This window comes from Leptosomus discolor, chromosome 4 (genome assembly GCF_034619465.1).
Source record: "Leptosomus discolor isolate bLepDis1 chromosome 4, bLepDis1.hap2, whole genome shotgun sequence".
NCBI lineage: Eukaryota > Metazoa > Chordata > Aves > Leptosomiformes > Leptosomidae > Leptosomus > Leptosomus discolor.
The window spans coordinates 21,078,895-21,150,983 of NC_141394.1; the positions used below are offsets into that span (position 1 = coordinate 21,078,895).

At 42.7% G+C, this 72,089-nt stretch overlaps 1 protein-coding gene across 1 annotated transcript; it reads left to right on the forward strand.

The window, feature by feature from the left end:
• Nucleotides 1–18,376: 18,376 nt before the first annotated feature.
• LOC147415654 (uncharacterized) lies at nt 18,377–49,079 on the forward strand. Its single transcript, XM_086464790.1, is given in 7 exon segments — nt 18,377–18,500; nt 18,503–18,556; nt 18,559–19,316; nt 19,318–19,597; nt 19,600–19,685; nt 47,384–48,220; nt 48,837–49,079. Coding segments are annotated over 7 exon segments (2,382 nt in total).
• Nucleotides 49,080–72,089: the final 23,010 nt, after the last annotated feature.

Below are 72,089 nucleotides of genomic sequence, written 5' to 3' on the forward strand. Positions count from 1 at the left end.
GGAATGATTTGTGATGCCAAAGAAAGCTTTCTGATCCAGTATTTTTCCACCTATCTGCAAAAGAAGGTCGTCTGAAGTAAATAGCAGGCATAAAAATGGCACAAGCTACTAGCTTTTCTGCTCACAAAGCGTGACCATGTAGATAGGCTTGAGAGGACAGCAAGAATCGGTGAGAGGAAAGTTCAGGGAAGAGAAGATTGTGGGCATCTTCTTGGCACGTGGCTGTTGCCAGGGAAACTCTGCCTATAGTATGTGTCAATAGTGTGGTTGACAGATATAAGATGCTCTGTCCACTTGATGTACTCCCATCCTGTACATGGAGACCTCTCTGGGCATGACTAATGCCATATTTTTCAAATAGCACCTGCCATCTGCACCTGGACAATCATGGTTTGCACAGAGAATAAGTCTGCTGTTGATACCAGGCTTAAAATTGTCCCTGGGATGTAATGTAGTTATGCATGAATGTCAGCGGCTCACGCAACTGGAAGCCTTTCCCACTGAAGAGTGCTGCACAAAGAAAGCAGAGCACAAGAGGCAGAATTATCATCTTCCATCTTGCCTGAGTACTTGACACTGAAGAAGAAAACATGGCAATGAGAGTTATGAACCCACGTCTAAAATGTAAATTCAGGTTATGCTTTTATTGTAGTCTTGAGTGCAATGAGGACTGTGTTAACAAGGGTCAGCACTTGTGAAATTACATATCAATCCTTACGCCATGCCTTCTATCAGCTGTAGGGGCTTACAGTAACATTGCAGTATATTTGACCCAGGTCCGCTGGCAGGACAGCAGTATCACTGAGGATTTGTACACTGCTCGCATCTTCCTGGGTCTACATTACCTCCTGGAGATACTAGAGAAGGTGAGGAAAGAAAGGCCTCAGACACCTTAGCTCCAGGCTACTGAGTACACCAGGAGGGGCTGGGTTTGTGGCAAAAGCCACAGAGCTGTTTATGTTAGGATGCTAAGCTTTGAATTGAACTGAGGTGGAGGAACATCAGCAGGGTACCACATAAAACTGAGCTGTTACATTTCAGCCCTTTCCTTTTCCTGCTCAGTAGACCAAATCTGCTCCATTTGTAATTCTGCTATGGCCTTATTGCTGGATGACATGCAGGTAATTATCTCTGTTATGAAAGTAACTTGGCCATTTCATTCCAGACCTTGGGGGAGATGCAGGAGGAAAGGGATCATGGTACATAATGAGCTTCTCCTGTAGTGCCAGGGGAAAAGAAGGATTCAGAGCTTAAGATGGTCCTGGATGGCTCAGGATGAGAGCAGATGCATGCCTCCAGGGTTTGCCAAGCTGGAAACTGTCCTCCTCCTTTATCATGGTTCAATCTTCCCTGTTTGTAACATGCCAATGCTGCTTAGTTTTATGTTTGCCAATTGGGAGAGGTAAGGCCACAATTATCTTTCAGTCTTTGAAGCCTGATCCAAGGTGTTTTACTTTGACTGACAGGATGCTAATAGCACAGTCTCCCAGGACAACTGACATCACAATTTGGTCCATCACAGATCCAGTTGTTCTCGCAATTCTGAGCAAGCACTGTCCTATTTACTGCTCTGTTACGTGCACAACCAGCCAGACAGTAGGAATGTTTGATAAGCCTGGCTACTGTAGAGCTAGCCAAAACAAGGGACTAGTGAAATAGGTCAATCCAGGCTGCAAGCTCTGGGAGATGCTCAACTTCTAATGTTATGTTATGTCAACACACACATGATCACTGCTTCAGCTTTGCCCTGACCTCCATCAAACTGTTGTGCCATTCTGTCTGCTCCATGAGGAAATTCAGAATGTAAGTGAGGAGTGGAAATTTGCATAACATTAGCTTGTACTAAAGTGACCCAGGTAGATTTAATTCTGGTTAATTCAAGATGAACTTGCTGGGGATTATTATCTAAGGGTTTTTTCATGGCCCCATGTGGATAGGAGCTACAATATGGAGCAAAGTGGCAATACCAACTGAGCTGCAGCAGCCAGTGTAACAAAGTTATTGTCACCTTCCTGGGCCTCTCAGCAATATGGGGTGGTGCCATCTGTGAGACAGAGCCTGCAGCTGGGAATGCTGGGTGACATTCCTTGTGAACAAACAGCTAAGCAGAAGGCTAGATGGCTTGCTCCCTAGCAAGCTCCACATGCTTCACAACCCATAGCTCCAAGACAGCCCTGTCTGACTCTCTCACTTCAGAGATCTCCATGTTCTCAGAGTTTGCAGAGACAACCCTGCTGCAAGGCAGCCCCACCAACAAACCTCTGTTCCTCATCACAAAAGGCTTCAGCAGGGCCACAAGTGTTAATTGTTTCAGCTAAAAATAAATGATTTTGAAAACACAAAGCCACTCCAAGAAACAATTTTCTTCATCCAATGTCTGTAAAGTTTTTTAAGAGAAAATATTTCAGTGATTTTTCTCTTCTATCAGCTGGAATTTGGGCAAGTTAAGTTTGAAAAATATTTGAAAAGCTCATTCTTATACTCCTTCTTGCCTTGACTCTTGTCAAGACAAGGTTCTTCACATCTTGCATTCACTGTCAGCATTTATCTTTCCTCTAAAATGTTTGAATGCTTATTACCCATTTCTAGACACTATTTCTCTAACATGACCTTTGATGTCATGAAACCTATTTATGGGAAAATAAGGGAACAAATCTCTGCCCCAAAGCAAGTAAACCAAACCCAAATACCATTTTTTTAAATGTTCATTTTCATGTTTGCAGCAAACTATACTGTTCATATCTCAGGACTTGTTAGGCCTGAAGAAGACTAGAAGAACATATTGCCAAATACTTCAGGAAAAATGTTTTTTGTCAGGTTAACATTTTGAATGAAGTACCAACATAGCTAATTGTGAATTCATTTTTATAAATTCAGGAAATTTGTTAAGATAAGATTTAAAGAAACAAACAAACCATAGTGTCCTTAAGTAGACAGGATCACTAAGGTTCTGACATTAACTAGATTATCTGGAAAGCAGAGGTCTCAGGGCAACAACCAATCTTCTTAATGGTAGTAGTCCATTATATAGCACAACAGATCCTATGCATTACTACAATACAAATGTATGAAACAATTTGTTATTGGTAATAATTTTTATCAGTATTGATACTATTATTGCATGCATAATAAAAATATATCTCAAGTGTCAAAAAAAAAGATAAAATGGAAATTCTTCATAATTCTGCTTTGGAAGCCAGTGAAATCTAGAAAAAAAAAAAAATTGCTTCTAGTGACAAAGTAGAAAAGAGACTAAACAGGACCTGCAACATGCCCATTGTAAAATTATCCATATGAAAATACCAGAGGTCTGGCCTAAACGTGGCATTATCATTTGCAATCAGGACAAACATGGAAACAGTGATATCAAGCAGTTGACGGTCATGCTTTTGTTCCAAACCAAGGGATCTCTTTTCATGATCCACTATTAACATTTAGGGCATGATTAAGATTGCATAGCTCAGTGGATTCTTTCATGCTGGGGTAAGCGTTGTCATGCAGGTGTTTACCATTGCTAAATAATATCACCACATCTTTAAACACTATTGCAGTGCTTGCTTTGAGAAAAGGAGACAACATACTCCCCCCTTCCCCCACCCTGTGTCTTGTTAAAAGGGTAAACTCAAGTGACCTGCATCTAAAAGCTGACCTTACTTACTGTCCCTGAGAGCCAGCTTTGTAGCCACAGACACTGGAGTCTCAAAGCCTCTGATCCTGAGGTGATCCACCTAGAAACATCTGGAAGGTCAATTAAACTGAAGTAGCCCACCTCGGGCTTGCTGGACAAGGAAGCCAAAGTAGACAGCTCTGTATATATTTTCCCGTGTGCCTCCACTGTCACTCGGCCTCCTTAAAACTTGCTTGGGAAACAAGTGACAAAGCTCCCCAACAGACCTATGAAAACTAAACTAGTTGCATATCAGGATGCTTGTTTCTTGTTTATCACGTATGTTCTAGCATTTTTCCTTTGCAAGAACAATTTCCCAGCTAGAAGCTGAATACCGTAATCACTGTCGTAATTAGTGAAAATCACTTGCTTTGAAAATATCAAAAATGTTATTATAATTGTCAAAATGATGGTTCAGTAATTTAGGAATATTTGTTATCTTGCTGGCAGTAAGCTGTGGGCCTGATCCAGGAAGTTAAATGAGAAACTTTCCGTTGCCCTGAGCAGGTCTTGGATCAGGCCCTCCATTGAGACACAGGAAGAAAATAACCATTGCCATAGTGCTGAGAGAGGTGTATGAATAAAGTACAAGTGCTAAGGTTCATGAAGTGGTTCCTGGATGTAACATGTGAAGTATAATACCATCCAAAATGGTACATTAATGCAAGACAATATTATTATTCCAGCTATTAGCAATTGGGATTCACAGGCATCTCTATCATTCATTGGATGTGCATTCTGCTTTCTGGCAGCATTTTAAAACTCATTAAATAGAATATTAAACTAATCATGATAAATGATAAGCCAGATTTCATTACATTCTGGTTAATTACAAAATCATATCTACCTAGTCTTATAAAAAGTGAATTAGCTTAAATGCAACATGTCTTCACTGAAAAACCATGTAAGGAAAAACTTAAAGAGGGAAGGCAGGAGGTAAATCACCTAGTCAAAGGAAAAGGATTTAGGTTCACCCTCCTTCCTGTGCGACATAATAAAAATATTTCCCCCCCCAAATCAGGCGAATATATCATCTGAAAGTCTGAAACAGCCACTTATTTTTATATTTGGTTTTATGACTGTACCTTAATCTAAGGAATTCCTGCACTGTTGTTCTACTAATTTATGACTGGTCTGCTATTTATTTAGTGTAAAGGCATCCTATTAGGAAATGATTGTGTCCTACTTCTAAGGAAACAGCAGACAAATCACACCAAAGCCTTTTTTGCGATTACTTGGTAGTACTTATTAGTGAAATTAAAATTTAGGCAAAAAGATTTTGATAACTGCTGAAGTAGCAGCTCGCATTTCCAGATGGTCTGCATGAAAGTGACATTCTACACCCCTCACAATAATATGATGCATTGGCAAGTGATTGTGGACAACGTTTACTTATTTAATTAATAGAGGGTTGCACGTCATTCAGTAATAAAGCCTGTGTGCTCAGCTCCACTGAAAGTCATATGTGCCTCAAGTAGGGATTATGGAGGATTTAGGCTCTCCTATCAAAACCTGTATTCTTCAAAACCCTTATCACCTGCCATCTCCCACAGCAGAAGCCATAATTTCCAACAAAGGGCACAATGGGATTCTCCTGGCATCACCTGTGGAGGAGAAAAAGTAATGGCAGACATTGGTACCTTTTAAAGCACAGAAAAGAAACCCCATTTAAAAAAAAAAAACAAACCCACAAAAACCAGCTCAGATGTTGCAACATGCATACTGCTGGGAAGATATGGCAGATAGACAAATTTTTGTGCTTTGATAAAGTCCAGCCCCCCTAACCACCGCCTTTCAGGACAGTGATGTTAAAGGCACTCCTGCTTGCTTCCTTAACCTCTTACAAAAGCAGATTTATGACTTATATCTCCACTAACAATCAGTGAAGTAGTTAGCAAGCTGCCCATAGGCACAAACTCCTAGTGACTGGAGTAGACTTACAGAAGAGACAACTCGGAAGAAAGAAGAAAACGTGATAAAATCATTTATAATGGGAACAACACATATGTCACGAGATAGTGAAGAACAACTTGAATGGATGTGCAACTTACATCATAGCTGTAACCACACTATGTACTTCATAATTCCACACCTATGTCTGTCTAATAGATATCTTCTGTTCTTTGCTCTTTTCTTGGCTGGCCTACTTCACTACGCATTTTCTGCAGAGTTTGCTTTTAGGGAGATTTTTGTGCTGGGATTTTCAAAGTGGCTTAAGGCTATTGACTTTCAATAGGACTTGGGTAGCTAATTGCCTTTTCCTTTGTACTTTACAAATTCCAGACATAGCTCTTCTGTGAGTTCATTTTAGTCTTTTATGATTGAATTTCCTGAAATGTTATATCCCTCTCGAAAGCAAACCAAAAAAAAGCACCCCCGTTTCTTTTTAATGTAAACCAAAGGAAATAGTTGTGCTTCTTCCTTTAAATGTCCAAAGATTTTGGTCTCTTACCTATTTAAGGTAAACAATATAGACGTCAAATGCATTAATCCAAGTCTTCTTGAGATCTTGATTACAGCCTGGCAGAGGATCTGCATGATACAGTGTTTCTCTGCAGTGCCTTCTCAGTGTGTACCATGTAGTGGTGGTTTAGAGCCTGTTAAAGGGATCAGAATGCTGAAAACTTAATAAATACAGTCTTTGGGCTCCCATTCGGCCAATGTCCTTCTGACTAGAAACTTTTATTTAATTCTTTCACACCCAATCTACATAATCCATTGCTGTCTGTCATATTTGACTAGTAGCTTTGACCTCTAGTTGTCCATAGTATCTTGTCTTTTGTCTCACTAATGGTTAGCTATGAGTTAAACCCCGCTTACTGCCAGTCTCAGAAACAAAAAGCAAGAGATGGTCAGTACAGGACAGAAGTAAACCAATCACCTAACACAGTAGATAGCTCTGAAGGAAAAAAATAGATACTTTGTAAGGGTAGCAGAAGTCTTCCAAAGGCATTCAGAAAGGCAGAACAAGGTACAGAAAGAGTGCATGAAAGAAGCAAACTGCAGTGTAAGCTTTTGTGAACTGCTACCTCAGCAACAGCGAATCAGTCAGATGCCCAACTGACAGAATAGCATATAGAAAAGAAAATAGGAGAAACCAGAGCTTGTAGGTAATGGATAAAAGGCAGGAGGAGGTGGAGAAAAGCATTACTCACTGGTTACAGTTTGTCGTTTTTCCTATTTATCTCTGTCTTTACTGACTGTGTGGACTGTGCTCTGGCTTCAGGCACCTCAGCACCCTGCTCTGCAAGGGACAGGGATAACTGTACAGACCAGATGTGCTGTAAACAGTTTTGAAAGTAATTTACACAGAAGGAGATTGCATACCAGAAATGGAAAAGAAGTAGCAATAGAAAAGGAAATAGAATCTTCTGTGGCAGCATTTTCTGCCCAAATCATCAGTGCTGTGTTACTGTCAGAGGAAACACCAAGACAAACGCACCTACATTAGAGTAAGAATTACTAAAACTACACCAAAAGGTGCTAAATGAACTTAGCAAGTTTTTAAGGTCACACTAGCTGTTGGAGGACTACGTTTCACAGAATTACAGAATCACAGAATGTTGGAAGGGGTTGGAAGGGACTTCTGGAGATAATCTAGTCCAATCCCCCCGCTAAAACAGGTTCACCTAGAGCAGCTCACACAGGACTGCATCCAGGCATACTTTGAGTATCTCCAGGGAAGGAGACTCCACAACCTCCCTGGGCAGCCTGTTCCAGTGCTCTGCCACCTTTAATGTAAAGAAGCTTTTCCTCATGTTGAGGCGGAACTTCCTGTGCACCAGTTTGTGCCCATTGCTCCTTCTCTTGTCACTGGGCGTTGCTGAAAAGAGCCTGGCCCCATCCCCTTGATGCCAGCCCTTTAGATATTTATAAGTGTCGATAAGGTCCCCTCTCTTGGCCACAAGGGCACAGTGCTGGCTCATGATCAACTTGTTGTCTACCACAACTCCCAGGTCCTTCTCCACAGGGCTACTCTCCAGAAGGTCGACCCCCAGCCTGTACTGGTGCATGGGGCTATTCCTCCCCAAATGCAGGACCCTACATTTGCCCTTGTTGAACCTCATTAGGTTCCTCTCTGCCCAGATCTCCAGCCTGTCCAGGTCTCGCTGAACGGCAGCACAGCCTTCTGGTGTGTCAGCCACTCCTCCCAGTTTAGTATCGTCGGCAAATTTGCTGAGGGTGCAGCCTGTCCCTTCATCCAGGTTTTTGAATGAATACATTGAATAAGACCAGACCCAGTACTGACCCCTGGGGAACACCACTAGTTACAGGCCTCCAACTAGACTCAGCACCACTGATCACAACCCTCTGAGCTCTGTCCTTCAGCCAGTTCTCAATCCACCTCACTGTCCACTTGTCTATCCCACACTTCCTAAGCTTGCCTATGAGGATGTGATGGGAGACAGTGCCAAAAGCCTTGCTGAAGTCGAGGTAGACAACATCCACTGCTTTCCCCTCATCCACCAAGCTACTCATGCCATCACAGAAGGCTATCAGGTTGGTCAGGCATGATTTCCCTTTGATAAAACCACGGTGGCTACTCTTGGTAGTCTTCTTTTCCTCCACCTGTTTAGAGATGAGTTGTTCCATCGCTTTTCCAGGGATGGAGGTGAGGCTGACTGGTCTGTAGTTACCCGGACACTTCTTCTTGCCCTTTTTGAAGACTGGAATGACATTTGCTTTCCTCCAGTCCACAGGCACTTCTCCTGTCCTCCATGACCTGTCAAAGATGATGGAGAGCGGCTCAGCGATAACACCTGCCAGCTCCCTCAGCACTTGTGGGTGCATCCCATTGGGGCCCATGGATTTGTGAGTGTGCAGTCCGGCTAAGAGATCCCTAACCCAACCCTCCTCGACCAAGGGGCAGTCTTCCTTGCTCCAGACTTCCTCTCCTACCTCCAGGGTCTGGGATTCCTGAGGACCAGCCTTAGCAGTAAACACTGAGGCAAAGAAGGCATTCAGTAACTTGCCTTCTCCATATCCTCCATCACCAGGGCACCTGTCTCGTTCAGCAGGGGGCCCTGTTTTCCCTGGTCTTCCTTTTGCTACTGATGAAGCCCTTCTTATTGTCGTTGACATCCCTAGCCAGACTTAATTCCAAATGCATCCCAGCATACTCTTGATGACATTCCTATATTCCTCCCAAGTGGCTAGTCCTTTTTTCCATGCACTGTAAACTTCCTTCTTCCCTTTGAGAGTTTTTCCAGAAGCTCCTTCCTCATCTAAGCAGGCCTTCTGCCTCCTTTGCTCAATTTCTTCCTCATAGGGATGCACCGAGCTTGAGCTTGGAGGAAGTGCTGCTTGAATAGCAACCAGCTCTCTTGGTCCCCCTACCTTCTAGAACCCTAGCCCATGGGATTCCTCCAAGTAGGTCTTTGAAGCTGCTAAAGTTAGCTCTCTTGAAGTCCAGGGTTGCAGTCCTCCTGATTGCCCTGCCTCTTCCATGCAGGATCCCGAACTCCACCATCTCGTGGTCACTGCAGCCAAGGCTGCCCCCAACCTTCACATCACCGACCAGGCCTTCTTTGTTTGTTAGTACAAGGCTCAGCAGTGCACCTCTCCTCATTTGTTGCTTCATCACCTGAGTCAAAAAGTTATCATCAATGTTTTTCAGGAACCTCTTGGATTGTGGTGCTTGGCTGTGTTGCTTTCCCAGCAAATATCAGGGCAGTTGAAGTCCCCCATGAGGACCAGTGCCTGTGATTGTGAGGCTGCTTCCAGCTGTCTGTAGAAGGCTTCATCTACCTCATTATCCTGATCAGGTGGCCTATAGATGACCCCACAACCATATCTGCAACTTAGCCTGCCCCCTAAGTCTTACCCATAAGCTCTGAACTCATTCGTCATCCCCTCCTCCAGCAGAACTCCGCAGTTTGAAATAAAGTGCCAGCCTTTGTAAGACAGATTATTACAGGTTTGGAGCTCCTGTAAGTTAAACCAAGATAGTGAGTTAAATGAATAGTATTTTGCAGATTAAAATTCCTCAGGGCATTAGAAACTCATCTAGAAGAACAAAAATAAAAACCACAACAACCACCCCCTCAAACATGCCAGTTAAAAGTCCACTTCTTTAGCATCTACCACTTGGGTCCTAATATAATATCGACCATGGCACCTTCAGACCAGGCTGTGTTCATTTCCAGAACTTGTCATGCCGTCCAGCTGTCTCGTTAAAGCATAATGTGGAACATGGGTAACTGCTAGGTTAACTCCATTGTTGAATCAGGGCCTCTTTAACACACAGTGAAGGACCTGTAGTTTCTGCTAAGTAAACTGCACAGGAATTGGTTGTAAAAAGATACATGATGCATGACAGATACCACCTTGACAATATTGCTCATGTTGGGAAGAAAAAGGCTGAGATGAGAGAAACAACAGCAAAATAGTTTTCTAAAAGTGCATATCCCCAGGTTATAAAGCTCACCTTGTTCAAAATGGCACAGCTCATTTAATTACATTAGTAATTTCTGGTAAGTCATTGTATAATTAGGCAAATTTGAGCAGATATGTCAGTAATTACTGGCACAACTGCATTCACAAGTTGCAACTTAATTGTTTTATTGAGTATTAATGCTCTATATTTGGGGAACTATCACGTTTCAGGTAATCTTAATGTATTAGCATGACAGAAAGCTAATAACACATATAAGGACGTTCCTTGTTTTTCTTCAACACTGTGATGAGCTAGAAGTAGCTGATCAGCATTTCTTGATTTGTGCTCATGTATTACCTTTTCACACAATGCCACTGAAAGTAATTCAGTTTGCTAAGGATATGCCCAAGAGGCTTGGATGGAGGAAAAGTCCATCCTTCATACCCATCTCATCTGCCTCAGTAGCTCAGAGAATCTCTTCCTGGAGTTTCATGTCTCCTCATCCCCATGACGGTTTGGGGCAGGAAAAAAATCCCACTAGCACCCTCACTGGGTTCAGCGATTCCAGGCCATTCTGTATCTATGTGCTGGACTACACCACTGTGGAGTAATTCTTGTCTTAGAGGCTGACAGAGCGCAAAAGCCAAGGGCCTGAGTCAGTCCATCATCAGCTCTGGAGTCAGCCTAGCCTGCTTCCTTGGACAGCAGTGCCAGATGTGCTGGAGGAGTGGAGTTTCAGCAAGTTCACCTCCAGTGCAAAACCACATGCTTTTGCTTCCCATTCATTTAAATTTTACTGTCTGTCCTCTCACGTAAACAGTTATGTTGTTATAGGACCCCTAATGTAAGGAAGAGGACAAACCATTTTTCCTCATAAGTAAATGATGGGATTTATCTCAGGATAGGTCTCTGAGGAAGGTGCTGTAAAAACATCCTGTGCTTTTGTGAAATGAGGGGAAATCTTCCTCAAAGTCACTGAGTTCCTGCCCACCAGGATAGCAGAGGACATCAGAATATTTTTGTGCTTCAAAAGTGTAAAGACTGGCAGGAGGCATGCTTGAATTTACAGCCACTGTTACAGAGGACCCGATACCATTTCTCATCTGAGAATACCAAGCTTTAAAGTGAATTTGAGACTAAGAAAGTGTTTCTAAAGAGGGACAAACTGAGCTTCAGATGCTTAACTTACTTGGGGCCAGTTAGAAATTTGAAAGCAGGGCCAAGCCCAAGTCTTCAGTTGCAAGTCACAACCCCATGACTGACTTAACACCATCGTTCCATCAAAATGAAGTAAGTAGTGATGACCCCTCAGATTAAAAGTGTTTCATGGGATCTATTCCTTCCCTTTCTCAACAAGACTACTCAGATGTAAACCTACTGTGACCAAAAGTCAAACCACCTTAATAATGTGAATTGGTTTAGGTTACTTGTTTCTACTTTTCTCTGCTTTACTTCTTGACAGCCCTTTTCCAAACTCTGATTTCAAATTGAAATTCCAGCAGTGCCCCACACAGGTCATTTTGATTTGGAGATTGCAGGAGACAGAGAGGATAAAGTTAATGAAATTGGCAGACTACACATAGCCACTTGGTGTTATTTAATGTTTCTTCTGTTCAAAAGGGTCGCAAGGATCATCTGCCAGTTCCTAAGCAGAAACTGGAGCAGAGGCTATTTGAAATACAGCAAATGTTTCTGCCATAATTTATGACAGTTCTGCCTCTGTGTGTGATCTCAACATCCTCCAGGTTCCTACAAGTGCTGCCTTGTGTCTGTCCTCTGAGTCCAGTGGAAATTCTAAGATGGGGAGAGAGAAGATCAATATATATTAGCAGAAGTTAATGTTTGCCAGAAACCATTGGTGTGGCATGTGATTCAATCTAGACCACCTAGACCTTACAAAATCTGCCATATCTTGCTAGTGCTTCATCCCATCTGTGAAATCACTGCTAAACTGATGTTCTCTTATGGGGAAAGTCATGCATTAAGGGAAGGAGAACTTCTGCATTTGTGTCAACCTCACTCCACTGCCAAAATGCATTAAAAAATGCAGAAAATTCCTACTGTCTAATAAGTACACTGTACTTCACTGAATAATGGCTAAAAATAAATAGATTAATAAATACTCCTAATAGGAATTTAAATCTAAAGAAAGCTCTAATTCCTTTCCCCCCAAAAAAAACTAAGGAATAAGAAGGTGTTGTCCAGCAACTAATCACCACACAGCTGCTCATTCACTCCCTGCCACGTAGGGTGGGGGAAAGGATTAGAAGGGCAAAAATGAGAATACTTGTGGGTTAAGATAAAGACAGTTTAATAAGTAAGGCAAAAGCTGTGCATGCAAGCAAAGCAGAATAAGAAATTCCTTCAGTACTTCCTGTTAGCAGGTAGATGTTTAGTCACCTCTAGGTAAGCAGGGCTTCATCATGTGTAACAGATACTTGGGAAGACAAATGCCGAATGTCCCCCCTTCCTCCTTCTTTCTCCCAGCTTTTAATGCTGAGCATGCCATTGAATGGTAGGGGGTATCCCTCTCATCAGTTGCAGTCAGCTCTCCCAGCTGTGTCCTCTCCCAGCTTCTCAAGCATGCCTTGTCTACTTGCTGGCAGGGCAGTGTGACAGGCAGAAAAGGCCTTGACTCTGTGTAAGCACTGCTCAGCAATAACCAAAACATCCCTGTTTTATCAACACTGTTTTCAGCACAAATCCAAAACATAGCTCCATACAAGCTACTATGCAGAAATTTAACTCTTTAATTTAAAAGCAGCATTTCCACTTACTAAAAATAAGAAGAAACAAACTTCAATTCCACGTTCACTTTTTAGTTTTTGGCCTTTAGTTCTTTAAATTCCTTCCACCATATATCGAGTTTCTTCATGGCAACAAACTGTGATTGCATCTTTCAATCCAAGGTCAAATCAAAGTCTAAAGATATTCATCCTCAAGGGAGTTAGCACCTAAATAATCTGACTGAATTCTCAGTTAGGAAAAATGACAATACACATAAATGTCCTGTACACGTCTGACCCTACCCAAACACTTGTGATCTTTGTATGCCTGCTACTTATCCACATTGTCTTGATGTTAAAAAGTACTTTCATTAAAAATCTGGAACTTGTATTACAGACATGCCACCTTTGTGTCTGCAGGCTGAAATTAAAGTTATTTAAAGTGGTTGAATAACATGACTGGAGATTTTATAAGCAATCAGGAGGTGGTAGGAGGTGTAAATTGGTATGATTATGACACAGATCAGTGTAAATTCTTGTAGTAACCAATTAAATTCTCGTGTAACGGACAAAGTACAATTTTTTTTCTGTACTTATATCTGCAGAACAGTATCAATGACCTGGCAAGAATTCATGCTCTAGAGAAAGGCTGATTCGAAAGATAATTGGAGAGAGAGGAAAATATTAATAGGATACAAACCCCTTTGCTGTTAGGATATTGGTCCAGGCTCAGCTGCCACTGAAAGATATTGTCAGGCTAGTAACGTTTATGGACATTATAGTCTCGGGTTTTGTTCCTAGAGGTCATTAATTAACAATCTGCTTTGGAATCTGAAGATAGAAGATGAAAGATGGAACTGTAAATCAGCTAGACACTGCCTGGCTACTTCAAACAGGTCCAAACCATATAGATGTGTAACGGGTCTGCGTGGCAAGGTTTTGGTAGCGGGGGGGTTACAGGGGTGGCTTCTGTACGAACTGCTAGAAGTTTCCCCTACGTCAGATATAGCCAATGCCAGCCGGCTTTAAGACGGATCCGCTGCTGGCCAAGGCCGAGCCCATCAGTGACAGCGTTTTTCGCCTCTGTGATAACGTATTTAAGAGAGTGAAAAAGTTGTTGCGCAGCAGTAATTGCAGCGAGAGAGAGGAGTGAGAATATGTGAGAGAAACGTTCTGCAGACACCAAGGTCAGTGAAGAAGGAGGGGGAGGAGGTGCTCCAGGTGCCGGAGCAGCGATTCCCCTGCGGCCTGTGGTGAAGACCATGGTGAAGCAGGCTGTCCCCCTGCAGCCCATGGGCGGTGGAGCAGATGACTGCCTACACCCCGTGGAGGGCCCCCACGCCAGAGTAGGTGGATGCCTGAAGGAAGCTGTGACCCCGTGGGAAGCCTGCACCGGAGCAGGCTCCTGGCAGGACCTGTGGCCCGTGGAGAGAGAGAAGCCCACGCTGGAGCAGGTTTGCTGCCAGAGACCCAGTGAGGGGGGCTCACGCTGGAGCAGTCGGTTCCTGAAGGACTGCACACCATGAAGGAGACCCACGTTGGAGCAGTTCATGAAGGACTGAACCCATGGGAAGACTCATGCTGGAGAAGTCCTGGAGGACTTTCTCCCGTGAGGGGGACCCCACACTGGAGCAGGGGAAACGTGTGAGGAATCCTCCCCTTGAGGAGGAAGAAGCGGCAGAAAACAACAGTGTGATGAACTGACCCCAACCCCTATTCCCTGTTTTCCCCCTGTGCTGCTCGGGGGGAGGAGGGAGGAAAATTGGGATCAAAGTTATGCCTAGGAAAGGAAGGAGGAGTGGAGGGAAGGTGTTTTAAGATTTGGTTTTATTTCTCATTACTCCTCTCTGAGTTAATTGGTAATAAATTACATTTCCTTTCAGTTGAGTCTGTTTTGCCCGTGACGGTAAATGCTGAGTGATCTCCCTGTCCTTATCTCAACCCCACAAGCCTGTGGTTATTTTTTTCCTCTCCTCTCTCCTGTCCAGTTAAGGAGGGGGAGTGATAGAGGGGGTTTGGTAGGCACCTGGCATTTTGGCCAGGGTCAACCCACCTGTCCTGGGTTACAGTGTAAAATGTGCCAAAAGGAAAAAAAAATATTCTATTACCAACTTCAGGAGCTGTTGAGACCAGGTGGGGCAGTGCTCCCTGCCTCCCCCCTCTGGACTGTCTCCTGTTAATGGGCACAACAATGCCTTATCGCCTGACCCATCGGTAACTCGCTCCTGGGCTATCTCCTGTTAATGGCCCATCAAGGAACTGCCTCACGACTCCCCATCCCATTGTGAGATGCTCCGCCCGGGGAGGGGGGGGAAGGAGCCAAGCAGTCCATGCCAAATAAAAACGGAGATTTTGAACACCCTAGCAGCCTTCTTCCACTGGATTCCCAGAGGAGCTTTTCCCCCCACTGGAGTTCCAGAGGACAAGAGCTACCTACCTACCACTGGACCTTCGGAGGAAGACCAGACTCTTTTACCTGATTGCTGCTTCCACAGCACTACATCCATCGCTTCAGGAGGACTGCAGCCAGCATCTTATCGGACTGCTACTGCCATCCTAACAGGGTGTCAGGTTGTATTCCTGACTCTGTCAGTGTAAACCAGTGGGTTGTTTGTTTTTCCCTGCCTTGTGTTATATATATATATATTAGTAAAGAATTGTTATTCCTATTCCCCATATCTTTGCCTGAAGGCCCGTTAATTTCAAAATTATAATAATTCGGAGGGAAGGGGGTTGCACTTTCCATTTCAAGGGAGGCTCCTGCCTTCCTCCACAGACACCTGTCTTTTCAAACCAAGACACCACCACAAGATGTTAAAGAAATACTTTGAGAGTGAATTATATAGTGCTCTAAGCGTACCTACCAGACCCATTTGACATCCACCATCATCACTTTCACATGAGAGCTGGATTTTTCTGTTTGTCTAGTGAAGAACCATGCAACTTTGAGAGCCAAAAATCACCTTCACATGAAAACTGTGCTTTGTTCTGCAGTAGCATCTAAAACACACTCTCTGGTCCTGATGAATTTATAATCTCATTTTGCATTGCCAGCAGTACATATCCCTGAGAATTCTGAGGATGGAGCTTCAATTGTAATATCCATCTAGCTGAGTAACAATAGACACAACACTAGACATCTTATATTATTTGCTTAGCAAATGGGAGTTTGTTTTGAAACTAAATTCTGCTAGTTTTCAGAAATACTTAAATTGTGAGAATCTTCTTGATTGTCTAGTGTTTATTGAACCAGGCTCCATCAAAAGATTATTTTGTTTCTTTTCTCAAATATGTCTCCTGCATAGTTTTCCATATGTTTTGACAACCCTTCTTGTCTTAGTTTTTCTGCTAATGTCAGTCAGGAAGACTATTTCCAAACACGAGATTTGTGTCCATTCAGCAAACACTCTGAGCAGTTCTTAATCGTAATTGCATTAAAATTACATTTTCCTCACTTCTAACATTCAGTTCCTCCCTCCATTTCTCTACTAAAATTTATTTCCCATTTGTGACTAAGCATTTTCATATACTTTTGAGTGTATGAGTCTGCACAGATGCATGTTCAGGAATTAGTTAAATAGAAGAGGAAAACTCTGTTTATGCACACAGACCCTATATCATGTCACTACTTACAGTACATTAGAATTAGCTATAAGAGAAATAAAATGCTAAACTATACAATATGTTCTGAATGTGCTTACAGTTCATTGAACATATTTCTATTTGTAGCTGAACTAAAAGTAAGACCAAAAACCTTTGAGCTCTACAACTGATTGGTAAGTTCCCTTTTAATTGTTACTCAGTTTTAGTCTTATTACTCTAAAATTTATGTCTTTCAAACAATAACAAAAAAAACCCTGTACAAATTCCATCTAAACTGGCCAGACCAGCTGTTCCACAGATCAGCTCAGTAAAATGAAAGGAACAGAATAGCAAATAAAATTTGCTATAGATAGATGTAAAAAGAAACAGTCTTAGCCTCATACAGAAAGTGATGGCTCTAGGTTGACACGTACTAGAAAAAAGACCTTGGGCTTGTGGCAGGTAGATAATTCCATGAAAATATCAGTCTGATATTTCATTCTTTCATGAAAATTGTGGATAAGCTCAGCAGCAGCTCTGGAGCAGCTCCCAAATAAGGAATGACCAAGGAGACTAAATTTCTCCTGGGCAAGAGGCAACTGAAGGTAGATATGTCAGTGGTTACAAAATCATGAATAAACTTGGTGCACAAGTTGTATTTTCCTCCATCTTACCAGTTGGGGAAAAGGAGGCAGCCAGAAATACACAAATAACGCACATCAACTCCTGGTTATGTGGCTGATGCCATCATGAGGGTTTAGGGTTTTATGACAACGGTACATTCTTCGAACTTAACCTGTTAGGAAGGGATAGAATCTAAATGTCTGGAAGAGGCAAGGGTATCTTTGGTAAAAGGCTGGCCAACTTGGTGAGGTGGCTTTAAACTGAAGGACTCAGGGAGAGGGGTCCTAAGTAGCATTACTCATGCCATCATATCCTATTGGGGAATAAGCCAGGTCAAGCAGAGCAGCAACAACAGTTCCTTAGCTGCCTCCACTGATGAGTACCAGAAGATCACCTGTGCCAAGGGTGTGTACGGCTATGGTGGATCCTCGTGCACCCCTCCAGGGAAGCCTGCGTGCTCAGTTACCTCTCTGAAATGCCTGTACACCAATATGTGCAGCATAGGGAACAAACAGGCAGAGCTGGAGACCTGTGAGCGGTTGCAAGGCCGTGATCTCATTGCAATTACAGATACATGGTGGGATAGCCTGCATGATTGGAATGCTGTCATGGATGGCTACGTACTTTTTAGGAAAGACAGGCAAACTAACCAAGGTGAGGGAGTTGCTTTTTATGTAAGAAAGCACCTGCAGTGTATCGAGCTCTGCCTACAGGGGGAATGAGGAACAAGTCGAGAGCCTATGGGTAAGAATCAAGGGGCAGGCTAATAAGGGTAACATTCTTGTGGGTGTTTACTATAGGCCACCCGATCAGGATGATGAGGTAGATGAAGCCTTCTACAGACAGCTGGAAGCAGCCTCACAATCACAGGCACTGGTCCTCATGGGGGACTTCAACTGCCCTGATATTTGCTGGGAAAGCAACACAGCCAAGCACCACAATCCAAGAGGTTCCTGAAAAACATTGATGATAACTTTTTGACTCAGGTGATGAAGCAACAAATGAGGAGAGGTGCACTGCTGAGCCTTGTACTAACAAACAAAGAAGGCCTGGTTGGTGATGTGAAGGTTGGGGGCAGCCTTGGCTGCAGTGACCACGAGATGGTGGAGTTCAGGATCCTGTGTGGAAGAGGCAGGGCAATCAGGAGGATTGCAACCCTGGACTTCAAGAGAGCTAACTTTAGCAGCTTCTAGAAGGTAGGGGGACCAAGAGAGCTGGTTGCTATTCAAGCAGCACTTCCTCCAAGCTCAAGCTCGGTGCATCCCTATGAGGAAGAAATTGAGCAAAGGAGGCAGAAGGCCTGCTTGGGTGAGCAAGGAGCTTCTGGAAAAACTCTGAAAGGAAAGAAAGAAGTTTACAGTGTGTGGAAAAAGGGACTAGCCACTTGGGAGGAATATAGGAATGTCATCAAGAGTATGCTGGGATGCAACAAGGAACTCTAAGGTCCATTTGGAATTAAGTCTGGCTAGGGATGTCAACGACGATAAGAAGGGCTTCATCAGTAGCAAAAGGAAGACCAGGGAAAACAGGGCCCCCTGCTGAACGAGACAGGTGCCCTGGTGATGGAGGATATGGAGAAGGCAAGTTACTGAATGCCTTCTTTGCCTCAGTGTTTACTGCTAAGGCTGGTCCTCAGGAATCCCAGACCCTGGAGGTAGGAGAGGAAGTCTGGAGCAAGGAAGACTGCCCCTTGGTCGAGGAGGGTTGGGTTAGGGATCTCTTAGCCGGACTGCACACTCACAAATCCATGGGCCCCAATGGGATGCACCCACAAGTGCTGAGGGAGCTGGCAGGTGTTATCGCTGAGCCGCTCTCCATCATCTTTGACAGGTCATGGAGGACAGGAGAAGTGCCTGTGGACTGGAGGAAAGCAAATGTCATTCCAGTCTTCAAAAAGGGCAAGAAGAAGTGTCCGGGTAACTACAGACCAGTCAGCCTCACCTCCATCCCTGGAAAAGCGATGGAACAACTCATCTCTAAACAGGTGGAGGAAAAGAAGACTACCAAGAGTAGCCACCGTGGTTTTATCAAAGGGAAATCATGCCTGACCAACCTGATAGCCTTCTGTGATGGCATGAGTAGCTTGGTGGATGAGGGGAAAGCAGTGGATGTTGTCTACCTCGACTTCAGCAAGGCTTTTGGCACTGTCTCCCATCACATCCTCATAGGCAAGCTTAGGAAGTGTGGGATAGACAAGTGGACAGTGAGGTGGATTGAGAACTGGCTGAAGGACAGAGCTCAGAGGGTTGTGATCAGTGGTGCTGAGTCCAGCTGGAGGCCTGTAACTAGTGGTGTTCCCCAGGGGTCAGTACTGGGTCTGGTCTTATTCAATGTATTCATTCAAAAACCTGGATGAAGGGACAGGCTGCACCCTCAGCAAATTTGCCGACGATACTAAACTGGGAGGAGTGGCTGACACACCAGAAGGCTGTGCTGCCGTTCACCGAGACCTGGACAGGCTGGAGATCTGGGCAGAGAGGAACCTAATGAGGTTCAACAAGGACAAATGTAGGGTCCTGCATTTGGGGAGGAATAGCCCCATGCATCAGTACAGGCTGGGGGTCAACCTGCTGGAGAGTAGCCCTGTGGAGAAGGACCTGGGAGTAGTGGTAGACAACAAGTTGAGCATTGTGCCCTTGTGGCCAAGAAGGTCAATGATATCCTGGGGTGCATTAAGAAGAGTGTGGACCGCAGGTCAAGGGAGGTTCTGGTGAGGTGGCATCTGGAATACTGTTTCCAGTTCTGGGCCCCCCAGCTCAAGACAGACAAGGAACTACTGGAGAGAGTTCAGTGGAAGCATACTAAGATGATTAGGGGACTGGAGCATCTCTCCTATGAGGATAGGCTAAGAGTTCTGGGTCTTTTTAGCCTGGAGAAGAGAAGGCTGAGAGGGGACCTTATCAACACTTATAAATATCTAAAGGGCTGGTGTCAAGTGGATGGGGCCAGACTCTTTTCAGTGGTGCCCAGTGACAGGACAACAGGCAACAGGCACAAACTAGAGCACAGGAAGTTCCACCTCAACATGAGCAAAAACTTCTTTACTTTGAGGGTGACAGAGCACTGGAACAGGCTGCCCAGGGAGGTGGTGGTGTCTCCTTCGCTAGAGATATTCAAAACCCGCTGGAACGTAGTCCTGTGTGAGCTGCTCTAGGTGAACCTGTTTCAGCGGGGGGGTTGGACTAGACGATCTCCAGAGGTCCCTTCCAACCCCTACCTTTCTGTGATTTTGTGATTCCGTAACGACGCACAGAGGTTAGAGAGGGATTGACTATTCACTCTCTTCTATTACAAGCTTCAAGAGAAATAAAATAAGGATAGCAAAAGCCACCTGCAGCACAAATTAAAGGAGGTGGTTCTTCAGGAAACAGGTAGAACTACCTGTTCAACACCCTTCCAAAGGACCTTGTAGATGAAAGAGGTTTGCAGGAGTTCAAGGGGAGACGAACAAACAAAAAATATCAAGAAATGCCCTGCTTGGCGAGTGGTCCAAGAGCAGGGAATAATCATATATACTTCACTGGAGACAGAAAATGGGACTAGACGGGAACTATAAGCTGAACTAGTACAGCTATTCATATCTATGCTTTCCACTTTTTAATTTCTCTGTATATATTTCTCTCCATATAGCCACACTGGATAGTTTTGGAGAGTTCAAAGAGCACCTCCCTCAAAAAAACTACAGGCAATAATCTTTCCCAGATTTCAAACTAATGTTTTGTCACATTGTTCTCACTTACTCCTCTCAGAAAGAAAGTCGCAGTAAGGAGATTCCTGTGTCCTGAGACCTCCTGAACACATATCAGTTCCCTAATTTCTTGTACAGAATAAATATATTATTTTTATTTATTATGTTGATCCCCTAAGCACTTGGTTCTTGCGAGGCTGCTCCCTTCCCCTGGGGGAGAGAGGGAGAATGATCCTGTTTGAGGAGATATAAGGCAAATTTTTTTTTCTCACCAGAGTATGGGATAGGGTGTTTTGCACAGATGATATAATATCAATCAGGTATTACTATTATTATAATCAAATGAGCTCACTTTTTACCTCAAGCACTTTTCTGAGACTGACTTTTATCACATTTTACAAGGATAACAAAAGACAATTAGTAGAACTTTAAAATAGTATGGGTTTTCCAGATCTAGAAGCTTGACTTGGTGCAAGAATACTATGGGAGAATCTGTTGTTGGTGTAAAGTGAGGGAAAAGGGAGTAGATGGAGGTCATTAGCTCCTAAATGTCAGTGTTCTTTCAGAACATGCTCAGCTTCCAGTTCCTAATGAGCTATGCAATGCTTAATCTGGGCTCTAAATACAGTATCATGAGGGCAACCAGTCATGTAAGACTAAACGTTGTCATGGGAGATTGTTCTGTCAGTCATAGACTTCTTCACCCGCCTTTTGATCATGACCCTCTGCTAACATATCCAGGTTTGATCTGTGGTAAAGGCTAATTAAACCCTATGCATTATGAAGAATAAAGGCAGTTTAAAATAGGGCCTGTGCCAGTACTGTCAGACATGGGTCACTTGCTCAAAACTGAGTAGATAAGGTCAAAGCAGAAGACCACAGAAAAAGAAACATGGACAAAAAAAGCCTCTGGGCCACCACCAGGGGAAAAAAAAGGACACACCAGAGAAGACCAGAAACTTTGCTGGGAGGATGCATGCAAGCCAAAAAGGAAATTTCTACAAGGAATGCAGAACTCACATCCACACAGCCCAGCTCTACAAAGACCTAATCCTAAACCCATCTGATGTACATAAACCTTAACAAGCTGTAGAGAGAGCTCTGCTAGTCTAAATACTGCCAGAGACAGGAAGACAAAGCAGTCCGATAGCCTTGATTGCACTGGGATGGTTGTCCAATGGCAGAGTGAGCATAATGTTGTACAGAGCTTGGCAAGAATTTTCTGCCTCTTGAAGACTTCCCCAGCTTGCACAGTAAAATGCAGTTACTCTTGCCCTTGTTCACCTTGACAGCATGCATACGGTTGTTGGATGAACCCACACCATAACTAAAAATCACCATCATGTGTGATGTGTTGGATGGAAAGCCTGAGCTTCACAGGCAGCTCTGTTCTGACCCACATGTTGGACAGAAAATGCCCCCTTTCATAAAGTGTAGTGGTTAGCAGTTGTAAAGGGGCTGCAGAGGTTAATGGTAATGGGAACTAATGAATACGTGGTTTCTTGTTCATCATCTCACAGACTTCAGCTGAAAGGAATAGCTGGACCTTGGTTATTTCTGAGAAGTTTGAGTCATCTGTGAGATCACTTGTGGAACACAGTAATCACACGTGGAACACAGGAGAAGACTGATGTTTTCATTGTTACAGATGTGATTAAACTGCTATATGACAGACTTCTGCTGACATAAAGGCTAATGTTGTTAAGCTCCACCGACAAATGCATGGAATCTTTTAATGTGCTGCTTTATAGTTTTCTTTGTTATTTATCTATTTACCTCTCACAATTTCAGAACTGATTCCAGGGGAAAATTAACAGCTATGATTAGTCCTCATTTCATCAAGGTATTCATCCTTGTCTTAGCCTGGCTCCTGTATTCATGTGATTAGTTGAACATCTTTTGTTTTATCAGTAGAGTTTGTTTTGTATGCTGGTGACAGGATTTAAAAAATAATCACCCCATTGCCACCAAAAAAAGCCCCACCCTGCTCTGAAAATCTGAATAGAGAGACAATAGAGTCCTTGGGTGTTACTGTCCAAAAAGCTGACAGGAAGCATAGCAATCATCTTTTGTAAAATGTCTCCAAAATTTACATATTTTTACCATTTGAAGTACTTAACCTATTGTTTTCTGAACATTTGATGTGGATAAACTTGCACTTAAGTTTTTTGCAAAAACTATTACAGGGAATATTTCTGATACCTGCACACAGTATTTGCAAAGAAGATTACTTTCTTTGGACTGAAATACTGAATAAGACCAATGTGCCACCAGTTGTCACAGTGCCAGGATCTGAAAACTAAAGCTGATACAGCATAGTATCATTTTCAAGCCAAAGTTTTTGTAGAGAAGGAAGAGTCTTCGATCAAGAAATCTGATGAATTGATTCCGTTGTGATACACGGGCAGAGAATGAAAGCAGCATACTAGCCATTACTGAAATGAGATTGTGGATTTAGAGGAGATGAGGTGGAAGGGAGCAGTAATGAAATCAGGAAAGTTAAAAAAAGGAGGAGGATGGGTGGGAAAAGAGAAGGAAGGACTGACAGTTGCTTATTTGAAAAAAAGAAGAAAGAAAAAATCTCAAACCCAAGGGAATGCAGAGAAGGTAAACAGAAAAATGAAAGAGGAATTTACATGAGCCAAGTATTATTCCCTCATTTACAACTGATAAGAGTTGACTGAAATTATCAGTTATTTACAATGGAAAATCAGGGTGTGGGGAAGATGTTTTCTATTACTTAATGCAAAAGCTGAATGCACCTGCAAAAGGGAAGAAAGGAAAGTAATATTGGAAAATATCTAGAAAAAAACATGGTCCAAACTAAAAGCCTTCTATTTCTCAGAGTTTGAGTTTCTGGTTTTGTCTGGGGGAGGGTGGGGGTCTTTTTTTTTCACCTGGGGGAGTAATAGGAGCCATGGGAGTATTTTCTAAAATAATATACAAGTTAGATCATCCTAACTATTTCATAAATAATCCTGGTATTTCTCAGAGAAAAAAAGGTAAAGATATATCAACTAGCTTGAATTACAAATATACAAGTCAAATCCAAGACAAATTCACATGTATGTGGTCAGTGGGGCTCTATATTAGGGCTATATGCACCCAGGTGCTTCTATCTTTCAGACAACGACACAGCTCTGGCATTTCAGGAGGTAACGTGCACAGTGAAATTAAATTACGCATTGATAAATGTGGATTCAGTTATTCATTCGATAAAGCAGCATCAGGATCATCAACCTGGAAATAAAACATGTATTTCTTTGTGTCCTCTCTCTAGCAAGTCAGCATTGGCTCATGAAGTGCCACTGGCAGGTGTAGCTGGCTCAGGCCAGTGGCCACAGAAATGTACAGAAGCCCACTGCAAGTGAGGGCACGCTTCCCCTGGGAAGTGGGTAGATTCAGGGGAAATCAATGTCGATCCAGCCAAGACGGGATACACTGAGGGACAGTGATCCAAAACATTCTCAGCAGAGAGTCAAACTGTGTGATTTCCAGTGAGGCATCTAGAGTGCATAAGAGTTTGTGAAGCACACGGACCTGACTCCCAAAAGAGCATGAAAGGTAATAAAAAGAGTCATGAGGGGTTGAAAATTTTATTACAGTTTAAGCTGAGAGAATCTCCCTGCATAACTTAGAATAAAGGTCAGGCTTTCTTTATCAAACTCTGGAAACATGTACAAATCAACCAGACAGCATTTATCTCTGTTATCATTTCTATTCTGATAGTAAAAGAAGACTGAAAAAAGTAAAAAAATAGGAATACATAAAAGAGCTTCCAAAAAGAAAAGTTGAGAAATGTTTATACAGGATATAGGTCACTATGGAAAATGAATTCAATAAATGAACTTAACATACATGCTTGCATTAAAGCCTATGTTTATTCCATATCCACCAGAGAAATTGTTTGCGCTACACATCAATTCATATGTATACACACAAGATTAAACATAGGTTCAAATACTTTGCTGAATCAGGGTGTAGTTTAGGTGTCAAGGAACTGTGGTTCCGCTCTCTCTGTGCCCAGTAAATTTGATAGTGGTGTGCAGGTTACCTGCCTTCTGTGCCTCTCAACTACCATCTGTGGGAGCACCATAGTGTAGCTCTGACATACAGAGAACTAATGAATACTTCATGAGACTCTCAGTTATTATTTAATCACAGCTCCTTTATGAGTCGATGGAATTTGTGTTGATTTGATACAAAGGGAAAATAGCACAGCACTTTCTGAAATGTAATAGTGAAAACAAAGCTAAAAATAAACCAAGTTAATATTAACAATATGAGAAGCACAGAAGAAAAATATAAAGTGATGGAGGAAAACTAAACACAGACATTTGAAAGACTTTATTAAAAAGATCAATGTAAAAGTATAACACAAAAGTGTTAATTTCCATGGTATAACACTTCTATTCATATTCATGTACAGGATCAACTTCCACGAATGTCCCATGAAACTACTGATTAGTCTGAGTGTCAGGGCTAAAATGAATTGCAAGTAGAATGAATAAGAAAAATGTGTAAAATTCTGGCCTAAACTGCCCAACTTTTTTTCTAAACCTATTTTTTCTCTAAGAATATTAGCAGCAGTATGGAAACTATGGGTACTCAAAAATGAAATCTTTTCTTCACCTCCTAAACTTGTACCATCAAAGTTAACAGCCCAATCAAGAATATTAACTCCACGGTTAACAACTTTAATAATTTAGTTATTTAAATTAATTGGATCCAAGGTTTGTTCTTCCAATCTTGTGTAGAACCACTCAATACTTCAGATTTCATAACATCCATGTGCCGAGCCCCAACTCGCTGTGCTGATACTGCATTATTTAAACTGTTATAATAGGGCCTGATCTAAAGCCCTTTGAAGTCAATGAAAAGACTCCCACTGACTTCAAAGGACTTCGCATTAGCCCCAGAATATTTTCTTTGCAAGGGTTTTGTACTTGACAATATCTGATATGGTAAGGAAAAATTGTGCAAGGGAAATTATTGGCAGTCTTAGGAGGTCTTCAGAGAAATTCTATGTGTACCCGAATATTTCAGGTCAGCCAGTGGTTAACTCAAAGCTGCATTTAATGTAGTGTAGGTCCTTCTGAAACAAACAAACAAAAATGGCATTTCTTGGCAAAAGTGAAAAAAAAAAATCTTTTTAACAGCATGCTTTGTTTGCACCCCCCCTGCGCCCAGGTAGTATTTTTTATACTTATGGGTTACTTAATTATCTGAATTTTTTGTTTTATACAAAGATAATTTTTAATGAACAATAATATTTTAGAAGTAAAAGTCTGAAAAATTTTGAGACTGTCAAATGCAAATATTTTGAAAACAAAAAAATTCATTTTGTAGGGACTGAAAAGTTTTAGATATTTAATAAAATACTTCCCCAAGCTTTTTGCCTACTTTTTCCACAGGTTTTACTTGGATTTCTGAATAGGTTTGATCTCCTCAAAACTGTATTTCTGTTAGTGAGTTTTTACTGATGCCAAATACAATGTTTAGCCATAAAAATTCAACTGCTTCTAATTTCAGTGGAAATCAAACTTGTGCAATTCTCAGAAATCCTCGCTCCTATTAATCTTGCTGTCTGTGATAAAGATTTTGACATTGGTTTCTTTAGACCTACACAGGCTTCTACGTATCACAACTGAATTTTATAACTCTTACATTTCACAGTGAGTCCACCTTTGTTTGAGACCTTTGGGATTTATCTAGCTTTAGCTCCCCATCTTTTCCTTCCCTTCTTCTAAATTTATGTGCAGGATTCACATACAGCATAGGCTGAAGGATTTAGCAGGTTGTAGCATGGGCTGTTAACTCTCCACCTTGTCTCCCTTTTGCCTTATGTGTGGTAAGTTGTGGGTCTTAGCAAGAATTAAAAATATTTTACTTCCCATCTAGACCCTCCAAAATCATTTGGAGGAAGTTGTTTACCATGCAGTATACATGCAACCTTCATAGTATTTTCATAGACATAATTTTTCATTAGCATTTTTCAGGTCAGCAACTCTTTTCCACGGGCATGGATGTATTTTATCTTTTACATACAAAATCTTGAGCAAATGCAGATCAGTTCTTTCAACATCAGTAACAAATAACTTTATCCTTTCAGGTGTGATTTATAATAAGACTATATGTTTTGTTTTCTTTTACTTCTACTAGATAAATGCCCGAATGAGTCCCTGGCATTTACGTTGGTGTGCTACAGTTTAAAGGGTGTGATCCAAAGTGTACTGAAATCAATAGAAATATTTCAATCGATCACAATGGACTTTTGCTCAGAATTGGACACATACAAGAGATTAATTTCATTTACTGTCAATCTGCTGTTATAGATTAAGATCTGTAATGGGGAATTGTGAGCTAACAGTTTCAGTTTCCAGTTATTAAAAGGCTTTTGTATAATTTATAGTGAAACCATGAGTACAAGGCATTTCAAACCAGAAGACTGATAGGAATGCAAGTCAATAACGAGATGTTAAATACTTCCTAGACCTAGAAAAATAATTTGGATGTGTGCCCCTGTTTCACAGGCTGTGGAGTCTTCTTCAGTAGTAGGCACTGTCATGCAGATCAAATGGCTCAATGACCTCAGTTTACTTCCCCTCCCACAGTAAAGGCAATGTCAGATAAAAGGCACCTTTCACCATGCTTGCAAAATAACACTGAGTCCAATCAATTACTTAAACAGGGCAAAGCAGAGGAGTGGAAAATGTGGTTATTCAAGGACTCAACAACGTCACATGCTGCAGTTCCATCCTGGGATTAACTAGTGCCCCCCTTGCTCATGCGCTTAGCACTTTGCGAGTGTGCTGCCTTCCAGCCAACATGGTGGCCCCTCAAGTTGATCACTGACAAAAAGAAAACCCCATTTCCAAACTGTTCCTGTAGCACCAGCTGAAGCTGACAGCCTTCTGGAAACCATCTCTGATAAATAAGACATGTCATTCTGGTCACCTGGCTGGATTGACCCTAACAGATTCGACTACCTTGGATATGAAGATGACAAAAGTTTCAGCTCTTTCACGTATTGATGATATTATCTGTCCTAAAAGCTGTCAGCTGGAGGGAAATTATCACAAGCAGCCAACCTGGAATTGCATTCGAGACTGTGAAGGCTGATATCTGTTACCGCTGAGTACTAGGACAGTGCGCACTGATTCATGGAAGAGAGAAATGTCATTTTTCACAAACAGCTTCCTCCTTATGCTCAGATGCATATGCCATTCATCACTTTCAATCAGTATTACTGACAAAGAGAGAGAGAGATCAGGGCAAGGCCACCATGCACAGCCTTTTTACAATTTCTAATTTACCAAGCACAAGATATTTGTTCCTGCTTAGCAACATCCTTGTGGTGAAACAGGCAACTAAAAGCACCCATTTCATGTCATATATTCCAAGGCCTCAAAAGACTGTTTCATAGTCACAACAACAGACCATCAAAAGGAACTTGTTGGTACAAAGGGTCGGAAAATTCATCAGAATAAATATAACCAACTTGTTGGTACAAAGGGTTGGAAAATTCATCAGAATAAATATAACCATCTACCATACCTGGATGACCACAAAAATCTAATAAATGCAGAAATATATATGGGAAAGGCAGAGAGAATTAAGATGCCCATAATACCTGCATTTGCAAAAACAGTGCCCAAAACACTTCACCGAATCAAAGGATAATTGAGGTGGGAAGAGACCTCTAGAGATCATGTAGTTGACTCCCCCCTGCACAAAACAGGGTCAGCTAAAGCAGGTTGCCCAGGACTGCATCCAATCACGTTTCGAGTATCTCCAAAGATGGAGACCACAATCTCTCTATGCAGCCTGTTCCCATGTTCGATCCACCTTAGGGTAAAAAAAGTTTTTTACACAGAATTTTCTGTATTTCCATATTTCATTTTGTGCCCATTGCCTCCTGTCCTGTCACTGGATACCTCTGAGAAGAGTCTGGCTCCATCTTCTTTAGCCTCCCCCTCCCCCCAGTCAGGTATTTATACATATTGGTAAGACTCTCCCTGGGAACAGGTTGATCGCTACATCTAGGTGGTCAATTTGTCTTGCTCCCTCTTTTGTACTGCAGCCCATCCTCAGACTACACTACATGAAAGTCTAATGGGCAAGGCTACAATTTAGCAACTAAAATCAGTTCCTGCTTCCATTTATAGCTTTGTGGATCATGCTGGGCAATTCACTCCATCTCCAAGTTCTTCCCTTTCCTTTTTTTTTTTTTGCTTTGGGATCTTTGGCTGAGAAGTGCTGAAGAACAGTATTTGCCCCACATGTGTCTTGTCTGAATAACATCTAACATATTTACAGAAGACCAGCTATCATGGAGGTTCTGGGAAACCGAAGAAGGTCAAAACATCACATCCTTGAGAGGACGTCTTGGAGGTGAATAGATTTATCATCTTACTGACTGCATCAAAAATTAGACAGAGAAGTCCACAAAAATAAGGTTGAACTGTGAAGAACTTGGTATCTCTAGAGCCATCCCTCCCAACAGATGTGTGTAATAGTCAAGTGAAATTTCTGTTAGTGTAATTGCAGCCTGCAAACCCAAACCAACAAAGAACAGTCTATTCTCTTGCTCTTGCTCAGTTCTTTCAGGCTCCTGGGATGTTTTTGAAGATCTCCTGTCAATCTCTATTCCATCTTACATTCTTTTTGAAGAGCAAAGTCCAAAACTAGAACAGCATTTAAACCAGGACCTTGCTGCTACCAAGAACAATGGGAGATATACTGAGTGTCTTTTCCATATGACAGTCCATTCTGGAAGTATCAGATGCCTCCTGCCAATAGGAGAACAGAGGTGGAGAGCCTTCAAACAGGATGAATAATCACTTATTGCTCTGGCTCAGGAAGGAGCTATGATATCAGCATGCACCTATACTTTCACACATCTACATGATGGGGAGGATGTTAGTTTTCTGAAAATGCATGGGAAGTTGAGTAGAAGTTGCTTCTAAAGTAGCATGAATCACTTCTTTTTAAGATGAGTCATCCTCAGAATACTGTAATGAGATGCATCTCTGTCAGTGCACAAATACAGGTCACACATCACAGACATCTTTGTCCTTCCTGAAGGAAGAAATACATTCATTATAAGGCAGGTTCACCAACCCCTAGATAGGCTAGGCAGCGTGCCCAGCACAAACTCTGTCACACATTATTTCTATTGTTGTCATAGAGATTACAAGCTCCAAGTAAGTGCAAAAATCACTGTGGGTACACACAATGAAGCTGGTGGTTAAAACAGATCAGAGCAGGAGTGGGTGCTCACTTGTTTGGGTGGCTCTTTTCGAAGATTTTTATGCCAAATAATTAGGGGACAGGAACACCTCTCCTACGAGGAAGGGCTGAGAGACTTGGGGCTCTTTACCCTGGAGGAGAGAAGACTGAGAGGGGACCTTATCAATGCTTATAAATGTCTAAAGGGTGGGTGTCAAGAGGGTGGGGCCAGGCTCTTTTCAGTGGTGCCCAGCGACAGGACATGGGGTATCGGGCACAAACTGGAGCACAGGAAGTTCCGCTTCAACATCAGGAACAGTCAGTCGAGGGAGGTGATTCTGCCCCTCTACTATTCTCTGGTGAGACCCCACCTAGCGTACTGCATCTGGTTCTGGGCCCCCCAGCACAATAAAGACATAGAACTGTTACAGCAGGTCAAAAGGAGGGCCAGAAAAATGATCAGTGGAATGGAATACCTCTCTTATGAAGAAAGGCTGACAGAGTTGGGGTTCAGCTTGGAGAAGAGAAGGCTCTGAGAAGACCTTATTCCAGACTTTCAATATATAAAAGGGGCTTATGAGGAAGATGGAGCCTTTTTACCAGGGTCTGTAGTGACAGGACAAGGGGCAACATTTTTAAACTGAAAGAGGGTACATTTAGGTTGGACTTAAAGAAGAAATTCTTTACAATAAAGATAGTGGGGCCCTGGAACAGGTTGCCCAGAGAAGTTGTGAATGTCCCATTATTGGAAGCGTTCAAGGTCAGGTTTTATGGGGCTTTGAGTGACCTGGTCCAGTGGAAGGTGTCCCTGCCCATGGCAGGGAGGTTGAAACTAGATGATCTTTAAGGTCCCTTCCAACTCAAAACATTCCATGATTCTAAGTGCACAAGTTTCATCTATCCCAAGTTTCGATCTATCACCTTCTGGAAAACTCCTACCTTCTGCTCCACCCAGTTGTATTCTAAAGAACAGGATTTTTAATGAGAAGAACGAAACTGACATATTTGTGTTTGCACTAACCACTCGTGCTCCACAATGGAGATAGGGACAGTATTTAAATTACTTTTCTGCATCAATAATTTGGATTCCTGTAGCAGAAAATTCATTTGTCTCTTCTCTGTTGAAAAGAACCCAATGTGTATTCCTGGATCCCAGCTGGACTAGCAACAGAGGAGAAAGAAACAACAGTACACTTAGTAAAGAAATAGAATACAGAGCTATTCCAAAAGACAATTAAATTTTCATCAGATCCTGATGGCAAACATGTCCCTGTTGTGCTAAACACAATGCAAGCAAAACTTGGAAGACAAAGAAATGACAAATAAGCAGTCAGCAGAAATAAGTTATAATAACCATATTTGTGCAACAGAACAGTGCAGTCCTATGCATGAAGAGTGGTTTAAACAGCAGAAGTAGTGTAGCTTTTCACCAGATCCTGGCAAGAATCTCTCCTTTACTCTCCTTTTTTGTATTCTTACATAAATACCTGCTGCTGATCAGCAGCACCTAGGATGAAAATGAAGTTACTGGGCTAGATGTTCATCTAGCCTTCCTCCTTCTACTGTGAGCCAGTCTCATGTGTTAGTAAGATCATGTTTCTACCCAGGTGCAGAGCCACAGCTATATGAGTACTCTACTTTCAGAGCCAGGATGAGTACATTGAGCACAAGCTTGTTTATCTTTGAATCATGGACTACAACAGCAGACACATTCACAACGATCTTCCCACTCCCTTCCCCCAATATGAGTACCAGTCACATAGTCCATCTTCTGTTTAAAGAAAAGTAAAAAAAAAAATCACACCTATACTGGCAAAATTTGCACTTGAATCTTTTTACCTGAGCATTGAACAGCAGGTTCAAAGCAGAAACTGTTCCTGCAAATGCCTATCTTGTGCTTACAGTCAGAAGACAAACATAAGGGCACACTGCTTGGCATTTCTTATTCAAAGCTTGGGTACAAAGGTACAGGTGCTAATACCAGTGGCACATAATTCACTCCTGCAGTGATATTGCCTGATTAACCATCTGCTACTGCATCAAGAAATTTGTTACCTTCAGTTTAACCATGCCCTGATTCCAGTTGATCTGCATTTTGGTTTATGAAGGAACATTACGGCAAAAGCATTAGTGGTTTAAAAAGCTGTTAAAAACAGCGATGATTGTAGCAGAAAAGGAAAAAGACAGATGAAAATATTTTCCTGTTGTCTACTCTCTGAAAATACAATGATATTTTTAAAGGTGAATGAACTTACATAACTTTCCATTATTTGGAAAGAATCTGAGCTTAAAGTAGAGTGATTAAGGTTTCTGTCAAAATTAAGCAAGTTCCGGTACTGAGTATGGAATTAATTTAATTCTGAAAATATTCAAAAAGGAGGGCAGTATTCATACTAGCACACAAGTAGAGGCCTTCTGGCAGGGAGATATAGCACCACCACAAGGGATCCAAAGAAACAGAGAAAAACTGTCCAGTCCAGAGGAACAGAAATATTAATGCCTACATCACAGTGAAGTCGACTATTCCCTTTGGTAGCTTCAGCCATTCTCGCAGCCTTTGCTTGCCTAAAAATTTATATGTATTATTGAATAGATTTGTTTCAAACCATCTGCTTAAGAGCAGGGGTTAATGAAAACTAGAAACAGCCTTGGAACAATTAATAGAAGGCATGCCATTGAATGAGAAAGGACTGAGGAGCCAGATGTCTGGTGTCAACTCTGACTTACAGCTACAGAAACTTGCCTGACTTTCCCCGCAGAGACAAGCGATTACCTATGGTGAAACTAGATTGTCAACTTACCTCTCATAGCCTGGGTGTGTTGGAGGGAGAAGACAGGCATAGTTCTTTTTAGATTTAAGGCCTGTTGTGTGCTTTCAGAGCTTAGCAGAGATTCAAAGACCAATCTTCACAAGGTGGATGAGCAGCATCCTAAGCAGACCATACAGTTTTCAGGAGAAATCAAAGCATCATCACAATCTGGTCATGTTTGCCCCATACTATCCTTAAGATAAAGGGCATTGAGCAGCGGCACAGAAGTTGGCCGCCCTTGCTTTATACTAGGTGACAATTCAGCTTTTATATTGGGCAAAATCCTTATGTGGATGAGAATTGAAGCCTTTTTTGTGAATTTGGGTTGTGTTTGCCTGCAGGGGAAGATCCCCTGAAGTTTCCAGTCCCTTCAGCAGAGCAATTCCAGAACTACAACAAAGCAGCCCATCACACAGAATATTATTTTTTCTTTAAGTTAGATCTTCCTTTCACTTTTTCTTTACTTTTTCCAATTCCCAGGCTCCCAGCTCAAAATCAAGGAAAACAGATCCATAACAGAGATAGCCCAGACCAAGAAATTTGGCTCCTGGCATGAGTATTAAAGTGCTACAAATCCAAACTGTTGCTGCTACAGACTCAAGAAGATTCTGTTTGCCCATATGTTTCAGCATGAGCATTTGTTCTTTCACATATAAGGTTCTGCCTGAACCTTAAATATTATTTATCATTCTGCAGGGTTCATATCTGAAATGCAGAATGCAGTCTATAGATCAAACAAATCTTTTGGAACAGAATTTTAACTACATATAAAATTTTATATATAAATATATATATAAAATGAAATTAAGAATTTACTAAAAGAAATCCCAACAGTTACTTGGCAAGTAAGATCTAAGCAATTAATGCATCACAGAATGTATTAAGGTACAAGTCAGTATTCCTATGAAAGGAGCTTGAAGTTTAGACTTTTGTGTTCATAAGTTTTAAAGTGATACCAGAATCAACTTGTTAGGCTATGACACAATTTCCAGTTGAATTTAAAACACATCCATTTCTAGAATGAAAAACATGGTATTGAAATACGGCATGGAAAGAGATATAAGGGGCAAAAGAAAAAGAAGTAAGATTTTTTATTTCCTGGGGAGAAGAAAGACAAGGAAAACATTGACTTTTTTTTTTCCAGTAATGCAAACATTAATATTACAAAAATCACGAGAAGGTAGCCAGGACTACAGTGTACTTTTCCCAAGGGTAACAAGGAAACAGGAACAGAGGAAGGAGTTGAGATGAAACAAATGAATAACCAGGTCTAGCACATGGAAAAGAAGCTAGTATAAACTAGTAGGACATTTAAAGAAGCATGTCTTCACGGGGAAGGGAATCCATTTTTCTCCTATGCTTGGCCATGTAATTGAAATATCAGCATATCACAAAGTTAAAAACATAGGGAAAATAGGAGTCTGACAGAGGTTACTCTGAGCAGCTATTGGTCCTGTTAAAATTTGAGTAATTTTTCATCTGGTCTTGTGATGATCATAGGGCCACAGCAACTATCAGGGTGTGCTCTTGGTGTCATTATTCCATGAACACAACACTTTCGCATATGATTATTAATCACATGCTTTTGCTCTCTGTCAATGACCAGCAACTATCCTCGCATGAAGTTGAACTCATGCACTCATAGTACTTGAATCATTTGGTGTCTATATGGGCATGCATGACCATGGTAGGGATCATGACCAACAGCATCTAGAAGTGTTACACACAGCTTAGTTCTTCCCCAAATGTAAGCGACATTCATCCTGCAAAAGCATGTCTTGCAATCTTCAGTTACGTGTAGTGTAGGTATTAAACAGCAGTATTAGAAACCACCCACTGCAGTTCCTGGGGAAAAATGCCAGGGAGCAGAAGGAGCTGATGAAAGTATTCCATCAAAATGCCCTGCTTTTGCCCTAAAAGTTGAACCCCCCAGTTATATTCAATAATGGCTCCACCAACATGAATCTCAACGTTCTCTGCTGCAAAGTTGCCAGCTACTCAAGAGTCCCATCAATTCAATTGGCCCAAGCCCAAGAGCCTAAGCAGAAGTAAGGGTCTATAATTACCGTTGCTGCAGGAGAGGAATTAATGTTTCTTCCGTCCTGCCTGTAAGAGAAGGAACATAGGAATAGAAGGCAAAGGTATCTTGATGTAACCATCAAGATGGTTACATGACATGTCTCTCAGGATTGGATAGCCTCGTCTTTTCCTGCTCCCCAAACAAAATTTGTGGGTTTGGAGGTTGCTCTATTAAGGCTTCACTGCAGAGTTGTCCCTCAACACCTTTCATCAGGCCCTAGTTTCATCTTTCTGTCATTTTATGTCTCCATTGTCGAGGTGCTATGTTGCTTGCCTCCTTTTTAGCCACCAACATTACACACAGACAGATAGATACAGACACACACACACACCTTTCTTTGATGCTGTCCCATTTAAGGGGCATCTGAATCTGAAAGTGATTAATCGAATCTGCTGTAGCTCAGATTTCTATCTTAAGCAATACAGGAAATTTAAGTGACTGGTTTGCAAAGAATCATAAAACTGTTTAGGTTGGAAAAGACCTTTAAAATCATCAAGTCCAACCTAGCACCGCCAATTCCACCCCTAACCATGTCCCTAAGTGCCACATCTACAAGTCCTTTAAATATCTCCAGGGATGGTGACTCAACCACTTCCCTAAGCAGCTCATTCCAATGCTTGACAACCCTTTCAGTAAAAAAATATTTCCTGTTATCTAATCTAAATCTCCCCTGGCACAACTTGAGGCTATTTCCTCTCATTCTAACATTTGTTACCTGAGAGAACAGACCAACACCCACCTCACTACAACCTGTTTTCAGGTCATTGTAGAGAGTGGTAATGTGTCCTCTCAGCCTCCTTTTCTCCAGACTAAACAACCTCAGCTCCCTCAGCAGCTCCTCATAAGGCTTGTGCTCTAGACCCTTCACCAGGTTTGTTGCTCTTCTTTAGATGTGGTTTTCTTTCTTTTGTCTTGATACTGAGGTGCTGGAGCACACCCAAAGAAGTTTATTACAATGGTGGAAAGGGATGGAGGCTGCAAAAGGGAAGGAAGAAAGCTGACTTTGGTGGTAGATGTTAAAGACTTCAGAATGGACAGGATCAAACAACACGATTTGATAAGGTCAGTGCTATCTAAACCAGTAGTACTTGTAAATTCACTTTGACACAAGGAATGTGCTCAAAGTGCTGAGAAAGCCTTGTTCCAGGAAAGAAAAAAACACCCATTAACTGTGTGTGCACAGATTTGTGCATATGCACACGTGTTTGAGGTACCTTTGTCCAACACACTTCAAACACACGGATTGTCTGGCCAGATAGCTTTCACTGTGTATAATTAAATGTCTTTATTTGGATGGGAGATTTTCAGTTCTAGTTGTTATAGAAGTACCAGATGAAAGTATTACAAAAATGTTTCTTGATTCTTATTCCTAGCATGCTGTCAAGTTTTCATTTTTTCAGGAGACTTGCTACACTGCATTTTTGAGCTCAGACAAAAGTTTTAGAAAAGAGGGACAACACTGTCAGTGAATTTTTCTCCAAGCTCTGATTAGTTAATACTCAAGGTTGAGTTATTCTTGAGAAGCTGATGTTAGCACAGAGTTAAAATTCCCGGAGGAAAAGATTACCCTGCATGTTATTGGACCCTTCGCATACCTGAATTAGTAGTATGGCTTTAAATGAAGCACATTAGAGTACAAATAGGGAAAGCAATGATTCTGTCTCCACTGGGAAAGCAGCATGCAAGACCCTGGGATCTCTACTGTCCTAAACACATAACCTACCCCCTTCAGGCATTAAAAGTGTTAAAAAAAAAAATAAAAATCACAGCAAGTAGTTTACAAATCTCTTCAGGACTGCTGGATTCTGTACAATATCATGGAAGGAGACTTTGCCATGGAGAGAGTAAGCCTCCAGTAAACTGCAAAAACAGATGAATTATGGAGTTCTTGTTTTAGGTTATCTTCAGCCCGTCTGTGTTTGGAACATGTAGCATTGGAAATGGAGAGAGGAGGAGTAGAAAGGTGAACAGGTACAAGTAATCATGGTTAAATTCATGGATATAATTTCATTCTCAGATAGACTTTTGCATCAGCCATACATTTCTATCAGTGTTTCTAAGCTAAGGTTAATATCATTGCTGGCATAGACTTTCTGGTGTGATCCCATATGTGAGTAATTGTTACCAATTTTATATAGTGATATTCAAACTCAGTATGAAGACAAAGTCTAGTTTGTCTGGCATGGACAAAACACGTCCATGTTAAATATTAAATATACAAACAGCAATACATTAAAACACAAAAAATTTGAAACACATTTCATCAGGAAGGATAGTAGTATCTTTTGGCAGTGTATTGGTCTTAACAGTTTTTTTCCTAATGCCTCACAGACTATTTCTAGGCTATCTCAAGTCACGAGAAAAATTAAAGCCAACTCTACCCTGAGCTCTACCCTCCTCATGTCTCAGTGCAATATCACAACAAATTATTTGGATGAATTAGCAAACAATCCTCTATTTTTCCCTCTTTGTCAGCCCTTCACAGGACACTGCAGACATTTTCTCCCAGATCTGTTCTTGCGAAGGAACTAAGTGAAAGTTTCTGCTCCCGAAGTGAATGCACTTAAATCAGCAAAACATTTACCATGTGTTATAGACTACAAAGGCCACTTCCCACATCTGAATTTCCTGGTAGGTATTCCCTACGGTATTGCAAGGAGACTTCCAGAAAGTACTTCTAAGCTTTCTAAATTGGATGACTAAATTCAGACAGTGTGATCCTTCCTCCTCTTCTTTCAACTTCCAGTGCTTACAATATAAATTCTGCAAATATACCGGGGTGTGCAGCCACCAGTGGAATGGTGGTACAGCAGTGAGAAGCAGACCAGAATACAAAATGGTGAGTCTGAAAGCTGAAATGTCTCCAGAAGTCAAAGGAAGACCTTGCCTGTGAGAGTGAACATACTTGTGCACACACCAGTAGTAGCCAGGTGCAAGTGTCTGCCTTAAATCACGTCTCTGGGCTACGTGGACCATTGATCTAAGACAGCGGAACAATTCTTATAGGAATTCTATAGGCAATACTTCACCCCTAAAAGAATAGTCATAAAAGATAAACAAAGCTAATAAAACTTTTATAGGTATGTCAGTGATAAAAGGAAGACTAGGGAAGCTGTGGGCCCTCTCTGGAAGGAAACAGAAGAACTGGCCATGAGGGATATGGAGAAGGCTGAGGTTCTCAATCACTGCTTTGCTTCAGTCTTCACCAGCAAGGGCTCTAGCAACACCGTCCAAGTTGCAGAAGCTGAAGGTGGAGACTGGCAGAAGGAAGATCCATCCACTGTAAGCAAAAAGCAGGTTCGTGACTATCTAAAGAACCTGAAGGTGTACAAGTCCATGGGACCTGATGAGATCCATCCACGAGTCCTGAGAGAACTAGCAGACCAAGTTGCTAGGCCACTTTCCATCGTATTTGAGAAGTCATGGCAGTCTGGTGAAGTCCCACTGACTGGAAAAGGGGAAACATCACCCCCATTTTCACAAAGGGAAAAAAGGAAGATCCAGGCAACTACAGGCCGGTCAGTCTCACCTCTGTGCTTGGCAAGATCATGGAGCAGATCCTCCTGAAGCCTCTGCTATGGCACATGGAAAATGTGGAGGTGATTGGTGGCAACCAACATGCCTTCACCAAGGGAAAATCCTGCCTGATGAATTCAGTGGCATTTTATGATGGAGTAACAGCATCAATTGACAAGGGAAGAGCAACTGATGTCATCTGTCTGGACTTGTGCAAAGCGTTCAACACTGTTCTGCATGACATCCTGGTCTCCAAATTGGAAAGACATGGATTTGGCAGATGGACCACTTGGTGGATAAGGAATTGGCTGGAAGGTCACACTAAAAAAGTTGAGATTGATGGCTCGGTGTCTGAGTAGAGACCAGTGACAAGTGGTGTTCCTCAGGGATTGGTACTGGGACCAGTGCTATTTAACATCTTTGTTAGCAACATGGACAGTGGCATCAAATGCACCTTCAGCAAGTTTGCCAATGACACCAAGTTGTGTGGTGAGGTCTGACACACTGGAAGGGAGGGATGCCATCCAGAGGGACCTTGACAGGCTTGAGAGGTGGGCCCAGGCCAGCCTCGTGAAGTTTAACAAGGCCAAGTATAAGGTGCTGTTCCTGGGTCGAGGCAATCTGAAGCAGAGGTACAGGCTGGGCAATAAGTGGGTTGAGAGCAGTCCTGGGGAGAAGGACTTGGGGGTGCTGGTGGATGATAAGATGAACATGAGCCAACAGTGTGTGCTCGCAGCCCAGAAAGTCAACTGTACCCTGGGCTGCATCAAAAGAACCGTGGCCAGCAGGTCGAGGGAGGTGATTCTGCCCCTCTACTCTGCCCTCATGAGACCCCACCTGGAACACTGCATCCAACTCGGGAGCCCCCAACACAAGAAAGACATGGAGCTGTTGGAGCAAGTCCAGAGGAGGACTACCAAGATGGTCAGAGGGTTGGAACACCTTTCCTATGAGGACAGGCTGAGAGACTTAGGCTTGTTCAGCCTGGAGAAGAGAAGGCTCTGGGGAGACCTTCTGGCAGCCTTCCAGTACCTGAAGGGGGCCTACAAGAAGGCTGGGGAGGGACTTTTTACAAAGGCCTGCAGTGATAGGATGAGGGGTAACGGTTGGAAGCTGGGAGAGGGCAGGTTTAGACTAGATACAAGGAAGGAGCTCTTCACCCTGAGGGTGGTGAGACACTGGAACAGGTTGCCTAAGGAAGTTGTGGACGCTCCATCCCTGGAACTCTTCAAGGCCAGGGTGGATAGAGCTTTGAGCAACCTGGTGTAGTGGGAGATGCCCCTGTCATGGCAAGGGGGTTGGAATCAGATGATCTTTGAGTTCCCTTCCAACCCAAACCACTCTCTGATTCTATGATTCTATGATTTTATGAAGAGTAACTTCAAAATGTTCTACTGGAAAAATCCAGGAATTTTGCAAAGTCCTTTTCCTCTAATGTGAGTAAAAATACATTTGAAGCCTGTGAAAGATAAAAAAAGGATATTTTTGAATGGTTTTATTAGAAACAATTTATCAGTTTGCAGCCACTGGAATTAAAAATTTAGCAAATGCTTATTAACATGTAAGGAAAATTTGGTGGAGCATCCATTAACTGCAAATAAAATATTAATAAAATGTTCATAAATGTCACAAAAGCGTAGTTCATTGCCACCGTCCCTTATGAGCCACACATACAGTATAGATAAAGGCATCCTCCTTTACATCAGGAATTTGAGGAACTACTCAAGATTCCCACTCCATAACCATCTTAACAAACACTACTGTACTATTCCGAGGAACAGATCATCTTTGAAAACATACAAACCCAGACCCTTCCATAAAACATTTATATATACCTGTTTTCATTTTTGTTTTGGAGGTTTTGGATCACTGTTCTTTGCATTTATCTGTTTTGGGTACTACTTCCTACTAGACCATAACTTATTTCTTGAGAAGACATCCTTCTGTTCAGTTTGACCATCCAATTTTAATTTGATACAACCACTTTTTATTTGTGATGCTTGTCTTTCAAGTTATGTGTGAGCAGATAAAAATGAGGTTAAAAATCATCTTTAAATCTGTAAGCTCAGGCACTGTATAAAAAAGTTTGTGTTTTTATATATATTACATACTGGGTTTCCACTAATAATACTTACCATCACTTTCTCCAGATACTTCATGAACATGAATATCTGCTTGGCATGTGAGACTTCCAGATTGTATACAAAGGAACAAAACAGTTAATTTTGCTCAAGGCTATCAAGCAAAAGGAAAGGAGAATCCAGTAAGTACCTAGGAATGTAGGAAACCCACACTGAGATCCCTGAGTAATGAATCAGGCAGCGGAAAATGTTGACACTGTCCTTCACCCCAGATGAATACACCAGACACTAGGATCAGTGTGTCTCTTGCTGTCTAAGTTTTTTATTAATTACTTATGAAACAGGGCACAGCTGCAACAGGATGACAGAAAAAAAATCATCCCAAAGCAGTCAGCAACCCAGCAGTTCAACACCCCCAGGGAGGTTTGTGCACTGACAGTTTTCAGACGGGTCCACCATTCCTTCCCTCACCTTACTCCAGAGCCCATCACATCCTCCTGAGGAATGTGGTTTGGAAATGAAGAACTTCCCTTTAGGAATTTTTTGCTTTGCTGTCATCTAACAAGGTCTCTCAGGTCTCCCAGGTCTCTCTCTCCTATCATCCAAATACTCAGAGTATGAAGACAAAAAAGTCCAAGTTACAGAAACACTCCAGTCCATCTGCTCAGCCTGCTATCCACTTTTGCTTACAAGGCTACTCATTTCCAGCCACTGAGCCTTACCTCCACTAGTCTTTGTCTTCAACACAGAGGAGGATGGAGCTAGTCTCTCTTGCCTGCTCACTGGCATGACAGAGGAAAGTTGTACCTACCAGCATAGTGAAGCAGTAAGCCTGATTCCTGAAAACTGCACAGAGGTTTTGGGGAGAGGATGGGCAGGTCAGGTACAATTACTTGGCATTCCTGGCATTTCTACCATGGTATCCAACTGGCAACACCTTCTACAAAGAATTTCCTGTGGTACTATGACCACCAGCAGTTCAGAAACATTACTCAGAGAGCACATTTTCAAATTCCCCTCTCAGCCTTCCTCTGTGAAAGTAAAGCATCTGTGAAACAGACCCAAGATATAATTTTCCTTAGTCTCTCAACTTGCATTTATGATATGTGCTCATGAAAAGCACTGATAAAGTACTACTAAGGCAGTATAATGATACGTATATAATACACAATGATGTGTATTTAAAGATAAATGCCAATCATGGGGAACTAGAGAAAACCTCACAGAGTCACAGCCCTAGGTGGACAGGCCTGCCATTGTCACCAGGGACAACGCTGGACGACAGTCCTAAGAAATGATAAGCCACAAACAACATGGCTTCTGTGCTATGGCATGAGATGCAAAGGCAAACCTGTCACATCAGGCCTTAAAAAGGTGGACACATGTCTGTTCTTGAAAAGACTGTCTCTACCTCGCCTAGTCTCTGGACTCTAAAACATACCAAGTCCTGGTGAAGAGAAAATGTGGGTCTAAACACAATGAAGGCACAATTGCAAAAGTATGCTAAGCGAGTAAGTAGATCCTTCTGCTGCCAAGATTTTCCCCAGATTCATCTAAACTATGTTAGCCGTTTCGAGGTTCAGTGAAAATTATGTCCATAAATCGGACATTTTCAGCAAAAGGAAACTTCAGATTGTTATTGTAGATGCCTTTCTATACTGAGAAGTAATTTGCTGAATGCATCAGCTGTCTGGATTGGGGAAGCAAACACTACAGTGAAGTGAAACACCCATTTTACTTGTTGTCTTCTTTTCTTTACTCCACAAAAAGTAAAGTTGTTGTACCCTTTGAAGGAGGCTGCTGTCCATCTGACAATACAGCTGGAAGTACGCTTTCTCTTTTTGACAAAAGTGTTGTGGGGAGGTTTTTTAAACTTTCTGAATTTAGTGGAAAAAGGTAAAAATAATGGGGATGGGGAAAGAGTTTGCTAAAAATAACTGTTCTGGTTTTATTTGGCCCTTTCCTTCTTAGCTAATAATTCTCGATAACTGTTGTGGGGGCTGAAAATCAGGGTTATTTCATTGAACGGGGTTGGTAAAAGAGGAAGTGGTTTTAGTCTTGAAAGATTACTTTCTTTTTCATCCACAAGTCAAAACATTGCTGGAAGCAATGGGTGATTTTTGTCCTTTCAAAATTTTCAGTGAAAAAAATTGTAGCAATTCTGACCAGTTCTGCAGTGTACCCAGTTACCACTTCTGCACATGGAGTACAGTAGAGGCACGCACTTGTTGCAGAAATATCTGTACCATCTGCTACAGGCTGCAAGATCTGCCAGGCAAGAGAGGACATGAAGCTGGGAAAACTGCAAGTTTCCTAGACATCAGTCAAGAAAAAACAAAACTCCTAAGAAGGCATCTGTGCTATCTTGGAAGAGCCATGATTTTAACATAACTCTTCCCTTCAAGAGACATCCTTTCATTCTCTGAAGGATCTTCACACCCTCCTTATGCCCAACACACTATTCAAAATAATTTGTGCTTAACTGGAGCCAGTAACATGAATGTCTGCTATGAACAATCCCTTTTTTATTCTGTCTACTATGTACACTTAATTATTAACTTTCAGTTTTATGCTCCAATCAATTCCCCCTCCCTTTTTGCTTTCTTTCCTCCGCTCCCCCACTCCAATTATCAACTACAGTCTTTTAAGACTATCACTGAGGTAAATATTTACTGAGCAGAAACCTCCTGTTGCAGTGGAACAGAATAATGAGCCACCAAGAAGATGTTTGTTTGAACATGTAGAGAAGTCTCTCCATCTCTTGTGCATGTGGCTGATTCCCATTAGTATTAAAGGGTATATTGTGAGTGCATTGAAGAGTGACAAGACCCCTATGGTCATTCAAATGTTAAGCCTGCCCTCTACAAAACAAGCATAATGCAAAAACCTGTTTAACCCTGTGTTCTGAGCAAGTGGATTTCTAAATTGGCAAGTCAGCCCGTAACAACTGCTGCTTAACAGCATGTGGCAGGTTGTAAAGTACTGATCCCATCTTCTGGGCGTTTTAAGACATTCTTCAAAACAGGTAAAGGAAAAGAAAAAAGAAAGAAAAAAAAAAGCATTAAAGAAATGAAGAAGACCTTCCACACATTGTGCTTCTCTGAAAACAAAATCATCATTGGTTTTCTAAACTGTCTTTTCAGATGCCGTTTCCTGAAAGGCATCTGTATCAAGGAGTTAAATGAATTATCAAGGAATGCTTTCTATTCATTCTGGAAGCTGGGAGTTAAGTACTGCTTTATGCATGACTTCCGACTTCGAGTTATTACAGTTATCTAGGAAACTAAACAACTACTTTATATGTTCCTTGAACGGATTGCTTAAAAATACTGGTTTCTCAGGTATTCTTTACTTCTTTTTGCAAGTCAGAGGAATTTTCACTCTTGCTTTGCCAAAATCCTCAGAGTATCAGCAGAAATTAACTCAACATTGAATCATTACCCCTTGAGCAACAGAAACTCCTGTCAAAATAACAGGATGTACAGTTTAGGATGCAAAATCCAGGTTCATTAAAGATGTGGTGATCTACAGAGGATGTTGTCAACAAATTAGGGCAAGAATGCATAGATAACATGGTGGGATACCGCGTCTTGAGGCACTTAGCCCACTAACATCCTACATACCGGGAACTTGCTTGGCTTACTCTTGTCAACAGGAGAGCTGTTTTCTACATTTATCTTCAAGCCAGCCTGTGCAAAAGATGGGAAAGAACATTTGCCTTAAGGAATGGATAGTTTGCTAATTACCTAGTCAAACAGAAGAGAAGTGAACATCTCATTAGCTAAAAGGATATCAGCACTGCCAAAAAGGTAAGGATGGTAAATATTCCATGAAGAGAAGGTTGACTTTGTTATTTTGGAATACCCCAGTTAAAAATATTTGATCTAGTAGATTCTAACGCCGTCCTGGTACCATGCTGCCAAAAGATTAACACACATAAACATGCAGTACCTTAAAGATAAACCATCACCTTGACATAATGCTTACCTCAAGTCATATTAGAATCATTAGGTTGGAATAGAACTCTAAGATCATCAAGTCCAACTGTTGACCTAATACCACCATGCCCACTAAACCATGTCCTGAAGTGTCACATCTACCTGTTTTTTTAACACCTCCAGGGATGGTGACTCCACCACTTCCCTGGGCAGCCTGTTCCAATGTTTGACTACTCTTCCGGTAAAGAAAATTTGCCTAATGTCCAATCTAAAGCTCCCGTGGCACAACTTGAGACCATTTCCTCTTGTCCTATCACTTGTTACTTGGGCAAAGAGACCAACACCAGCCTTACGTCAACTTCCTCCCAGTAGAGTAGTTGTAGAGAGCAATAAGGTCAGCCTCAGCCTCCTCTTCTCCAGACTAAACAACCCCAGCTCCCTCAGCCATTCCTTGTAAGACCTGTTCTCTAGACGCTTTACCAGCTTCGTTGCCCTTCTCTGGACACGTCCCAGCACCTCAATGTTTTTCTTGCAGTGAGGGGCCCACCCAAAACTGCACACAGTACTCGAGGTGTGGCCTCACCAGTGCCGAGTACAGGGACACCATCACCTCCCTGCTCCTGCTGGCCACGCTGTTTCTGATACAGGCCAGGATGCTGTTGGCCTTCTTGGCCAGCTGAGCACACTGCTGGTTCATGTTCAGCAGGCTGTCCACCAGTGCCCCCAGGTCCTTTTCCGCCAGCCAAGTTTCCAGCCACTCACCCCCTAGGCCTGTAGCGCTGCGTGGGGTGGTTGTGACCCATGTGCAGGATCTGGCACTTGGCCTTGTTAAACCTCATAGCATTGGCCTCAGCCCATCGATCCAGCCTGTCCAGGTCCCTCTGCAGAGCCTTCCTACCCTTGAGCAGATCAACACTCCTGCTTAATTTTGTGTCATCTGCAAACTTACTGAGGGAGCACTCAATACCCTCATCCAGATCACTGACAAAGATGTTAAACAAGACCGGTCTCAATACTGAGCCCTGGGGGACACCACTTGTGACCGCACATAAGCATAAAAGACATAAAAATATTCATTGACAAAATTCCAAATACAAAGTACAGTTACAAGAGTTTATGGAGTCATAGGAAAAGAAGCCATAGAGATACTGATCAACTTAGTAGATTTGTCATAAGAGTCTCCCTTACCACGTATGGGCCAGTTGATGAACTGTTAGATATTCACAGCTTTCTGATTGCCAGTGTAATTCTCAGCCAGTTCTGCTTCCTTTAGTTGTGCTTAGAAAACAAGACTATGAAAAGCAGACTAGCTCTTATAGAATGAATCACAGCATGGTTTGGGTTGGAAGGTACCTCAAGGATCATCTAGTCCAGCCTCCCTGCCATGGGCAGGGACATCTCCCACTAGATCAGGTTGCTCAAAACCCCCTCCAAAATGGCCTTGAACACTTCCAAGGACGGCGCACCCACAACTTCTCTGGGCAATCTGTTCCACTGTCTCACCACCATCACAGTAAAGAATTTCTTCCTACATCTGATCTAAATCTACCCTCTTTCAGTTTAAAACAGTTACTCCCCATCCTATCACTGCACTCCCTGACAAAAGAGTCCCTCCTCACCTTTCCTGTAAGCCCCCTTTAAGTGCTGGAAGGCTGCTATAAGGTCTACTCATAGCCTTCTCTTCTCCAGGTTAAACAATCCCAACTCTCTCATCCTGTTCTCATAGGGGAGATGCTCCATCCCTTGGATCATCTTCGTGGCCCTCCTCTGGAACCACTCGGGCAGGTCCACATCTTTCTTATGCTGGGAGCAGGACACAGTGCTCCGGGTAGAGTCTCACAAGAGTGGAGTAGAGGGAGAGAAACACCTCCCTCGACCTGCTGGCCACAATTCTTTTGATGCAGCCCAGGATGCGACTGGCTTTCTGGGCTGTGAGCACACATTGCTGCTTCATATTCAGTTTTTCATCCAGCAGCACCCCCAAGTCCTTTTCTGCAGGGCTGCTCCCTGTTCATGCACTGTCCAGCCTGTAGTTGTTGGATTGCCTCAACCCAGTTGCAGGACCTTGCACTTGGCCTTGTTGAACTTCATCAGATTTGCACGGGCCCACCTCTCAAGCTTGCCAAGGTCCCTCTGGATGGCATCCCTTCCCTCCAGCGGGATGGCTGCACCACACAGCTTGGTGTTGTCAGCAAACTTGCTGAGGATGGACTCAATCCCACTGTCCATGTCACCAACAAAGATGTTATACTCCATTGAGATTCTCACTGAGGCTGAAGAGGCATTAAATAAAATAAAATTGTTGTCTTCTGCCCTCAGCTACCCACTGGCTTAACCAAGATGAAATACACTGAACTGACCCAGTAGGTCTCTTCAGCAACTTAGTCCTGGGCTATTAACAGCTGTGAGAGAAGGAGGCATCTTGGACCCTGGTGACCCACAAAAGCAGGACTCCGTTATGCTCCCCAACATCAAGCATTACAACCAAAAACAGATAAGAAGTTTTAACAGATATTGACACCCATAAGCAAGCTCTGCAAGAAGAAACTGTACCAGCAGCACACAGCGGATACCACAGAAAGAAATGACAAGTGCTCATAGTGGATGACTGTCTGTTGAGGGGCACTAAAGCACCCAACTGCTGGTCTGATGGAGTCACGAGAGGGATGCTGCCTTCCGCGAGCTAAGGTCCAAGATGTTGCCAAGAGGTTGCCACAACTTGTCAAGAGCTCAGACTACTATCTGTTGATACTCTTTCATCTGGGCACAAACAACACCACAAGCCAGAACATGGGCAGAATCAAGGAAGACTATAAAGCCCTGGGAGTGCAGATGAGAAGTATTGGTGCCCAAGTTATCTTTTTTTTTTTCCCATTTTGTCAGTTAGAGGAAAGAGTGTAGCTAGAAACGGGCATATAATGCAAATAAAATTCTGTGTCCATGTCTGGTGCCATCGTGAGGGTTTTGGCTTTTTTGACAATTGGACATTCTTTGATGACTATAGTCTGTTAGAGCAGGATGGAATCCACCTGTCTAGAAGATGCAAGGGTATCTTTGGCAACAGGCTGGCCAGCTTGTTGAGGCAGGTGTTAAACTGAAGGACTCAGGGGGCAGGGTCCAAAGTGGCAATGCTCACACCACTGCAACCAATTGCAGAATAAGCCAGGCCAACCAGAGTAGTGACAAATGTTCTTTACATTCCTCCCAAGATGAGAACCAGAAGACCAGCTACCTCAAGCAGAGGTATACCAATGCACTCAACCTGAGCAGCAAACAGGAGGAAGTGGAACTCTGTGCCCAGTCAGAAAGTTATGATATCATAGGAATAACTGAAAGATGGTGGGACAACTCACATGACTGGAGGATCACAATGGATGGCTACAGGCTGTTCTGTAAAGACAGACAGGGAAGCAGAGGAGAAGGAGTCATGCTCTATGATCAGGACCTTGCGTTTGAATGTCTAGAAGCCAACTACAGTGATTGCAGAAGCCCTATCAAATGCCTCTGGGTCAAGATCAGAGGGGTCATCTCCAAGGGAGATCTTACAGTAGCCATCTGCTACCAACCTCCAAACCAAGATGATAAGGCCAATGAAGCAATATTTGGGTCACTTAAGCAAGCTTCGGATCAACAGAACCTGCTTCCTGTGGTTTACTTCAACTACGCAGACATTTATTGGAAGAACAATACAGCAGCTCACATGTCATCCGTCAAGTTCCTGGAATGCGTAGAGGATTGCTACCTATTACAAATGCTAGATGTGCCAAGCAGGAATGAGGCACTGCTGGACCTGCTACTCACAAACCGAGAAACCCAGCTTTGTAATACCTCGGTTAGCGATAGCCTTGGCTGCAGTGGTCACAATAGTGTGGAGTGTGGGATCCTGCTGAATATGCAGAAGGTTAGTACTAAGACAAAGGTTTTAGATTTTAAAAGAGCAAACTTCAGCTCGCTCAGAGCTCAGCTGGGAGGGATTCTGTAGGAGGCTTACATGGAGGATAAAGGAGATAGCGAGTGCTGGGAGTTTTTCAAGAACGCTCTTCTGGCAGCACAAAAACAGTTCATCCCCTTTAAAGGCAAGGGAAGTAAGCAGAGCAAGAGACCCCCTTGGCTTGACTGCAAGCTTCTGAGTCTGCTCAAAACCAAAAGAGAAGCGTACCAGAGATGGAAAAGCAGATGAATACCCATTGAGAACTACAAGTGCATTGCCAGGGCATGCAGAGATGCAGTCAGAAAAGCAAAAACTCAGCTCGCGTTGAAATTGGCCAGAGATGTCAAAAACTACAAGAAAGGGTTCTTCAGGCACATAAACAACAAGCTGAAAGAAGGAAAATACTGGTCCGGCCTTAAACAGGAGAGGTGAACTGTCGACAACAATGCTGAAAAAGCAGAGGTTTTCAACACTTTCTTCATCCCTGTCTTTACCAGCACTGTGGTGCCCCAGACTCGGGAACAAAAATCCAGGGCGATGCAAACACAGAACCACCATCAGTGAGATGGTATGCAAACTATTATAGGAGCTTGACCCCTACAAATGGATGGGCCCAGACATTATCCATCCGAGGGCATTAAGAGAGCTGGATGATGCTGTTGTGAGGCTGCTCTTCATACTCTTTGAGAAGTCATGGAGATTGGGAGACATCCCAGAAGACTGGAAGAAGGCTAATGTCACTCCCATCTACAAGAAGGGCTCAAAGGAGGACCCAGGAAATTATAGGGCCATCAGTCTTACTGCAATCCCTGGGAAAGTTATGGAATGAATCCTCCTGGGGGCTGTCACAAGTCAAATGAAGCACGTGATTGGGAAAAGCCAGCACAGATTCACCAAGGGCAAATCGTGCTTGACAAACCTGATTGCCTTCTGTGACAAAGTAGCCTGTTCGGTTGATGTGGGGCCAGTGGTGAATGTTGTCTACCTGGATTCTCCCAGGCTTTTGACACAGTTTCCCACAGCCTCCTCCTAGAGAAACTGATGCATTATGGTCTAGACAAGTGATCTGTGTGGTGGGTGGGGAACTGGCTGACAGGTTGTACCCAGAGGGTGGTGGTTAATAACACTTTTTCAAACTGGTAACCTGTCACAAGGGGGGGGCTCAGGGATTGATATTGGGCCCAATGCTGCTTAATATTTTCATAAGTGATCCGGATGATGGGATCAAGTGTACCCTGATGAAGTTTGCTGATGATACCAAACTGAGTGGGGAAATGGATGCTTCGGAAGGGAAAGCCACCCTGCAGGAAGACCTGGATAGGCTGAAAGAGTGGGCTAACAAGAACCTAATGAAGTTCAACAAGGGCATATGCAAGGTCTTTGAGCTGGGACAACATAATCCAGGAGAGCAGCACAGGCTGGGATCTACACAGCTGGGGAGCAGCTCTGTGGAAAGGGACCTGGGGGTCCTGGTGGACAACAAGCTCAACGTGAGTGAACAGTGTGCTGTTGCAGCAAAGAATGCCAACAGGATGCTGGGTTGCATCAACAAGGGCATCACCAGCAGAGACAAAGAAGTCATCATCCCACTCTACTTGGCACTTGTCAAGCCACGCCTGCAGTACCGTGTTCAGTTTTGGTCCTCATTGTACAAAAAAGATGTGGACAGGCTGGAGAGGGTCCAGAGAAGGGCCACAAAGATGATCAAAGGACTGGGAAGCCTGCCGTATGAGGAAAGGCTGAGAGAACTGGGTTTGTTCAGCCTTGAGAAAGGAAGGCTTAGGGGAGACCTTATCACCATGTTCCAGTAGTTAAAGGGTGGCTATAAAGATGACAGAGACACCCTTTTTACAAGGAATCACATGGAAAAGGCAAGGGGTAATGGGTAAAAGTTACTCCTGGGGAGATTCCATTTAGACACAAAAGGAAAATTTTTCACAAGAACAATCACCCTGTGGAATCATCTCCTCAGGGAAGTTGTGGATTCCCCAACATTGGACACTTTTAAGATTCAGCTGGACAGGGTGATGGGCCACCTTGTCTAGACCACGCTTTTGCCATGAAAGATTGGACCAGATGATCCTTGAGGTCCTTTCCAACCTGGTATTCTCTGATTCTATGATTTTCTCTGGCAATGCTGATATCCCTCCATCAGTTGAATTGTCATAAAATTCTTAGTTCACTGAAGTTAGTTGTTCACTGACAACACAATGCACACATTCTCTTCAAGGCCTTTCCATATCCAAAAAACTATGTTTCATCTAAAATTAGATATTTTTTTCTGTCTACTAGCATAAGACAATATGTGTGGCTCATTGCTGGATCATGATAGAAACAAGGCAGAATCAATTAAAACACATGGGACCATGAAGTGCTTGGGGTGACTGATGCCAACTATGGTTCTGAAGGATTCCCTTACAGCATGCAATTGCAAGTCCAGTAATCCAAAAAGTGATTACAGAATCACAGAATGTTAGGGGTTGGAAGGGACCTCAAAAGATCATCTAGTCCAACCCCCCTGCCAGAGCAGGACCACCTAGGGTAGATCACACAGGAACACATCCAGGTGGGTTTTGAATGTCTCCACAGAAGGAGACTCCACAACCTCTCTGGGCAGCCTGTTCCAGTGCTCTGTCACCCTCACAGTGAAAAAGTTTTTCCTTATGTTAATGTGGAACCTCCTATGCTCCAGCTTGCACCCGCTGCCCCTGGTCCTGTCATTGGACATCACCGAGAAGAGCCCGGCTCCATCCTCCTGACACTCGCCCTTTACGCATTTATAAACACTAATGAGCCCACCTTTCAGTCTCCTCTTCTCCAAGCTAAAGAGACCCAGCTCCCTCAGCCTTTCATCATAAGGGAGATGTTCCACCCCCTTAATCATCTTTGTGGCTCTGCGCTGGACTCTTTCCAGCAGTTCCCTGTCCTTCTTGAACTGAGGGGCCCAGAACTGGACACACTATTCCAGATGCGGTCTCACCAGGGCAGAGTAGAGGGGGAGGAGAACCTCTCTTGACCTACTGACCACACCTCTTCCAATACACCCCAGGATGCTATTGGCCTTCTTGGCCATGAGGGCACATTGCTGGCTCATGGTCATCCTGCTGTCCACCAGGACCCCCAGTCTCTTTCCCCTACGCTACTCTCCAACAGCTCAGTCCCCAACCTATACTGGTACATGAGGCTGTTCTGTCCCAGATGCAAGACTCTACACCTGCTTTTGTTGTATTTCACTAAATTTCTCCCCGCCCAGCTCTCCAGCCTGTCCAGGTCTCTCTGAATGTCAGCACAGCCTTCTGGTGTGTCAGCCACTCCTTCCAGTTTTGTGTCATCAGCAAACTTGCTGACAGTGCACTCTCTTTTTTCATCCAGGTCATTGATGAATATATTGAATAGCACTGGTCCCAGTACCAGCCCCTGAGGGACTCCACTAGATACAGGCCTCCAACTAGACTCTGTCCCATTGACCACAACTCTCTGACTTCTTTCCTTCAACCAGTTCACAATCCACCTCACTACCTGATCATCCAGACCACACTTCCTCAGTTTAGCTGCAAGGATGCCATGGGAGACAGTGTCAAATGCTTTACTGAAATCAAGATAAACCACATCCACTACTTTACCATCATCTATCCACCTGGTTAGGTCTTCATAAAAGGCTATCAGGTTGGTCAAACATGACTTCCCCTAGTTAAAGCCATGTTGACTGCTCCTAATGACCCTCTTATCCTTGATACACCTAGAGACAGCACCGAGGATAAGTTGTTTCATCACTTTTCCAGGGATGGAGGCGACGCTGATCAGTCTGTAGTTATCCAGGTCCTCCTTCTTGCCCTTTTTGAAGACTGGAGTGACATTTGCTTTCCTCCAGTCCTCAGGCACCTCTCCTGTTCCCCATGACTTACCAAAGATGATGGAGAATGGCCTAGCAATGACTTCCACCAGCTCCCTCAGCACCCGTGGGTGCATCCCATCAGGGCCCATGGATTTATGTATGTCCAGATTGCTTAACTGATCCCTAACCCAGTCCTCATTAACCAAGTCAAACTCCTTCTTTATCCTGACTTCTTCTGGGGCCTCAGGGGTCTGGGACTCCTGAGGACAGTCTCCAGCAGTACAGACAGAGGCAAAGAAGGCATTCAGTAACTCTGCCTTCATCGTATCTTCTGTCACCAGGGCACCTGCCTCATTCAACAGTGGGCCTACATTGCCTCTGGTGTTACTTTTGTCTGCAATGTGTTTGAAGAAGCCCTTTCTGTTGTCCTTGAGCTCCCTTGCAAGGCTTAACTCCAAGGAGGCCTTAGCTTTCCTAGTTGTCTCCCTATATCCTCTGACAGCAGTCTTATATTCTTCCCAAGTGGCCATCCCCTCCTTCTAAGACCTATAGACTCTCTTCTTCCACTTGAGTTTGCCCATTGGTTCCCTGCTTAACCATGTGGGTCTCCTGGCTCCCTTTCTTGATTTCCTACCCACTGGGATGCTCTGATCTTGAGCTTGGAAAAAGTGGTCTTGAATACAAACCAACTATCTTGGGCCCCTTTACCTTGTAGTACCCTGTCCCACGGGATTTCCCCCAGCAATTGCTTGAAAAGGCCAACGTTGTCCCTGTTGAAGTCCAAGGTTGTGATCCTGCTTGGTATTCTGTTACTATTGCACAAGATCCTGAACTCCATCATCTCACGATCACTACAGCCAAGGTGGCCCTCAACCTTCACTGATTCAACCAGACTCTGCTTAGCCCAGCAAAGTCACATATCCCAATGGAGAACGAATATATAGGATATATAAGGATATATAAAGGAATGAAATCAAGAGTCCTAGATGATTTCAATCCTTTAACATTTGCAATTGCTGTGCCTCCATTCAACTCAACGAACACTCAGTTGTCTGTGAGAAAAGACAGTAAACTGTCATCTGAGTCAAAATTTGAATGAGATAGACTTAGTCTACAGGTTATTTGTCTTCTTTTATAGGCAACAGCCTTTCCACTGCAGGAGTTTCTCCAAGAGACTTACCAAAGTAAAAAATCAATAATGGAGTATCAGTGGGATTTCTACTCCTGTGGGCACAATGCTAGCAATGTTCTCTGATATTCATAATACCTGTAATTCTATTCAGAGTTTGAAGCATAAGCATGCCATCCCTGGCATTAAGCAGCTGCAGAAAAGCCAACAAACACTCTGCCAAATAAGCAAACCCAAATAATATAATTCATGCAACTTCAAAATAACCTAAGCGCAATCTACTGTCACATTGGTATATTAATGTAAAGAATATGCCTCTGAGTGCATCCCAGATTTGCAATCAAATCACAATTCTGAAGGACACTGTCATTATAACACATTCACAGTGTCATATATGAAGAATTTCCTTACAGCAGCTTGGAAATAATTCCCACCTTGACTCTTTAAACTCTTTTAGGAGCATCTCAAACAAGGAACTGTCAGTAGCTGTCTAACTTAAGCGCTGAAGCATTTATCTGAAACAAGAGAGATACAATGCAGCTGTACAACTTGAAGTTATGCAGATACTTAATGTTTGCAAGGACTGAGGAGATGCTGCAGCTTTATTGGGAATGTTGCAGAATAGGTGGGCAGCTGGATCTAATAGTTACTACTAGTTATACTTCAGAGCATAGAGAATAGGGGATCAGGTATACAATGTTTATACATATGGTTCTGATAGTTAGACTTTATCAGAAATTTTCTGTCAAAATGACTAAATAGAGTTACCTTTTCTTTTTTTTTTTTTTTTTTTTTTTTCCAGATACCTACATTAAAAAATTTGTAAATGCATCAGAAATGGAGTAATTTTGATAGCAGATGAGAAGTTATTTGGAAACACATTAACTATTGCCTGAAGCAGAAAGTTGGAGACCAGAAAAGAACCAACAAATCTCATGGCCACATTCATAGTGCATGGCAACGTCAGATCAATTGTTATTAAAAAATCCAAACAAGGCAACTTTAGATAAAGGGTAAGATAGAATCTGACTCCTGCTGAAACCATACCAAGCCATATGTCTGTATTATTGATTAAATGAGTCTAGTCTAAAGAATAAATGGTGTTAACAAGACATTTGCAGAGCCTGAGGAATGTGCCTCATCACTGGCACTACACAAAGATGTAGAAAGTCATACAAATGATGAACAACTCAATGTTTGGAGGAAGGTTCACAGCCATCTAAGGAATCTCAAGGTGCACAAGGGATCTGATGAGATGCACCCACAGGTCCTGAGGGAAATGGTAGATGAAGTGGCTAAGCCACTCTCCATCGTATTTGAGAAGTCATGGCAGTCCGGTGAAGTTCCCACTGACTGGAAAAGGGGAAACAAACCCCCCCATATTTAAAAAGGGAAAAAAGGATGACCCTGGGAATTACAGACCAGTCAGTCTTACCTCTGTACCCAGCAAGATCATGGAGCAGATACTCCTGGAAACTATGCAAGGGAAAATAAGGAGGTGATTGGTGACAGCCAACATGGCTTCAACAAGGGCAAATCCTACCTGACAAATTTGGCAGCCTTCTATGATGGGGTTACAGTGCTGTTGGATAAGGGAAGAGCAACTGATGTCATCTACCTGAACTTGTGCAAAGCATTCAACACTGTCCCACATGACATCCTTGTCTCTAAATTGGAGAGACAGCTACCCTGGGCCCCTCTTCTCTCCAGGGGTGCATCCCACGGTACCCTACTAAGCAGTTCTCTGAAGAGACCAAAGTTTGCACTCCTGTCCAGGCTAGCATGCTTGCTGCGCACCCTCCTTGCAGCCCAAAGGATCTCAAACTCCACCATCTCATGGTCGATGAATCCAAGGCTGCTTTTCAGCCTCGCATTCTCCACCAGCCCCTCCTTGTTGGTGAGGACAAGGTCCAGCATAGCTCCTCGCCTCGTTGGCTGATCTACCACCTGGACAAGGAAATTGTCATCAACGCATTCCAGGAACCTCCTGGATTGCTTGTGCCCTGCTCTGTTGCCCCTCCAACAGATATCGTGGTGGTTGAAGTCCCCCATGAGAAGCAGGGCTCGTGAACCTAAGGCTGCTGGTATTTGTCTATAGAGGGCCTCATCTGCTTGGTCTTCCTGGTCAGGCGGCCTGTAACAGAAGCCCACTATAATATGTCCTGCCCCTGCTCTCCCTTTAATCCTGGCCCATAAGCTCTCTGTTGGCTCCTCATCCATCCCCAGGCACAGCTCCATGCACCCACTGGTTACTGACATAGAGGGCAACACCCCCTCCTTGTCTCCCCTGCCTGTCTTTCCTAAAAAGCCTGCATTCTTCCATCCATACCACCATGTCTCCGTAATGCCAATAAGATCACAGCCCTGCAGGTGTGCGCACGTCTCCAACTCCTCTTGTTTATTCCCCACGCTAGGTGCATTTATATATAGGCATTTCAGTTGGACCCCCAATGACGCTGACTTAGGAGCTGGAATACCCTTGTACTGCCCTTCAGATAGTCTGCCATCAACCCGAGATGCCTCTTCAGGCTCCAGGTGTCTGTTGTTGGTAGCAGCACCGGGCTGGTAGAAGTGGGATGGATTAAGGCTCCCCTCCCTCGACGAATTTAGTTTAAAGCCCTCTTCACCAGCTTAGCAAGCTTATGGCTGAAGATGCTTTTACCCTTCTCTAACAGGTGGACCCCATCAGCCCCCAGTAGACCAGGTTTATTAAAGCGAGTGCCATGGTCTAAGTAACCGAACCCCTGGCTGTGGCACCAGTCACGTAGCCAATTGTTGACTTGGCAGATCCGACTGGCCCTTTCAACCCACTTCCCTTTAACGAGGAGAATCAATGAGAAAATCACCTGTGCCTCAGAGTCCTTTACCATCGCTCCCAGGGCTCTGAAATCCTTCATGATGCTCCTGAGGCTGGTCCTGGCTGCACCACTGGTGCCCACACAAAACAGTAGGAGCGGGTAATAGTCCATGGGCTGTACTAGGCTTGGTAGCCTCTTCATGATGTCCCTGATGAAAGCCCCGGGCAAGCAGCACACCTCTCTAGAGAGCGCATCAGGTCAGCATATGGGTGCCTCCGTCCCTCGCAGTAGAAAGTCACCTACCACTATCACCCATCGCTTCTACTTAGTAGCTCTGGTTGTTAATTGGGGAGTAGAACGGGCTGACTTGCTCGAGCCTGGTGTCTCTTCTGGTGTACTTGTTCTTCTTTGTTAGTCTGCAGAGCAGTGAAGCGGTTCTGCAGTGGTACTTCAGGTATGAGGGGAAAAAGTCTTCCTCCCCCTGCTAGCAGATTCTTCTGGATTTCTATCTGACTGGTTTTCCAGGGACGCTTGAGGCTTTGGAGGAAGTCCTTTCCTCTTCTGGGTCCTTGCCCTTGCCACCTTCCATTCATTTGGATCACTGGCCCTCTTTTCTTCTGTGTTTACTGGTGGGGGAGTTTTTGTCTGTCTGGTGGTGATGGTGGTCTAGGGGTCAGCTGGAGACTGCGCCTGAAACCAGGAACCTATCTCCCTCTCATCCTCCCTAATGCTTCAGAGTCTGCTCACCACCTCCTGCAGCTCAGCCACCTGCCGCAGGCGCTCCTCCGTTTGGGCGCACCCTTTACAGGCAGGGCTGCTCCTCGTCCCGGCCTCAGGAGGCAGGCCCAGGCACTCTCTGCAGCCTGAGGCCTGTACCGCAGCCTCTCCCTTCAGCACCTCCGTCTGGGTGGAAGCACCGGACACCGCTGGGGTAGGTGCTGCAGCCCGCCCCCCCCCCCCCCCCCCCCCCCCCCCCCCCAGCCGGAGCTGGAGCCCTGGCTCGCAGGCGGGTAGGAGCAGTGCCTTCGTAGCCGCTGGCAGCTGCGGCGGTGCTGTGCGGCTGCTGAGCTCGGCGCGCTTCAGGCCCCTCCGCTCGGTGGGCGGAAAGCCCCCTGGGACGGGCGCCCTCCCCGCGCGCCCCGCCCGCGCGAACTGCGGCACCGCCCCCCGCGTGCCCGCCCTGTCCGCCGCGCGCCCGGTCGGCAGCGCTCCCCGGGCCGCCGTCTGCAGGCCGCGGAGGGCGGCGCGGTTGCTCCGGCGGGCCTGGCGGCTGCCCTGGCGGCTGCCCTGGCGGCTTCCTACCGCCGGGAAAAGCCGCTGAGATCTGCCGCTCCGTTGCGGGTCGGCTCCGCAGCTGCTCCCCGCGGGGACTGGCAGCTAACTGCCGCTAATCGGCGCTTAAATCTCCCGCGGTTGCTCTGGCAGCGCCCAGGCCTCGTCCGCGCATCCCGGAGAAGTGATCTCATAAAAAGGGCGTGTGACTGGGTTTGCCTGCCATGCCTCCATAACGGCCACAGAACAGTAAGTCATAACCACTGCAGAAGGTACAACTACCTTTGCCTCTGTTAGGTCTTTAGCTAGAGTTTAATTGGCCAACTCAATCATGGTACCTGGATAAGATTCACTAAAATTCATAAACAGCGCCTTTCCTTGGGATAAACGTATAGAACATACATGCTGTGTGACTGCCATACTTCTTTGGGGTACAAAATGCCAGCTTTGAAGATAAGAGAAAGGCGGCACCCCTAGAACTCATTAAAAGAAATCACACCATGTCTTGTCCCAGTTGGGAAAAGAATGGGACCTTTTACAGGAACTGTTTCACACATTGCAAGAATTCACTTGCAATCTGTAATCCCATACAAGAACACCAACCAGTGGCACCGAATGTTATCATCAGTTCTGCAGCAAGGACAAGGAAGTTGGCTCTGAACAGCTTCCACCTTGCAAAGGCTGAATATTCTAGCACATACTACACATGCTGCATGCAAGTCATTCAGCAAGGATGCTCTGCCATGCTCTAACAAGCTGTGGCTGGGTGACTGTTGCCAAAAAATCTCTGAATAATCAGCAGACAGGGATCACCAGCACCTACAGCCATCCCAAAGGTTAACAGATGCAGTTCATGTTGAAGCAATTAATATATGTGCTTTGGGAAAGGGCTGTTGCACGGGCTGTGAAAGTTACAAAACAGTGCTCACCAAAAAGTTGAGGATAACTTTTTACCATAGTGTGTAAGGTCATTTCAATGAATGTTTTGAGGGAGAAATAAAAGAGAATTATTATGTAATTTAAAATAATCTAAATAGGCTGTGATTTACCTCACTGAACTTTAACTTTAGACTTTCTTTACAGACAGAATGAGACATCAGCCATCCAGATAGTGATTCATCCCATCTCTGTTGGGAGGGAATGAATCAACCTCTGGTTTTAGTGCTCTTTCTGCTGATTACAAAGAGGGCTTAGATGATCAGCTTATACTTACCACTCTTTTAATCACAGGTAGAATTAGATAAGGTAATTCTTACCCATTCTGTGTTCCAGATGCCATACAGTTCACCCAACATTTTTTCATAAATGAAAAATACTCTTAATTCGTATAAATGTTATCTACCTACTGCTGTACAGAACCTCTTTAAGAAAATAAATGTACACCTTAAGCAGTAAATAAATAAATAAATAAGTAAATTTATTACCAAATGAGACTATAAAAATAGATAATTAAAGATTGTCTCTGCTAATCTATTAATCTACAAGGTTTACTCTGACTAATAGAAGTTAAGATATACAAAGTCTTCGAAGGCATCATGGTGACATCAGCTGGTGGCTAGTCACAAGTAGGGCTTGGTATTGGGACCAGTCTTGTTTAATATATTTATCAATGATCTGGATGAGGGGATCGAGTGCTCCCTCAGTAAGTTTGAAGATGACACTAAGTTGGGTGGGAGTGTTGATCTGCTCGAGGGCAGGAAGGCTCTGCAGAGGGACCTGAACAGGCTGGATCGATGGGCTGAGGCCAATGCTATGAGGTTTAACAAGGCCAAGTGCCAGGTCCTGCACTTTGGTCACAACCACCCCATGCAGAGCTACAGGCTGGGGGATGAGTGGCTGGGAAGCTGCCTGGCAGAAAAGGACCTGGGGGTGCTGGTCGCCAGCCAGCTGAACATGAGCCAGCAGTGTGCCCAGGTGGCCAAGAAGGCCAACAGCATCCTGGCCTGTATCAGCAATAGTGTGGCCAGCAGGAGCAGGGAGGTGATGGTGCCCCTGTACTCGGCACTGGTGAGGCCGCACCTCGAATGCTGTGTGCAGTTTTGAGGCCCTCATTACAGGAAAGACATTGAGGTGCTGGAACATGTCCAAAGGACAATGAAGCTGGTGAAGAGTCTGGAGAGCAAGGCTTAGGAGGAAACTGGGGTTGTTTAGTCTGGAGGAGGCTGAGGGGAGACCTTATTGCTCTCTACAACTACCTAAAAGGAGGTTGTAGTGAGGCTGGTGTTGGTCTCTTCGCCAAAGTAAGTAGTGATAGGACAAGAGGAAATGGCCTCAAGTTGCACCAGGGGATGTTTAGATTGGATATTAGGAAAAGTTTCTTTACTGAAGGAGTGGTGAAACATTGGAACAGGCTGCCCAGGGAAGTGGTGGAGTCACTGTCCCCGGACATCTTCAAAAAACAGGTAGATGTGGCACTTCAGAACACGGTTTAATGGACATAGTGGTGTTGGGCTGACAGTTGGACTTGATGATCTTAGAGGTCTTTTCCAACCTTAATAATTATATGTTTCTTTGATTCAATAGTGTTTCATCCCCGCAGTGAATTTGAGAATCGCTAAACATGCTTCGTTAGCAGCTATGGTTGCTGTCTTTCTGGAGTCCATCCCCCTTTTCTGCCCCTTTCAAATTAAGAGTTCAAATAGGAGTTCGACAGAAACACTTCCTGTAGGAAGCTGACTAGCACAACCCTAGCAAGTCATCTATATTGCTAGCTGCAATTAGAAGGAAAAGGGTGACTTTGAGAAAAGTAAACTTTTTTACCTAGGCAGCAACCGCTGGAAAATACTTTTCCAATTTTTGTCAAGTTTCTTCTTCCCTGAGAGAATTGTTCCTATCTCAGTATTTTCCATATTTATTCAATCATGTGTTATTTTATCCAGATTTATGGTGAGTAAACTAGTTATACTGAGCAGAGCATGACTCTTTTATCATGGTTCAAAGCATTGCTGATATCATACGCTCCATAGTTACTTCTATTTTTATTCCTGTAGTTTAGGATGCAGCTCCTCAAAATGGATGACATTTATTGTCTGTTTTTCTAACTTATTTTTCAGCTGCACCTGCTGTAATGGAAATTTGAAACAGCACAGCAAGAAAATGAAGCACAATATCTTAAGTTTCCCTGCTACCTCACCTTTTGGGTCCCTCTCTAATTTCTTTACAAAAGGCAGGTCTTCTGCTCTGTTACAATTATTTACTTGTTTGTACAAAACAGATTCATTATCTCCAAAACTTGTTCCACAAACATGGCATTAGCTTTTTTAAAAAAATGCTGCATTAAAAGGTTTTATATATTTGTTATTCTGTGAGACATCCTGACATGTAACTATTTAGGGAAAAACCTTGCCACCTATTCCAAACCTAAGGTAACATACTGTAAAAGCTGCATCCTCCTAAATTCACATAGCCTGAAAGAGAGTAGTACCGTGGGGATAAGCACAAGTGATGGGATATCATTTGGATAGATTATTGCAATTTATGAATGATGCTATTAATGTAGTCTAGTGAGTATAATCTATATAATTTGCTAGGCTCATTAAGTCCAAAAGAATCAAAAACTAGACAAGTATCTACAAGCAGTGAGTGTTTACAGTATCAGAAATTACATAAGGTTATGTTGTTCACTATATTCAACTTAATATGTGCATACATACTTGAGGATAGAGTCTGTAGTTACTTGATGATTTCAGAATAGTTCCTCGAAACTGTAATAACCCATGAGGACATAAAGTGGAAGAGCATGTCCTTTTTTTACTGTCTGTGACTACACCCCAACTTCCACACCTTTAGAAGTTTTTTCCATTTGCTTCTTCACTCTGGACTGGTTTTTGCAAAACTTGAAGCCATGGCAGGCTGACCTTAGAGCTGATTCAGATGTGCTTCTGGCATTTCTAGCTCAAATGGATAGGAACCAATCTAGTCATCTAGTTCACTTGAAGTAAAATAAACAAATTTTTGATTGGATGGTTTCCTGTGAATCAGAAACTGTGCTAATTTTCTATTCTGAAGTATCTCTATTTTTTTTTTTCACTTGAATGAGGGATGGAGGAGTTTCTCCTTCAATTATAAACTACTTCTAAAATTTTTAATTTACTTGTGGTGAGAAATATTTCAGTGACATTTTTCTATTCCTGATATTCGTGCATACTCTGAGAATTTTATTTATACAGCTGCAACACAGAAAGGGCTGAGATAAATTTCACACAAGAAAAGTTCTAACCCCCAACCCAATTCCCCCCTCTTCTGAAAGCAATTCCTATTAACTGGATAGCTTCCACAGCAGAATATATGTATCTCAAAGAAAGGAAACTGAAAGCAGAATCTATATACTGTAGTCTATTATTATTTTCTGGGGAAGCAATTATGCTGAGACAGCTAGGTACTTTCACCTTTCTCTTAATATTCCTGCCAAGAACAGTTTTTCTCTGTTATGGTACCTATCTAGAGGATAGCACTAGAATAATATGTTTAATAAAAACATCTTTCCAAGGGAAAATGGCTTCTTAAAAATCTTTGTTTCATTAGTTCTCTTACTTTCCATACAGAAAATGCTGTGCATATCAAAAATACTGGTGGTGTTGACCAAATCCTGAAAAACATCAAACAAAATGGAAATGGAGAACACAGTTGGTGTAGTAATCACCCGATTCTCATGCAGAAAACAGGCACCTCCAATGACTCCCATCCTAGTGCCTCTGAAACAGTGCCTTCAGTTCTGTCTCTGCTTCCCTTTTGGCCCTGCTCTCTCAAAGCAATAAAGGCTTTGTATGATTGCATTGTCTTATGCTTTAGCAAGTGACCTTCAGATCCCTCACTCTCTGGCCTGTGGATGTAGGAAAGGAGTGAGGCCTTCTCTGGGTGTGAACATTGGCAGCAAAGACAATTAAGTAGCACAGAGATCTGGAACTGGTCACATGAAACAGCTGTGTCCACTTTGTGGGGGAGGCAATGACCCCATTAAGTCCTGTCAGTGAGACTCATGGATGTGATCCATGAGGAGCCTAGACATGCATGGACATAGCTGGTGATTGCAGTAGGATTCTGATCACCATCTAATGTCCACCATGTTGGCACCACTGTACCCATTGTAGACACAGAGCCAACAGGCATGAGAGAAAGTTGCAAAAAGAAAGGATCTTTCCTGGTCAGTGTGGGAGACAGGCAGCCCGTACCACAAGCTGATGACTTACTGTCTTTGCAAGAGTCCCATTCACAAAGATTACTGTTCTTAAATGTTAAATGACTAGTCTTATTAAAACCAACATTAAAATCGTAGGGCTATCTAAACAGGATGAAGAAGTAAAAGGAAGAGGTGTTCTTTATTGCTAGGATCAAAGACCCACTTTCACAAAGCTAATGTAATAGCTTGTTATCTTGTTTTTATTCACAACGTTCTGTCTTTGTCAGAAGAGTGCATGCAGATTTTAAAGGTATCACTTTTGAAAATGCTTATATCCCCTCAGATAGACTCTGTGGTACCTTTTCAGCTTCATACTAATTTAAAGCACTAGATTGTCATATGTATTCCGCTATACATTAGTTATACACATTGCACTGGTCAAATATTAGTTCATATTTGTTTATCTTGCTTCCTCACTAATACTACTAGTAACTTCACAAAGACCTTATAAAAATCTCAAAGATCTTCAGCATCAGAACAACCCAAATTCATAAGTGGTTCAAGAAAATATTTTCATTATGCAGCTTTAAGCCACTTCTAATCCAATAAATCTACATGGCCCAAAGTGGTCTTGCCTTGTCATTCCATTAATCAAGAGGAAGTGTTGTCTTCCAACTCGGTGACAAATCATTACGTGTCAACTTACTGAACTTCCTTTATTCAGTCTAGGAAATCTCCCAAACATCTAGGCTTCCTGAGGATCCAGTTCCTCTTCACATGCACTGTCTTAGGTGCCAAATTCAGTAATCATAGAATGGTTTGGGTTGGAAGGCACCGGGCAGTTTAATTGTTGGGTGCAATACTATTGGCGCTACAATAAGTGTTTGTCTGTATTTCCATACTATCCTTACCGTTATACTGCTAGATATATATTAAAAAAACCCCAAACACCGACAAAAACAACAAAACCAAACTTCACAGAGAATTGATTGTGTTCGCTATTTTGCTTTTTGCCAGAAGAGGCATAATTCTCAGAATTTTGATTCATTTTAGTGAATAAAACAGTGCTATAGAAGTTCCTCATTGCTATCAGCTTCCTGCCCTTGTCGGAGAAAGATAAGCCTTGTAAGACATTTTCCATTACGTTTATACATGTTTTCATGTAAGCCTGGGATTCACTATACATTATCCAAAAAGTCTAATTGTCAAAATGCTTGTAAGAAAAGACCAATTAGTGCTAAATTTGACAAGGAAACAACACTTACAAAAGGACAGTCCCTTTTTCAAAGATTTTCCTGCCATAAAATCTTAGCACCACTGGAGAAGGAGAAGGCATGGAAAGGGACAGAGCTTAAGAAAAGCTGTACGATGTAATAATTTTAGATACACCATCTATATATACGTAAATATATATATAAATATATAATTCTGAGCTTCAGGGTGGTGCAACAGTTGAAGGACCATATGTTTCCCTCATAATCATCACTCACTCACAGCTGGCCTGTGCATTTCCTCTAGCAAACTAGTTGTTAAAAACAAGATAAAAAATCTAATTTTTCAAGCAAATTGTGCTATGAAGGTGTTGAGGGAAGGTAATCCCCGGATCCTGAGCAATGGAATTGGAGTTAATGGAGACAGATCAGCAAAATTATGTATATTGTAGTAATTTGAATGAAATGAAGAAAGCAGCAAAACCATGTCTGTTGCCCAGCACAACACAGTCCAGTGTGCTAGGAGGAGGTTATCTACCCAGTTGCACTCTGCAGATGAGAATGAAGATCCCAGGGCCTTATTTCCTATAACGTGGTCCTTTCTGTAGTTGTAACCTTGCATCTTCTTTCCTAGATGTACTCTGGAAATCTCCCAACAGCATCATGCAGAGTTAATCTTGTTTAAAGATGCATAGAGCCATGTTCCCCTTTAGAGCTACTGTTCCCATTGGCCTGCAAACTTTGGCCACCTCTTTTAATCATTTACACTTAGATAGGGATAGAAACATACCTTACTGAGCAGAAAAGGAATGTTAAGCCTCTGTTGTAATTATACCTATAGTGATGGCAAACACTTACATGTTGTGCCTGTACTTTCATCTGGCCCTAATTCAGCATCATGTTGAGGCTGTGGTTCCTTCTCAAGAAGGAAGAGACAACCAGCATGGGCCTATATTGATATATAGGAAAGATCATGGACAATTCACATATAGCAAGCCATAGCCAGACGGGCTTCAACAGTTTCTGGTAAGAACTTGAACAGTTTTTGGTTGACAGGCCACAGAGTCACTGATGGACTCAAACTCTATTCAGACAGTGGCTGGACTTTCAGTAAGCTTTACTGATGTGTTAGGACAAACCATGAACTCAGAGTACTGAAAGCGATGCAGGCCGTTCCTGGCAGGTAATTTACAAAGATGGGGCACTCAACTTCTATTCAGTGATTGAATATGATATTACATCTAACTCAGCTATACAATGGTTCCTAATTAGTCACAGCAAAGTGCTTTCTTTACCAGGAATCTCAGCTGATAATCTGCTCTTATGCCACTTGCTGGAGTTGAGCAAAGGCAGCATTCTTACTGAAGTTTTCACTTACAGTAGGTGGGTATATATGTTTTCACTCACCATAACCATTGCTATTTTACCTGCAGTGATGTCCTTTTGCCCTGATTCTGGACTGCAGGACACAAGCAAGGACCTCTACCCCCCTTTTTTTTAGCTATATAAATCTGAAAGCTTTTCAGGTATAAGAAAGTGTTTCTTCAGTCGCTATTTTGCTTTTTCAAGGGCCCCTTCAACACTGCTTCTGAGCTGCTGCAATACGCCTCCCACCCTAATGGTGGCAGAAAAACCCTACGCTTCATTGACTGCAACTAAAGCAGACCACATCGGAGAAAAGTAACAGGGCGCATCCTGCCGTAGGGTTTCAAAAAACCAACCAGAAAACCATCAACAAAGTGAGAGATGCTCAATATATCATTGTAAGGGAAAAGACTGCAACTGTTTAATCTAGAGATGAACTCGGAAGTTACAGAAAAGACTGAGCTAAATCTATAAATGGTGAAATCAAGAGGCCTTATTGCTCATATCCCCCAAACTAGAAGAAATGCCATAAAATTGTCAGGCAGTAAATTTTACATAGATAAAGGAAGGAATTCTGGTTGCTTGTCTTTTGTTTATTTTAAACACAATTCTTTCCCAACCTTTGGAACTCATTGTCAGAAGACTTGGTATTTTTAGCAAGATCTAACAACAAAACAGAGTTGGTATCTTTGTGGGTGCCTTCTGAACAATTACAGTAGACGGGGATTTAAATAAATATGTTCATGTAACTGACTTACAGGCAAAAGACTGACTGTGTAAATACAGGTCTTTGCTTAAGACCCAAGTAAAAATGTGGGCAATATTTTTTTAAAATTCACTTTCTTCTAGTAGCAAGTTATAAAATTCCCTTGGCATGGTCAGATTCTTAGTCAGCCAAAGCTAGTCACGCATCTCCTACACTCATCCTATGGTTACATTATACAATCTGACAAGTAGAACTAAACTGGAATCAAATCAATCACCTGATCCAAACACAGAACATTGTTAAAAAAAAAGAAAACCAAAAAAACGCCATGTTTCTGATTACAAGAAGCAGTCACAAACTTAAGGCCTTTCTACAAGAAATCAAATGCAACATCGTTGCAGCATTTCATGGCGCCAGAAAATAACTTTTTTTCTTTTTTTAAGGGAAGCAAAATGACAGTTCAGCACAAGTGACTCAGGAATCTCTTTCTTTAGATCTACCTGTGGTGAAATGCAGTCATCACTAAGTAATGTTAGCAATATTTTAATTCATCCTAGTTTATAAGTTTATACATCTGTCAGATCAATTGATCCAGGAAGGAATCCTGGATTCCTTCCAACAGATCAGTTGATCAGTGACAGGGGCAGCACTGAATTTTCTCGTTATGATAACTGTATGCTGAGTGCTTATAACTTAACAAATCTGATACTAAGGCTGAGCTGTATTGATATGATTTATTCTTCAGGAATGCTGAAAATAAGGCAACAGAGATTCTATGCTGAACAGGAGCTCATTCGCTACAGTAACAGTAGCAGATACAGATACAAATACGCTGCTGTAATCTCTGACAGAATTCACAAGTAAGGTTAAGTTGAAGAGAAATTTGAAATGTGTTAAATTGGGTGGAATGTAAAGACAGTGTGCAAAAGAAATCCTTGTCCTCTTGGCCAGGTAGGAACCATACTGCCCTAATGCCCATGCAATAGCTACATAAAATGATGAAACACAGACTCATCTAAAATTTTAGTTTGGAAGGGACTTCTGGAAGGTTACCTAACCTGACATGCTAGAAGTCCCAGGTCAGAATGTTATACAGGTTAAGAGTCTTATTTTTTATTCCTTATAGTTCCTTTTCATCCAGATAATGCTTTTAAAACCATTATCTTCTCTCCTATTTTTTCCTCCATCCTAGTTTTGGCTGAGTTTCTACTTCCATATCCCACTCTTTAAAGGCAATAAAAAAGTGAACAATCCCTTGAAAACGTTATGATTAAAAAGCACATTTGTGAAGTTGGTAGCAAGCAGAAGAAAAAACGGTTGCCACAGACAAGTACAAAACCCCTGGAAAATAAGCTAGCTAAAATATACCTTCCACTATACATTGTCTTAGGATCACTGAATAGGAAATAGACGTTTGTCTCCAATCATGGCCATAGGTAGTAAGAGCCCCTGTGTGATACCAAGAACAGGAGCCTGTAAAGCTGACATCAAAGAATGCCTCACCCGTGTCTGAAAGGTGCAGACAGGGGTCAGTTCTGTTGTTGCCAGTGGTGATTTAATACACATGTGTAATTGAAAACACAAATGGGAGCTTGTGTTGTTTGGCTCTAAGAGTCCCTTTTGAGAATGGTACCATGTGACTGGACAAAAAGGAATTACACAGATCAACCCTGCAAAGATAGAGTTACAGAATGGGACAGGGGAGCAAATACAATTTAAAAGTAAGATTGGGGTGTGGCTGTGGGGAGGGGCTAAGGGATGAGGAGGAGAAGCAGACCATCAAAACAAGTTGAGTCATGAGAACAAACATTGCTTCATTTCCCTGGCGGAACAGTCCAGGCAGCCAAGAGTTCCTTTCCATCCTTACTGAATAGACAGAGGAATTTCTTAAACTATATTAGAAATCAATAAATGCACAAATGCAGTGTCCTCAGCTGAACAGCAATGGTTTCTGGAGAAACAGACTCCAGGAGAGTTTTCTTCTGCCCGGCTATAGAAGCTCAAGAACTGCCTGGCAAATCCAGAACCCCCAGCCCCAACTCCTGTTCCTGGGAGAGGGGCTGTCATCTTACATGTAAGAATTCATAAAACAGCAGATATAATCTGAATAATAATGTTTATCCTCATCTGTCAGGTAGAAGATGTTAAATGTCTCAAGGTCTGAGTGTCTGGAAAAGTCCCAACGCCTTTACAATTTGATGCTCCTTTAGAAGTGCCAACCCAGGATCTTTGCCTTCTTAATAAAGTGGCTATTCTTCTAGTCACTGCTAAGGCTGCTAGCCTTCAAGTTTGTGATGGTCATGAGAAGCATAATCTAATTGTGCATGGTGTGCAGAAACATTCATTTCGGCTTACTTACTGCTGTCTAGAGTTCCTAGTTCTTCCTCTGCAGAGTAGTTGCAGGTTGTTTTTCGTAGTATTCTTTTTTTTCCCCTGTGTTTTCATTGTATCACCTTTGATCGGTTTGGTCATTGTTCAATTAAGATCAATGGCAGTTTCAGCATTGCTTTGAACTGCAGTAGTCACACACCAAATCTGTAAGCCTCAATTAATTCAACCTCCCTTTTTACAAGTATTTTTCCGTACCTCTGGTCATTCTTGTTGAACCTCAATTAATTCTGTATTATCCTTTTTTGGATCAAGTACCCAGAACTGGACATACCTTTTGAAGTAAGGTTGAGCTACTAATATAAAGAATGGCATTTACAATTGTTTCTATATTATTCTTTATCCTTCAGCATCCTCCTATTTTGTTGCCTTCTCTTATCAAGTAGAAGACTGTATTGATCTGCCAAAAAATCTTTTGTTACGTTGTTTTAAGATCTCATTCTTCTCACTTTACCTCATAGCCTAAGGCAAAATCTTTATGATTCTGAATTCTTAAAAGCCCCCTAGACAACAGCCATATATAATATTGCTGCAACATTCATTCAGATGTTCAATAGGGTTGTACAAGCTAACCACAACATTTTGAAATACCATCCCTTGTTCCATATGACTAGTGTAGAGGCTGCCAAAGAACAGAGTGTAGGAGGAGGAACTTCAAAAGCTGTTAGCTTTGGACTGAAATCCGTAAAATCCAGAGGGATTACAACTAGAAGGTTCCCATGTCTAATGCAGGCTTCCAAAAGACTTGCCAGGCTAACATGCTGCTGGAAAGGGAGGATTTCACTCCCTGGATCCTTTCCTCTTTCAGGAGAGGGCTGTCTTAAGGTCAGGTAATTTTCAAAATCTAGTCCTAACTTGTGCCTTCTCAAGGGACCATACACAAAAATGCTGTTTTCTGAAAAGATAAGAAAATTCTTTGCCAAGAACTTGAAATATATTACTGTGCAGTGGCAGCATTTAACATGAAGGGCCTTCTCCCATCTCCCAGTTTTCCATGAGTGAAAATGCTTGTCTCATGTCAATAGAGTACTTTGAAGGAGAGAAAGGGACAGGCTGAGTATTCAATTTATTATCTTTCTCCAGGGAAGCGAATTCTTCAAGTATAACTTCAAATGTGTTTCACTTTCTGTTGGTTCGTGTTTGAGCTGAATAAAACAAAGTGATGTGCATATTTCTGTACCCATGGTTTTCAGAGGAGCCCATCTTTTTCCCAGCCCTGCTGGCATTTAGTTATATATGCTCCCTTGATTTTCCTGGAAGTTTGAATTTCCTTTTGTCTGATATGAACTGTATGGTTGTGGCAAACCCACCCAGTCCATCATGAGGTTGGAAACTTGCTTTCTTAGTGCCAGAGGTAATTAACCCAGCAACATTAACACACGCGCTTGACATTCAGTTATCAGACAGGGTGGGAGCAAGATGTGACAAGATTTCCACCACAGCAGTCTACTGACCCCACTGTTTGCTCTGCCCCATTTACCGATGCATCCGCTCTTCCTCGCAGCCATGGCATCAGTTTGTGCAGATATCAGTGAGCAGAGATGGAAAACTTAGGTGCCGGGAAGCAGTATGAGAAAACCATGCAACTTTGCTTCTTCCTTTTCCAGGACCCCTTTCCTTCCCGGGCTCCCCAACAGCTATCCACTGTCCAGCTCCCCTCTTCTCTCCGTGTTGACCAACAGAACCCTGCAGGCTGGTTTCCTGCTTCCTGGGAAAAACTAGTTAATCTCACAAAGTTGCACATGCTGTTAAAATCTCTATCCTTAAGATGAAAGCTCACTGAAAAGGCCAACAGAAGTGATATTTAAATGCCTGTGGTTCAAAAACTCTATTTTGGAAAGCCACTTTTCCGTGTTTGGTGCATTAGGCCAAGGAAAACTGAAGTGGGTTGTCTAAATCAGAAGGCAGCTTTGCACGCAGGGATCTAAATGGCTTGCAAATATTTCATTATTGACAGTGTAAAATGCTCTGTGCCTCAGAAGTGGCTGAAATCTACATGCTTGGAAGCAAACCCTGGCCACAAATCTTTCCTTCAAAGCAGCTCCTTTTAGCCCTCAATCATGATGTTAAAAATCCCGAGAGTCCTGCCACAGTAATTGTTACTAATTTTCTTCATTCATGTCCTTATCATCTCTTGCCCTGAGAAAACTGTTGCCCATTACCTGGTGAAAAGTTCAGATATCAGTGCAATTTCCTAGACAGCCTGGATGATATAACAGTCACCTGAATGAATAACGTATGCACAGTTCCACCTGTCTGGAGGATGTTTTATAAAGTGGAAAGGAAGAAGAAAATTCCTTAGAAAAAAAACCCACAACCAAGCAAAAACATCCCTACTATTTTTTTTTTAAAAAAAAGTAGCCCAACGTATGTGCTCAACTTAAACATATTTCATATTATTACTACTGAGACAGTAGCAGGTTTGGTGAATTCTTGTGGGTACTTCATATTCTGTAAAAAGCCATTATTCTTACATGCTAAATTTTCTAATACATCCCAATTAACCAGTCTCCCAAGGGAATAAAGGGGACTTTTTCTTCCTTGGAGGAAAGCAGAACCAGTAAGACAGATTGGAAGTCATATTATGAATCTCAAAAGAAAAAATACTGTTTAAAAACAGCCCACAACATACTTGCCCTGGCTTGGGAGCAACAGCAAATCAAGTATGTTACTATTCATGGAAGGCAAAAATAAGGCTTCTGAAAAAACTATGTGAAAGGTAGATTTAAAAAAAATACTTCACAATCTCAGCAATTCCAATCATATCTTATTTTATGGTATTGAAACCCTTTGAAAATCCACTTCTACATGCTTGTGTCAGAGATGTTGGGAAGTGTGACCATTTGGAAAGCCAGTGGCAAGTCCTAATTTTTGGAGTTGGTGTTCCTCTACAGTTCTTACTCACTTTAACTTGGATAAAGAAACGATGCTTGCGGTTTAACTCTTTCACATCTGAAGTCCAACACCCAAAAATTAATCACCTAAACCAGGGCTTTTTTTTTTTTTTTTAAATGACACTCCAGAGGGGTACCTGGAATGGCTGAGCTATGAGCAGGCAGCCTGGACTCAGAAGGGGAGAAAGGCAGCTGCATTTCAGGATGCAAGTGATGTTGATGTCATTGGGCAAATGTGTGATACTGCATGAGCCAAAGCCAACACCAATTTCATAAGAGAAGGGTTAGAATTGGGACAAAGTCAAGAGACACAGCTGGAGAGCTGATGATACTGCGGGCAAGGATCTGAGATTATTACACAACAAATATGGAAGTGAGTTCTAATACATAATTGTTTGCTAGAATTAAATCATATATTTAAGGCTGATATTTAATCTTGGAATACCTCCTTGGCTACAGAAGCAAAGATAGCTAGTAAGCTCTGACCCTAATTTTAATCAATATTTTTTGAACAAAATGTACAGAACTAAATAAAAAGGATGCTGAGGGGACACATTAGCACTCTCTACAACTACCTGAAAGGAGGTTGTAGCGAGGCAGGTGTCAATCACTTCTCCCAAGTAACAAGTGATAGGACAAGAGGAAACGGCTTCAAGTTGCACCAGGGGAGTTTTAGACAGGATATTAGGAAAACTTTCTTCCCTGAAAAGGTTGACAGGCATTGGAACAGGCTTTGCAGGGAAGTGTTTGAGTCACCATCCCTGGAGGTCTTTGCAAGATGTGTAGATGTGGCACTTATGGACATGGCTTAGTGGTGGGCTTGGCAGCGCTAGGTTAATGGTTGAACGCAATCTTAAAGCTCTTTTCAAACCTAAATGATTCTGTGATTCTCTGAGCTCTAAGAAATTCGTAGTATTGCAAAGAAACTGATCTGTTCCTATGCATGTGTGTTTGACTATTTTAACCCTATAGAACTAATATTTAGTTTCAACAGAAGGAAGACAGGACATTTCAAAGTGAAAAGGGAAGAATTAAAATGCAGAAATGGAAATCCCCCTGACTTGCATGTTGAAAAACGTGTTCATTGCATATCAAGGAGGTCAGTCTAGTTAGCAGCATTAG